General features: G+C 39.0%; 4 protein-coding genes across 4 annotated transcripts; all 4 read right to left on the bottom strand.

The window, feature by feature from the left end:
• Nucleotides 1-8,601: 8,601 nt before the first annotated feature.
• Nucleotides 8,602-9,495, bottom strand: LOC135232150 (olfactory receptor 5P76-like). The gene has a single exon (XM_064289473.1). The coding sequence runs from the start codon at nt 9,493-9,495 to the stop codon at nt 8,602-8,604; it is 894 nt and encodes a 297-aa protein (XP_064145543.1).
• Nucleotides 9,496-20,337: 10,842 nt separating this feature from the next.
• Nucleotides 20,338-21,825, bottom strand: LOC100660292 (olfactory receptor 5P76-like). Its single transcript, XM_064289198.1, has one exon. It carries the CDS (start codon nt 21,823-21,825, stop codon nt 20,881-20,883), a length of 945 nt encoding a protein of 314 aa, XP_064145268.1. The 3' UTR covers nt 20,338-20,880.
• An 18,035-nt stretch (nt 21,826-39,860) lies between these two features.
• LOC135232149 (olfactory receptor 5P6-like) lies at nt 39,861-40,805 on the bottom strand. Its single transcript, XM_064289472.1, has one exon. The coding sequence runs from the start codon at nt 40,803-40,805 to the stop codon at nt 39,861-39,863; it is 945 nt and encodes a 314-aa protein (XP_064145542.1).
• A 12,006-nt stretch (nt 40,806-52,811) lies between these two features.
• Nucleotides 52,812-53,731, bottom strand: LOC100671946 (olfactory receptor 5P6-like). Its single transcript, XM_064289471.1, has 2 exons — nt 53,292-53,731; nt 52,812-53,160 (listed from the first exon to the last, which is right to left on the bottom strand). The coding sequence occupies exons 1-2, from the start codon at nt 53,729-53,731 to the stop codon at nt 52,812-52,814; spliced, it is 789 nt and encodes a 262-aa protein (XP_064145541.1).
• Nucleotides 53,732-72,089: the final 18,358 nt, after the last annotated feature.

The raw sequence follows: 72,089 nt of genomic DNA, 5'->3' as shown, positions 1-72,089 counted from the left end.
ACTTACGCAAATAACGAAAGGATTGGTAAGTATAAAAAAAATGTATAAGTACAGGATTACATACTGAAAACTAGCATAATCGCTAATACTTATTTAATGCTTACTAAACAACAGACACAGAGCTAAGCATTTTATATACATACTTCTGTTTTAATTTCCATGAAATAATATTAAGTATTTTGTTATTCTCATTTCACAGCTAAGGAAACTGATAGCAGAAAAATTAAGTAACTTACCTGAAGTTGTATACAAAGTGGTGGAATCAGGATATGAACCCCAACGTTTGAATCCAGTCCATTTCGTTAGTAACTATAACATAAATGACATTGAATAATTATATCGATGAAGTTGAGTATACTTGGAAATTAGTTAATGAGAGATTAACCTTTTTGCTTTCTGATAGCTAACACATAAAAGAGATGTCTAGTTAGTTACATAGTTCACAAAGGCTATCAGTAAGACAAGAACATTTTTTTAAAGGAGAAATACAATTATTCTTGATATTAATACAACACAGGAATTTCAAATTAGGGAATAGTCACCTTTTGAAAATTTATTAAATATTTGTAGGTAAAATATTATTGTTTTATGAGGGAATGTGAAATATCAATCTAATCGCCATACGAAACACTACATGACTGATACTCAGGATGTAATTAAAATGCAATTATTCAAACAAATCAAATCATTTTCTACTGTAACAACGTTTTCTAATTGGAGTATTCTAGAATGAAATAATATGGTATAGCCTCACAAGTTAAGAAGTTTAGCCAGGCTCACCCAGCTAGTGGCCAGGTTGACCCTCATCTGTAAATTTTCTGGCTTTTTATCCTGGGCTTTGTCCATTGTATCTTGTTGACTGTGATCCTAGAGCACTCAGACCCATAAATAAAGTAAAACTTTCTGCAAAGATGCTTAAAATAATAAATCTCCGAAGAATCTAGAAGGTCATGAATTCATTAGCATTGTGGCTGAGTGTGAAATGTAGGTAGAGTTTCTGGACTTATGGGTGGATAAATAAGGAGTCCTAGTAATTTGAATTAAGCTCATATTTTTACACTAACCTGACTGGAAACTTAAGTGAATTCAGAGTTACTTGCTAGCTGACTGCTTGATTACCTCTGCCTGGTTACCCAACTATGGCTTGTGAGTACAGACACGATCTTAGAGAGCAAAGCGTTCTCAGTGGTGAATTATAACGAATACGTCAGGTACTCACAGATGCTGAAATCCTACCTCTTGAAATAATCCGTTCATCTTTCAGTGATAAATCCAATGTCTTTGTATTTATACAGCAACCATGCTATCTTTCTGTTATGGTTTGCCTTTGGGGACAAACCTCTGAAGATTCAAATGTGAATTCAAAGCACCAAAGATCATCATCACATTCTCCAGGGGAAACTGAACAGTTCAAATCCCACATAGACAACTAGTCTGAAGGGTTCTGTCAAGTCTCAAGTGGCCTATTTATTCATTTATTTTTGTTTCTATGTAGGTGTTAGTGCACTTTCAGTTGACGATTATCGGGGCATAATAAACTAAATTTCTTATAACTAAATATTAGTTTTTAATTTACTTTGATATTAAATCTTAAGGGATACTGAAGTTCATGTATAAAAGGTAATTTTATCTTCATACATTCAGCTTGTTCATTTTATAAGTATTTGGTAGTTAGTGTAAGAAATTCCATTTGACACTTTGGGGAATATGAGGTGGGATACCATACAAAGTTGAATTTTTAATAACAAAATTATTTAAGACATGTACATATTTTTCTAGCAGAAGTTATAAAATATCTTAAAAGTGGTATAGATTGAGAACTATGAAGTAAACAAATGATTTCCAAATAAGATAGCCTTTCATACTACATGCCTCAAAGGGATGACTACTGGTTTGTGGCTTATGTGACTCGGGGGATAGCAGTAGAAGCAAGTATCTTCAACCCAAAGTCTCAGTGAAATTCTCCTGCTAATCCTCAGTTTATAAAGTCCTCCTGATGCTCCCTGTGGTGGAAGTGGGGAAGTGGCTCATACAAAAAATGATGGCCCATCATCCCATCCTATACAAATACTAATAAGCCACTAGACAGCAACTAACAACAACGACTAATGATGTTGAACATCTTTTCATGTGTTTTTAAGCCATTTGAATGTCCTCTTCAGTGATCCTTTTGTTGTCATAGCTGATAATCCATGTTTAAAAATTACATCCCACAGCTGTGCCCCTACATTTTCTTGTGAGAATTTTATAGTTTCATATTTTGGTTCTACATCTATTTAAAATTTTTTGTTTGTTAAGATGAATAATGGATTCTGATTCATGTTTCCGCACATGGAAATCAAACTTTTCTAGCACAATTTTTTAAAGAGACTTCCTTTCCCCCAAATAAACTTAGCACCCTTGTCAAAAATCGGCTGATCATAGATGTATGATTTTATTTCTGGAATCTCGTTGCTATTCCATTGGTCTATATCTCTATTATTACACTGTCCCAGGTTGTTTTAATTCCTGTGGCTTTATAGTATGTTTTGAAATCAGGAAGCCTGAGCCTTCCAACTTCCTTCTTCTTCAAGATTGCTTTAGCTATTTGGGGTTCCTTCTCCTTCCATATAAATTTGAGAATTGGTTTTCCATTTCTGCAAAAAAAGGCTGTTGGAATTTTGATGCGGATTGCACTGAATTTGTAGATTGCTTTGGGTAGTATTGACATCTTAGCTATATGAAGCCTTCCAATCCATTAACACAGACTGTCCTTTCATTTATTCAGGTCTTCTTTAATTTATTTCAGTACTGTCTTAAAGTATTCTATGTACAAGTCTTTCAGCTTCTACAATGAGGTAGCAACAGTGTCGGACCTTGTCTAACTTCAGGGAGAATGAGAATCAGCATCAGCACAAAGCTGATTCATATGAGGTTGAGGTCAGACACACTTCCACTCTTGAAAGGTTTTACTAATTCTAACACCAGCTGTCTTCCCCACTGCACTCTATTTCTCTGCTGGGTTTGATAATTTGTTGCAAGAGTCACACAACTCACAGGCCATACTCACAGCAACATGGTTTCTTAAGGAAGTGACATGGGATCAGGATTAACTTGGAAGTGTCATGGTAAAACACCAGATTTACACTCTGCTAGTTGGAATTGACTCAATGGCAATGGGTTTGATTTTCTGTTTTTTTGTTTTGAGAAACAAAAACCAAGAGCTTTACTGAAGGATAAAACATTTCATGAAATGGGCAAACACACAAGCATCTGGGCAAGATGCTGCAGTGTGTTCCAAATTGCCTGGAGAACAGTGAGGTTTTATCAGGTGGAACAAACAAAGGAGTGCAGATGGGGGGAAGGGGGAGTTATAGGGCAAAAAATTACGAGGAGTTTCTTTTTTTTTTCTTTTTTTTAATTTTTATTGTGTTTTAAGTGAAAGTTTACAAATCAAGTCAGTCTCTCATACAAAAATTTATATAAAAAACCCAATGCAGTCAAGTCGATTGCGACTCATGACGGCCCTATAGGCCAGGGTAGAACTATCCCATGGTTCTACTCTGGAGTAGAACTGCCCCATGGTGGATTTGAACTGCCAACCCTTTGGTTAGCAGCTATACCACTTAACCACTATGCCACCAGGGTTTTATATATATTATTTATATACACCCTGCTATATACTCCTAGTTGCTCTCCCTCTAATGTGACAGCACACTCTTTTCCTTCACTCTCTATTTCTGTGTCCATTCAGCCAACTTCTTTGCCCCTTGACTTGTCATCTCCCCTCCAGGCAGGAGCTGCCCACATAGTCTCATGTGTCTACTTGATCCAGAAAGCTCACTCCTCACCCGTATCATCTTCTATGTTATAATCCAGTGAAATCCCCATCTGAAGAGTTGCCTTTGGGAATGGTTCCAGTCTTGGGCTAACAGAAGCTCTGGGGACCATGACCTTCATGGTCCTTCTAGGCTCAGTCAGACCATTAAGTCTGGTCCTTTCATGAGGATTTGAGGCCTGCATCCCACTGGTCTCCTGCCCCATCAGGGTGAATGAACATTCTTTATTTATTTATTATTGAACTTTAGACGAAGGTTTACAAAACAAACTAGTTTCTCATCAAACGGTTAGTACACACATTGTTGTATGACATTGGCTAACAACCCCACAACATGTCAACACTCTCCCTTCTCAACCCTGGGTCCCCTATTACCAGCGTTCTGTTCCCTCCTACCTTCCAGTCCCTGTCCTAGGGCTGGTGTGCCACTTTAGTCTTGTTTTGTTCTATGGGACTGTTCAATCTTTGGCTGAAGGGTGAACCTCAGGAGTGGCCTTATTACTGCACTGAAACGGTGTCTGGGGGCCGTGCTCTCGTGGTTTCTCCAACCTCTGTCAGGTCAGCAAGTTTGGTTTTTCTTTTTGAGTTAAAATTTGTTGTACAGTTTTCTCCGGCTCTGTCCAGGACTCTCTGTTGTGATCCCTGTCAAAGTAGTCAGTGGTGGTAGCCAGGCACCATCTAGTTGTATCGGACTCAGTCTGGTAGAGGCCGTGGTAGATGTGGTCCCTTAGTCCTTTGGACTAATCTTTCTCTTATGTCGTTAATTTTCTTCATTCTTCCTTGCTCCTGAAGGCATGAGACCAGTGGAGTATCGTATATGGTCTCTCACAGGCTTTTAAGACCCCAGACACTACTCACCAAAGTAGAATGTAGAACATATTCTTTATAAACTCTGTTATGCTAAGTGAGCTAGATGTTCCCTGAGGCCATGGTTCCCACAGCCCTCAGCCCAGCAATTCAGACCCTCAGGGAGATTGGATGTGTCTATGGAGCTACTATGGCTTTGCCTTGTACAGGTTGTGCTGGCTTCCCCAGTATTGGGTACTGTCTTACCCTTTACCAGAGATACTGCTCATCTATTGTCTATTAGGTGTTTTTCCATCCCCACCCCTCCCCTCCCTTGTAACCATCAAATATTGTTTCTTTTGTATGTAAACATTTTCATGAGTTTTTAGAGTAGTGGTCTCATACAATATTTGTCCTTATGTGACTGACTTTTTTCAGTCAGCATAATGTCCTCCAGATGCATCCAAGTTATGAGATACTTCACAGATTCATCGTTGTTCTTTAGCATTGCATAATACTCCATTGTACCACAGTCTGTTCATCCATTCTTCTGTTGATGGGCATCTAGGTTCCTCCCATCTTTTTGATATTGTGAAGAATGTTGCAATGAACATGGGTTAACATATATCTATTCGTGTGACTGGCTTCTTCCCTGGGTAACTATAAGAAGGGAAACTTTAACAACTCCTTAGGGCCCCGGAAAAAAATCTCCCAAGCTGCTTTCTTCCTCTCTCTCTTTCTTTTATGCAGAAGCAAGGCATAAGGCTACACAAAGAAACTCATTTCCCTTATAATTCTATCTTGTTTGGAGTTTTTATTATGAAACAGTGTTGAATTTTGTCAAATGCCTTTTCTGTATTGATTGAGATGGACAAGTGGTCCTTTCCTTTGTTCTATTAGTTTGCTGTATTACATTGGTTGATTTTCTAGTATTGAACCATCCTTGCATTCCTGGGATAAATCTCACTTGATTATGGTGTATAATCCTTCTATATGTTTTTTGATCTAGTTTGCTAGTATTTTGTTGAAATGATTTTGTTTATCTTTAAGGTTATTTCTCTTAGCAGTATTATAAAAAAAATATTAATAGTGTCTGTTAATTTCCTATCTTAATCTCATCGATACTGTTTCTGTAGTCTCCTCTTCCTACTGGTTCCCATGTTTAGTCTCTTGTTTCCTTTTCTGTTGGACATTATTTTTCACTCTTTGATGGTCATAATTATTGCCAGGAAAAAAAAATGCTTGGAATGAAGACCTTTGTCCAGATAGGATGTTCATGTATTTATTCAAGTCACCTTGTCTTAGACCACCTTAACCCAAGTTGCAGGCTTGACTTTCCCTAGATTTCCAGGGATGCAAATCTGTACAAAGGCTTGTTTACTTCATGTTTCTCCTGATCATCATGGTCTATATGAGGTGTATGAATTAGACTTCTTACCTGGACATGCCCTAGGCTTTGACTTCTGCCCCTCTCATTCTAAAAGAACACTAAATCCACAGCCCCAGTTCTTGGCTTTTTCTTCTATTTGTCAAATCCCATTATAAAAGCATTTGTGAGTTCTGAGCTCACTTCTCTGGGTAATCAGTGTATTTGGGTTCTCACTTGTTATCTTGTAAGCTCTAGTGTGATTTTATGAAGTATTTAATATTTCATCAAACGTATTGAGTTTTGTTCATCATGAGAGTTGATTAAAATTACCAAGCCTCCCACTGCTGGAACAGAAGCCTCAAAGGTCAATTGTATGTGTGTAATTTTTTTTTTTCACAGGCAGCAGCTAGCATGAAGTATCTTCGCCTACTTCGATCCTTTGTTCAGATGTTACCTTCTCAGCAAGGTCTACACTGATATGTCAGTCTCCTTCACTCTGCTTTGCTTTTTCTTTCTCTTTTGAACTCACTAACTTCTAATAGTCTATATCACATACATGTTAGTTTTGTTGTCTGTCTCCTCTGCTATAATATTAATATCAGGAAGGCAGACACCTTTGTTTATCACTTATATTTCCAATAGCCTACACTGTACCAGAGATATTAGGAGCACTGAGTATAATTTTTGACTGAATGAAATGAATAATGCTCTGTGATGATTAATTTTATGTCAACATGAATAGGCTATGGTGCCCAGTTGTTTGGACAAACACTAGTCTAGATGTTGCTATAAAGATATTTACATGTGATTAACATTTAATCGATTGACCTTAAACTAAGCAGATTACTCTCCATAATGTGGATGTGCTTCATCCAATCTGTTGAAGGCCTTATGAGCAGACTGTGGTTTCCTGAAGAAAGATTCAGTTTCAACACTATAAGTAGACGTTGCTGGAATTACCAGCCTTTTAACTGACGTATGGATTGTGGACTTCCTAGCCTGCCTAATCCTACAAGCCAGTTTCTCAAAATCTCTCTCTCTCTCTCTGGTGGCACAATGGTTAAGCACTCAGGTACTTACCAAATGGTTGGCAGTTTGAACTCACCGGCAACTCAGCAGGAAAAAGATGTGGCAGTCCATTACATAAAAATGACAGCATTGGAAACTCTATGGGGCAGTCTAGTCAAAATTAACTCGACCACAACGAGGTTATTTACATATATTCCAGAATATATATATGGTCTGGGTGGTGCAAACAGTTTGCTTTTGGCTACTAACCTAAACGTTGACAATTCTAAACCACCCAACAGTGCTCTGGAAGAACGACCTAGCAACTGGCTTCCACAATGTTTACAACCAAGAAAACCATAAGGAACAGTTCTAGTGTATAACACATGGCGTCACCATGAGTGTCAATGGATTGACAGCAAAAGGGTTAGCTCCCATAATCATGTGAGCCAATTCCTCTAGATAAATCCCTCTCTCCTTTTAGCTGCGCTCACCATGAGAGTTGCTTAAAATGACCAAACCTGCAGTTGCTGGAACAGAAGGCTCAAAAGTCTGTTCTCTCTTTTTCTCTTTCTGCCAGTTCAGTTTCACCAGAGAAACCTGAATAAGATATGCCATGTGTTTCTGTTTGTAGGAAGATGCAATTTCTGTCTGAATCCTTACGTGGGGACAGGAAACAGAAATAAATGTAGCAGTCATCAGCATATAGAGGTGAATTTAGCCTGTTAGAGGGGCAGTCACTATTTCTGCTGAGGAACAGTCTAGTCGCCTGGAGCTTTATGAGCAGGACGTGGACCTGATCATAAATCCCTCTAAGAGGTTCTTCCTCACAGACTCAATGTCATCCAGCTTGCTGGATTCTCCTGGAAATCCATTTTTGCTTTTACTCTGCTCTGTCCCTGATGTGTCTGGGAAATTTATTAATTCCCTCAGAGGAAGTCACCTCTTCTGATCTGATTGAGCAATTCACAGGTTAGTCAGGGTGGTCTCATTCTCTTAGACTAAGGGGACCTCTTATATCTAAGGCCAGAGTCCGAATCGAGAAACACAGCCTGGAATTTTAAAGAGTCCACAAAGACCAACCCCAGCAGATAAAACTTCTCCAAACACCATGTCTTTAGCAATTGTACTGACTAATTCCACTTTGTTATTTCCCCTCAGAAGGTATTCAGTCAAGGCAAAACTAGGATTATCAGACTCATATCAGCGTAATCTGCTGTTGAAAATGAAGATAGCCTTAAAGGTTTGGAATTACAATAACCCTAACTTACAACATAGAATTTCTTTGAAAAATAATATATGAATAAAACATAGAAAGGATTTTCAGCAAATTAAGATTTTTTTCATGTGATCCAATTTGTGTTTCTTAATTCTAAATTTAATTTAATTTATTGAAGTTAACTCACTAGTGTCTCTGATTTACTATCTGAAGAGCCACGCCCACATATACTGTAAGCCCCACACTGGCTAATTATATGCAGATATATCTTGCCCACAGGAACCAAATTTCTTTTAACATTACATTCATGACATACTATTGCATCAAACCCTACAAAACCAGAGGTTTTGTTAAGAAAATATTTTTCTACCAAGCTGCCTCTTGAGAGCAGCCTTAATCTCATTATTCCTGAGACTCTAGATGAGGGGGTTCAACATGGGGATCACCAACCATATAGAACACAGACACCACCTTGTTCTGGTCAGTAGAGTAGCTGGACTTGGGCATCACATAAATGAATGTAATGGTCCCATAGAACAGAGTGACTGCAGTGAGGTGGGAGGTGCAGGTGGAGAAGGCCTTGTGGCAGCCCTCAGTGGAGCGCATCTTCAGGATGGTGAAGAGGATGTAGACATAGGAGATGGCTATGACAGTCACTGTGACCACAATGAGGGAGCCAGCAGAAAATGAGGGGACCACTGCAGGGATACTGACATCAGAACAGGAAAGTTCAACTAAAGGAGCAAAGTCACAGAAAAAATGATTGACCTGATTTGGTCCACAGAAGAATAAAGAAAAGAAAGAAATCATAAAGGAGGAAGCATTGACAAAACTACCTACATAAGCCACAGAGAATAACTGATCACACACTCGCATGGACATTTTAGTTGAATAAAGCAGTGGGCTGCAGATTGCTACAAAGCGATCATAGGCCATGGCAGCCAGAAGAAAACACTCAAGTGGTCCAAAGAAAGCAGCTGATCCAAGTTGGATTGCACACCCAAGATAGGAGATTGTATTTTTCTCCACCAGAAAGTTTACAAGCGTATTGGGTGTGACAGAGGATGAAAAGCCTATGTCAGTCAAAGCCAAGTGGCTCAGGAAAAAATACATAGGATGATGGAGCTGAGGAGAGATTCTGGTAAGAATGATTGTGCTGAGATTGCCAGATATGGTCACCAAATAGATGCACAGAATGACCATGAAGAGGGTGACCCGAAGCGTAGGATCTTCTGTTAAGCCCAATAAAATGAACTCTGTCACTGCAGTGTGGTTCCCATCCACCAGGGAATCCATGAGACAATGTAGCTGGTGTCAAAAAAAATGTGTGATGAAAAAATTGCATTAAATAAGTTATAAATTCCATGACTCCATTTACATTAGTACACATATGTAAAGTCATAAACAAAAATATCATTCACGTGTCATTGCACATTAATTAATATGTAATGATAAATATATATTTGTCTTTACATGTTATTCAATTATATATATATACATTTATTGTTATTGGCAAAAACACCAGAAAATTTAAAATATGATGATTTTCCTTTTTATATTATATTTTTCCAAAAATGCTTTTAAGGTGGTTTTCAAGCTAAAGAATAAAAAACAGAAACTGATTAGAATTCTAAAAAGGAATGATGAGTACAATACCAAGAAAAATACAGGTTTTGTAATGAAAACGTGAGGAAAAGCTGTCATTTATTACAAGCTTCGTAAATGATAAGAATAGGGCTTAGAATTATATATACATATCCAATACCAAAACAACCCCGTTGCTGTTGAGTCGATTCTGACTCATAGTGACCCTACAGGACAGAGTAGAACTGCCCCATAGCATAGGGTTTCCAAGGAGCGGGTGGTGGATTTGATCTGCTAACCTTTTGGTTAGCAGCTGTACCCATTAACCACTGCACCACAATACATAGTTTCATTTTATTTTCTATTAAATTGTAGTAAGTGCTGTCATTATTATTTTGTAGATGAAGAAACCGAGTGAAAGTATTGTATAATTTGCACACGGTTACGTAGAAGTGGGGAGTCAAAATGTGATTGCCAGGAAGTCTGACATTTCTTTAGTAACTATGCTATAAATGAAGTTAAATGACACTTACCTCAGTGTCCAATGCACTTGCAATAGGTGGATATTAGATTATCCTTTAAGCTTTTTGACAGCTAATTGTATGAGAGAGACTAGTTAGTTATATATTTTACAATATCTGTGGGTCACTATGGAGCCCTGGTGGTGCAGTGGTTAAGAGCTAGGCTGCTAACCAAAAGGTTGGCAGTTCTAATCCACCAGCTGCTTCCCAGTAACCGTATGGAGAGTCCTACCCTGTCCTATAGGGTGGCTATGAGTCAGAATTGACTTGACAGCAATGGCTTTGATTTTTGGTTTATTGGTTAAATAAAATCATCTAAAAAGAATAGAAAGGCAACTGCTTTTGAAAATAGTGCCAAATCAGGGGTGAATGGAGTCAAGTTTTGTAAATGTATTCAATTTTTAAATATTTGTAATTAATATGTTATTGTTTTATCAAGTACAGGTAGCCCCCCGACTTTGACTCACTTCCATTCTGAGAAATTCGGTATTAATCGGTTCAAATGCAAGTCAAATACTTCATTTTTTTTTTTTTTTAGTTCTCCATACAGTAGTGTTTTCAACAGTAAATAATATCATTGAATATCTTTGAGCGAACATTTGAGCACGATAACATCAGCTAATTATGCACTGCATCATTGTATGTCCTACATATCACTAACAGTAAGGCACAAAAAAACCAAAAACTGTTGGTCCTAAGTATGGTTCTTCCAGTAACTCGTAACTTGCGGACTACCTCTAGTTTGAAATATCAATCTAATTACTATGGAAAACACTGTGTGATTGATAACCAGGACATTAATAAAGTGCTTTTATTCAAGCAAATAAAATCATTTCCTACTCTAATAATGTTTTCTAATTGGAGCATTGTAGAATACAATTATATTGTTTTCCACAATACAGAAATGCATTGGTCCGTGATACATTCTGTGAAATAGGACGTTCGGTTATTTGGACGCTTTGCTAACACCATGTTAAAAACCTTTTGGGAGCCAGCTTCCAGTCCTCCTTGTTGTGCTATTGCTACTGCTGCTGCTGTAGTGGAGTCAGGGGGAGAGGGCCGAGCACCCCCAGCCCAACCCCATGGTCTGCCAGCCTGAAATGCAGAGCAGCCAGAGCTCCCGCAGCCCCAGCCTCAGCCACAGCTTGACAAAACCCAAGAGCCCACGCCCGGAGCCAAGTCCTCTGACTCACCTGCCTGAATCCCACTTGTTGTCCAGTGCTGCAAGAGTCTGGGTTTGGGGTCTTTAAAATGATTTAAAAAAAAAAAAAAAAAACTTGTTGCAGGCAAGTCAATTCCAACTCATGGTGACCTATAGGGCAGAGTAGAACTGCCCTAGACGGTTTCCAAGGAGCAACTAGTGAATTTGAACTACTGATGCTTTGGTTAGCAGCCAGCTCTTAACCACTAAGCCACCAGAGCTCCATTAAAACCATTAGGGAGAAGTAAACAAAAGGAGAGCTGCTTTCCATTAAAAAAAAAAAAAAAAAAAAAACTTCACGGGACCGTGGACTATATGCTGTGCAATGTTTTAAGCCACACATGCCTGTGTACAGCTGAATAAAGTTTAACCTAAAAATTTGAAGGGTTTGGAAAGCATCACTGCCTTAGTGGCTATGTTGGCGCACATCTCCAAATTTTCCAGCTTAGTGTTCTGACCTTTGTCAGCTGTTAAAAGCATTCACACCCATAAACAAAGTAAGTTTTTCTGCCAAGCTATTTACTAACAATAAATACCCAATGCATCTCGGAATCCACTCCATGGCAGCGGTTCTTCTGTTTTTATTTTTTTAACTGGCTAAATATCTTGTTTAGATGGTGTTGAATGATCGTATAAATTTCTGGCCATATGGAATCCTGGTAACTTGGAGTGTCCCTTTTTACTCACATGAAACTGATTGTGGAAACAGAGTCATTCAGCCAAAGATTCTTACTAGCTGGTTGATTGCTTGATTACGTGTGCCCTCTTTCCCACCCTTGGCTTGTGAGTACAGACAGCCTTATAAAGTGCTGTGTTCTCAGATCGTAAATGAAAATACTTCAGATTCATTCACACACACATACAAAAAATAATTCTTACGTTTTGGAATAAGAACTCACTCATCTTTAGTACCAGTTTTTAAGTCACTGTAGTTATATAGAGTATCGTTTATTATTGTTTGCCTTTGGGGCTCTCTGAAGTTTCCAGAGATTCAAATGTGGGTTCAGAAGCCCCGGGGAGCGTTACCCCGTCCTGGAGCGCACACTGAGCAGCTGCGGTCCGCACGGGATTCAGCAAATTCTCAAGTGTTCCATTTATTCTTTTGTTTCTCCATAGATGTTCGTGCATAGTTCCATCTCTTTCATTTAATAATTATTGAGGAGTATAACATAAATTGTCCCAGGGTTGGTTTGAGGCAGGACTGACTCCACGGCAACTGGTTTGGTTTTGGTTTTCTACCTAAATATTGGTTCCAAGTTTATTCTGATATTTCTGATTCAGGGATCCTCAGTGTTAAACTTCATATAAAAAGGTAATTTTTCTTTACCATTCCGTATAGTTCACTGATAAACATTATTTACTGATCTTTATAAGAGAAGTCGTTAAGTACTTTGGGGAACTTGAGGTAGAACTTTATGTAAAGTTGAATTTTAAATAGCAGGAATTTTTAAGGCATGTGTATTTTATAAAATTTTTTTGGTTTTGGTTTATATTCATTATTGTAGCACAGTTGGAAAATACACACCCTGAAAATTGTATAGATAGCTAAAGTATAAAAAGAGGCTTCGAGGAATTCCAGGTAAGAAATAGTCTTTCACTCACTGCCAATGCCTCAAAGGGTTGCCTCCTGAGGAGGAACTGACAGCATAGGGAGGATACTAGTGGTTAACAGGTGTTGGCAATCTGAGGACAGAAATCTTATCCTAATTCCCTTGCTAATCCTAATTTTAGAAACTCTTATCTCCCTCCCTGAAGAATGACTGAAGTAGGGTTTTCCTCTAACAAAATAAGAACCCACATTCAATCAGAGCTTATTTTGTGACAAGAACTATGCTTAGCATTTTACATAAATTCAAATCATCACAATTACAGCAATTTCAAGAGGTTACCTACTTTTATTATCCTTATTTTTCACATGAGAAAACTGAGAATAAGGAGTTCAAGCAACTTGTGCTAGTGGATGAAATACAATTGTTCTTGGTAGTAATACAACAGGGTAATTTCGTACGGTGATGGGCGGGCTTAGGCACGTTTTGTAAATCTATTAAATATCTGTAGTTAAAATATTATTGTTTTATGAAGGAGTGTGAAATATCAACGTAATCACCATACAAAGCTGTATATGACTGATACTCGGGATGTAATTAAAGTACAATTATCCAAACAAATCAAATCATTTTCTACTGTAAAAATGTTTTCTAATTGGAGTAATGTAGAATGAAATAATATTATTTCTAGCATAATGTACAGCCTGAATAAAGGATAGCCTCACGAGTTAAGAAGTTTAGCCAGGATCACCCAGCTAGTGGCCAGGTTGGCCCTCAACCGCAAAATTTCTGGCTTTTTATCCTGGGCTTTGTCTATTGTGTCTTGTTGACTGGACTGTGATCCTAGAGCACTCAGAACCATAAAGTAAATCTTTCTGCAAAGATGTTTAAAATAATAAACTGTCAAAGAATCTGGAAACTTATGAACTCATTAGCGTTGTGGCTGAATGTTGTGTGTAGACAGTGTTAAAGATTATATGAGCTTCTGGACTTAAGGACTGGACTTAAGGAGTCCTGGTAATTGGAATTAAGCTCATTTTCTCACACTAAATGGACTGGAAACTTAAGTGAATTCAAGGTTACTTGCTAGCTGACTGCTTGATTACATCTGCCTGGTTACCCAACTACGGCTTGTGATTACGCACACAATCTTAGACAGCAAAGTGTTCTCAGTGGTAAATTATGAATCAGTATGTTAGTTTCACTCACAGATGCTAAAATCTTACCTCTTGAAATAACTCGTTCATCTTTCAGTAATAAATCAAACCAGCCCAACCAGGGTCATTGTATTTATATAGCAACCCTGCTCTCTTTCTATTACTGTTTGCCTTTGAGGATAAACCTCTGAAGATTCAAATGTGAATTCAAAGCACCAAAGATCATGATCACGTTCTCCCGCAGAAACTGAACAGTTCAAGTCACACGTGCAGAACTAGGCTTAAGGGTTCTGTCAGTTCCCAAGCGGCCTATTTATTTTTGTTTCTAGGTAGGTGTTGGAGCACTTTCATTTGACAATTATTGGGGTATAATAAAGTAAATTTCTTGTAACTAAATATTTGTTTTTCATTTACTTTGATATTTCATCTTAAGGGATACTGAAGTTCATATATAAAAGGTAATTTTATCTTCATTCATTCAGCCTGTTCATTTTATAAGTATTTGCTTGTTAGTGGAAGAAACTCCATTCAATACTTTGGGGAATATGAGGTGGGACACCATACAAAGTTGAATTTTTAATAACAAAATTATTGAAGACAGGTACGTATTTTTCTAGCAAAATTTACAAAAAATATCTTAAAAGTTATATTGGTTGAGAACTATGAAGTAAACAAATGATTTACAAATAAGACAGTGTTTCATACTACATGCCTCCAAGGGATGACTACTGGTTTGTGACTCATGTGACTAGGGGGATGATGGTAGAAGCAAGTATCTTCAACCCAAAGACTCAATATACTTCTCCTGCTAATCCTCAATTTATAAAGTCCACCTGATGCTCCCTTTGGGGGAAGTGGGAAGTGGCTCATTAGAGAAATAATGGCCCATCACCCCATCCTATACAAATTCTGATGTATGTTGAGCATCTTTTCATGTGTTTTTAAGCCATTTGAATGTCCTCTTCAGTGATCCTTTTGCTGTCATATCTGATAATCCATCATTAAGAAGTACATCGTGTAGCTCTGCCCCTATATTTTCATGTAAGAATTTTCTGGCTTCATATTTTGGTTTTTCATCTATTTTATTTTATTTTGGTATAGTATGAGGCCTGGATTGTGATTCATTTTTCTGCACATGAAAATCCAAATTTTCTAGCACAATTTGTTGAAAAGACTTCTTTACCCACTAAATAGACTTAGTTAGCACCCTTGTCAAAAATCATTTGGTCATAGATGTATGATTTTGTTTCTGGACTCACAGTGCTGTTCCATTGGCCTATATGTCTATTATTATAGCAGTCCCAGGCTGTTGTAATTACTGTGGATTTATAGCAAGTTTTGAAATCAGGAAGCCTGAGTCCTCCAACTTCGTTCTTTTTCAGGATTGCTTTAGCTATTTGGGATTCCTTCTCCTTCCATATAAATTTGAGAATTGGTTTTTCATTTCTGCAAGAAAAGGGCTGTTGGAATTTTGATGGGGATTGCATTGAATTTGTAGATTGCTTTGGGCAGTATTGACATGTTAGCTATATTAAGATGAACATATAATCCATGAACACGGACTGTCTAATCCATGAACACGGACTGTCCTTTCATTTATTTAGGTCTTTTTCGAAATGTCTTTTAGTAATGTCTTCCAGTGTTTTATGTACAAGTCTTTCACGTTCTGCAATGCAGTAGCAATGGTGTTCGACCTTGTCTAACTTCAGGGAGGATGAGAATCAGCGTCAGCACAAAGCTGACTCATATGAGGTTGAGGTCAGACACACTTCCACTCTTCAAACTTTTTACTAATTCTGACACCAGCTGTCCTCCCCACTGCACTCTCTACTTCCCTGCTGGGGTTTGATCATTTGTTGCAAGGTCCACACACAACTCACAGGCCATACTCACAGTTACACGGTTTATTAAGGAAGGAACATGGGATCAGGATTAACTTGGAAGTGCCTCGGTAAAACACCAGATTTACACTCTGCTCGTTGAAATCGACTCGATGGCAATGGGTTTCATTTTCTGTCTTTTTCTATCTTGAGAAATAAAAACCAAGAGCTTTACTGAAGGACAAAACATTTCATAAAACGGGCAAACACACAAGCACCCAGGCAAGATGCTATAGTGTGTTCCAAACTACAGGGAGAACAGTGAGGTTTTATCAGATGGAGCAAGCAAAGAACTGCACATGGAGGGTGGGGAGGGTTATATGGCAAAAAATTACAAGGATTTTCTTAAACTACAAGGTTTCCTAACATTAATTTCTAACCTCTCTAACATGTTTGACCAAGACATTCTTCTTAACATCAGTAAGTCTATTTGCTACGTTCTGAGACTGTTACGTCCTGAGATTTGTTGAACAAGGCAATCTGTTGGCAGTCATTTTAACTACAGTGCTACATCTGCCTCTTCCCTCTTCTTAAGCTAACAGGCTTATGACTTAGTTTTGGGTTTACAAAGAGTTAGCAGAAATGGAGTGGAAGATTCCAGAGAGTGAAAATGTAGTTTGATTAATACTTGGTTAATTGACATTTACCTCATCTTGGTTACAGAGTCATGAGACAGTTACAGGCTTCATCTAAACATTATTATTATTATTATTATTTTTTTATATCCTAACCTCCATGGACATGCTTGAGATAGGCACTCTGAATAAACATTCTTAATAAACTCCAATAAACATTTCCTCATCGGAGCCAAAAATCCTGACTCTTGCTCCCTTTATGTTACACATAGTTAAATTTTGACAAAAAAGGCTGAATTTTCTCTTTAGAACAGTAGAAGTGAAGATTTCACTTTAACTCAGAATGGAGTTTTAATTTAGGCCCGAAGTCACCCATTTCAGTTGTGCCAGTAGCTTAGTTTTAAGGTTGAAAGTCCACATACAGAGAAGTGACAGGAATAACTCAGGATATAGTTATTCAGTCAGGACAGCTTCTGTTTGGCCGCTGATAGCAGGCCCTCACTCTCAGGGCTTGAGCCTGTCCTCTACCTCTGCCCCTGCTGGCCTGGCCTCTGTCCCAACCTGGGCCTGGCCTTTGCCCCTGCCCAGGCCTGGGCTGGACCTTATTAGCTCCACCAGCAGTGCCAAGAGGCACCCCACTACAGCAGGAAGCCTCATACGTAAAGGCCCTCAGTTCTCTTTTTCCATGGGTCAGCAAGTACACTGTAGCCACTTCAGTCCATGGCCAGGAAGCCCGCCATGCCATCTCCTGCTGGTCTTCAGTGTTACAGCTCTGTCTCCTGGGTCTGGGAGGTTCTCAGCACAGGAACGCAGGCTCTTCTTGATGGTAGTGAGATACCCCCTCAACCTCTGTGTGGTAGGTGCTTATATAGGCAAGTGGCTCAATCTTTGAGCAGATTTTACACACCCTCTTTGCATAATAACTGACCAATCCTCTCACTGGACTAAACTGACCAATCCCCCCTCATGTGGCTCCATCTATTTGCATAACTGATATTTTCTATTGGCAGGGCCTGGCTTTTCCCTGGGTAACTGTAATAAGGGAAACTGTAACAACTCCTTAGGGCCCGGGAAAAAAAAACTCCCTAGCTGATTTCTTCCTCTCTCTCTCTTACGCAGAAGCAAGGCTAAAGGCTCCACAAAGAAACTCATTTCCCTTGTATTCCTATCTTGTTTGGTGTTTTTATCATGAAAGGGTGTTGAATTTTGTCAAATGGCTCTTCTATATTGATTGAGGTGAACAAGTGGTCCTTTCTGTTGTTCCATTAGTTTGCTGTATTACATTGATTGAATTTCTAATGTTGAACCACCTTGCGTCCCTGGGATAAATCTCACTTGATCATGTTTTTTGATTTGGTTTGCTAATATATTGTTTGGTTGATTGTATTTGTTTCTAAGTTTCTTTTCTTTCTTTAAGCTTAGCAGTATTATAGTCTTAGTCTGTTAATTCCTTTATCTAGTCTCAGTGATTGTGTTTCTGTGATCTGTTGTTCCTTCTGGTTCCCATGTTTAGTCTCTTGTTTCCTTTTGTGCTGGGCATTAGTTTTCACTCTTTGATGGCCATAATTATTGGCAGGAAAAAAAGGCTTAGAATTAAGACCTTTCTCCAGACAGGATGTTCATGTATTTATTAGAGTCACCTTGCCTTAGATAACCTTAACCCAAGTTCCAGGCTTGACTTTCCCTAGATTTCCAGGGATGCAAATCTGTGCAAAGGCTTGTTTACTTCATGTTTCTCCCTGTGTATATGAGGTGTATGAATTAGACTTCTCACCTGGACATGCCCTTGTTTTGACTTCTGCCTCTCTCCCTACAAAAAACACTAAATCCACAGCCCCAGTTCTTAGCTTTTTCTTCTGCTTCTCAAATCTCCTCACTGAAAAAGCATTTTTGAGTGCAAAGCTCACCTCTCTGGGCAATCACGGTTTATCTGGGTTCTCACTTATTATCCTGTACACTCTAATGTGATTTTATGTTGTATTTAATATTTCATCAAGCTTTATTAGTTGTGTTCATCATGAGAGTTGATTAAAATTACCAAGCCTGCCATTGCTGGAACAGAAACCTCAAAGGTCAACTGTATGTGTGTACAGAGGCAGCACCATAGCTGGCGTGAGGTGTCCTTACCTTCTTCTATCCTTTGTTTACATGTTACCTTCTCAGCGAGGTCTACACTGACATGACAGTCTCCCTTGCTCTGCTTTGCTTTTTCTTTCTCCACAGCACTCACACCTTCTAACAGTCCATATCATGGATTTGTTAGTTTTGTGGTGTATCTCCATTGCAAAAAGATTAATTCTAGGAAGGCAGACACCTTTGTCTGTCACTTATATTTCAATAGCTTACACAGTACCAGAGATATTAGAAACACTCAGTGTAAATTTTTAAAGAATGAAATGATTAATGCCCTGTGATGATTAATTTCACGTCAACATGAATAGGCTATGGTGCCCAGTTGTTTGGACAAACACTAGTCTAGATGTTGCTATAAAGGTATTCACATTAACATTGAATCAGTTAACCTTAAACTAAGATTACCCTCCATAATGTGGATGAGCTTCATCCAAACTGTTGAAGGCCTTCCGAGTAAACTACGGTTTCCTGGAGAAGAAGGATTCAGCTTCAACACTTCAAGTAGACATACGGATTTTGGATTTCCTAGCCTGCCCAATCTTGTGAGCCAATTTCTCAAAATCAATCTCTCTCTGGTTGTGCAGTGGTTAAACACTCAGCTACTAACCAAAAGGTTGGCAGTTCAAACTCACCAGCCACTAAGCAGGGGAAAGATGTGGCAGTCTATCTCCATGAAAATTACAGCCCTTGGAAACTCTATGGGGCTGTTGAGTTGAAATCAACTGGACCGCAAAAATGTTATTTACATATATTCCCTGCCCTAGGTGGTGCAAACAGTTTGCTTTCGGCTACTAACCTAGAGGATGACAGTTCTAACCCACCCAACAGTGCTGTGGATGAAAGACCTGGCAATCTGCTTCCATAAAGATTATAGCCAAGAAAACCATATGGAGCACTTCTAGTCTATAACATGTATTACCATGAGTCTCAATCAATTGACAGCAACACGTTTAGTTCCCATAATCATGTGAGAAATTCCTCTAGAAAAATCCCTCTCTCCCTTCAGCTGTGTTCACCATGAGAGTTGCTTAAAATGACCAAACCTGTAATTGCTGGAACAGAAGGCTCAAAGGTATGTTTTCTCTTTCTACAGGTTGTGTTTCTCTACAGAACCCTCAGTAAGACATGCCCTTTATTTCTGTTTACAAAAAGGTACAATTTGTGTCTGAATCATTAAATGGGGACAGGAAACAGAAATAAATGTAGCAAGCATCAGCATATAGAGGTTAATTTAGCCTGTCCAGAGGGGCAGGCACTATTTTAGCTGAGAAACAGTCCAGGGCCCTGGAGTTTTACGAGCAGGATATGGGCCTGATCATAAATTCCCCCAAAAGTTTCTTCCTTACAGACTCAATGTCATCCAGCTTGCCAGATTCTCCTGGAAATCCTTTTTGCTTTTGCTCTGCTCAGTCACTGATGAGTTTGGAACCCTGTTTATTCCGTCAGAGGAAGTCATCTCTTCTGATCTGACTGAGCAGTTCACAAGTTAGTCAGCATGGACTCATGCTCTTAGACTCTGGGGACCCCTTATATCCAAGACCATAGTCAGAACCCAAAAACATAGGCTAGAATTTTATAAGTGCACGGATACCAACCCCTACAGATAAGCTTTCTATAAGCACCATGTCTTTAGCAATTTTACTATCTTGTTCCAATTTGTTATTTCCCTTCAGAATGTACTCAGTCAGGGCATAACTATGGTTATCAGGCTCACCTCAGCATAATCAGCTGTTGAAAATGAACACAGCATTAAAGACCTGGAGGCCTGATAAACTTGATTTATGACTTAGAACTGGTTTTGAAAAATAATCTATGAATAAAACTTAAAAAAGATTTTCAGCAGATTAAGATTTTTTTCCTGTGAATCAATTTGTGTTTCTTATTTCTAAATTTAATTTAATTTATTAAAGTTAACTCACTATTTTCTTTGATTTACCATCTGAAGATCCAACCCCTTGTATACTATGAAGCCTCATACTGGCTAATTATATGCAGATATATTTGGCCCACAGGAATCAAATTTCTTTTAATATTACATTAATAGTATATTATTACATCAAACGCTACAAAATAAGAGGTTTTGCTAAGAAAATATTTTTCTACCAAGCTGCTGCTTCAGAGCAGCCTTAATCTCATTACTCCTGAGACTGTAGATGAGGGGGTTCAACATGGGGATCACCACCATGTACACCACAGACACCACCTTGTTCTGGTCAGTAGAGTAGCTGGACTTGGGCATCACATGAGTGAATGTAACGGTCCCATAGAACAGAGTGACTGCAGTGAGGTGGGAGGTGCAGGTGGAGAAGGCCTTGTGGCGGCCCTCAGTGGAGTGCATCTTCAGGATGGTGATGAGGATGTAGATGTAGGAGACAGCTATGACAATCACTGTGACCACAATGATGGAGCCAGCAGAAAATGAGGGGAGCACTGCAGGGATACTGACATCAGAACAGGAAAGTTCAACTAGAGGAGCAAAATCACAGAAAAAATGATTGACACAATTAGGTCCACAGAAGAACAAAGAAAAGAAGGAAATGGTAAAGGAGGAAGCATCAAGAAAACCACCTACATAAGCCATAAGTAATAACTGATCACAGACTCGTTTGGACATTTTAGTTGAATAAAGCAGTGGGCTGCAGATTGCTACAAAGCGATCATAGGCCATGGCAGCCAGAAGACAGCAATCAACTGACCCAAAGAAAACAGCTGATCCAAGTTGGATCCCACATCCAAGATAGGAGATTGTATTTGTCTCCACCAGGAAGTTTGCAAGCATATTTGGTGTGACAGAGGATGAATAGCCTATGTCAGCCAAAGCCAAGTGGCTCAGGAAAAAATACATAGGATGATGGAGCTGAGAAGAGATTCTGATCAGGATGATTGTGCTGAGATTGCCAGATATGGTCACCAGATAGAGGCACAGGATGACCATGAAGAGGACGACCCGAAGCGTAGGATCTTCTGTTAAGCCCAATAAAATGAACTCTGTCACTGCAGTGTGGTTCCCATCCACCAGGAAATCCATGAGACAATGTAGCTGGAATGAGAAAAGATCTGTGATGAAAAAATTACATTAAAAAAAAAAATTAAACAAGGTATAGATTTCATGGCTCCATTTTCTTTAATACACACATGGAAAGTCATTATACATAACGATATTGTTCAAGTGTCATTGCATATTAATATGTAATGATAAGTATATATTTGTATTTACTCAATATGCAATTATATTTATTTACATTTACTGTTATTGGCAAAAACGTCAGAAAATTCAATGTATGATGATTTTCCTTTTTATATTATATTTTTCCAAAAATGCATTTAAAGTGGTTTTTAAATCTAAAAAGTAGAAACTGATTAAAATAACAAAAAGAAATGGTGAGTATAATACAAAGAAAAATATAGGTTTTATATTGAAAGCTTGAGAAAATATTTATTACAAACTTAGAGAATGATGAGAATAGGGCTAGGATTATATATATATGTATATATATATATATGAAATACCTAGATATACACATATCCATATATACAAATATCCAATACAAAAATAAACCTGTTACTGCCTAATTGATTCTCACTCATAGTGACCCTACAGGACAGAGTAGAACTGCTCTATAGGGTTTCCAAGGATCAGCTGGTGAAATTGAACTGCCAGGTTTTTGGTTAGCAGCTGTAGTTCTTAACCACTGCACCACCATACATAGTTCCATTTTATTTTCTATAAAATAATATTAAGTGCTTTCATTATTATTTTGTAGATGAGGCAAATGAGTGAAAGAGATTATGTAACTTGCACAAGGTTACATAGCAAGTGTGGAGTCAAAATGTGATTGCCAGCAAGTCTGACATTTCTTTAGTAACTTTACTATAAATGAAGTTAAATAATACTTACCTCAGTATCCAATACACTTGCCAATAGGTGGATATTGGATTATCCTTTAAGCTTTTTGACAGCTAATATATGAGAAAGTAGGCTAGTGAGTTATATATTTTACAATGTCTGTGGGTCACTATGAAGCCTTGGTGGTGCAGTGGTTAAGAGCCAGGGTGCTAACCAAAAGGTTGGCAGTTCAAATCCACCAGCTGCTTCTCCGTAACGCTATGAGGCAGTTCTACTCTGTCTTATAGGGTCGCTATGAGTCAGAATCTACTGGACAGCAATGGGTTTGGTTTTTGGTTTATTGGTTAAATGAGATCATCTAAAAAGAATAGAGGTGCAATTGCTTTTGATAATGGTACCAGAAGGGAATTTCAAAGTAGAGATGAATGCAGTCACCTTTTGTTAATTTACTAAGTTTTTAAATATTTGTAATTAAAATATTATCGTTTTATCAAGCACAGGGAGTCCCCGACTTAGACCTGTTTCTGGTCTGAGAAATCCGTTCTGACGCAAGTCAAATGCATTTTTTTTAGTTTTCATAGCTGTCAATACAGCTGTGTTTTGAACGGTAAGTCATAACATTGAACAACCTTGAGAGAACTTCTGAGAATGACAAAGCAGCAAATTAAGTGCTGCAACATTGTATGTAGGACATATTATAGACGGTAAGATATGAAACAAAAACGGACGGTCCTACGTGTGCTTCATCCGTAACTCATAAATTGGGAACTACCTATAGTTTGAAATATCAATCTAATTACTACGCAAAACACTTTATGGTTAATAATCAGGACATAACTAAAGTGCATTTATTCGAACAAAATCATTCCCTACTCTAATAATGTTTTCTAATTGAAGCATTGTAGAATAAAATTATATAATTTTTAACATAATAAAGACATGCATTGGTCAATCATATGTTCTGTGAAATAGGATGTTATGTGATGTGGACATTATCATAACAAGCCCTTTACCGTCGAGTGGATTCCGACTCATAGCGACCCCATAGGACAGAGTAGAACTGCCCCATAGAGCTTCCAAGGAGCGCCTGGCCGATTTCAACTGCTGACCTTTAGATTAGCAGCCGTAGCACTTCACCACCACACCACCAGGGTTTCTGTTATATTAGCACCATATTAAAAACCCTATGGGAGTCAGCTTCCAGTCTCCCTTGTCACTGCTATTGCCACTGCTGCTGCTGGTGGAGCTGAGGGTGAAGGCCAGAGGAATGGGTGGCCATGGAGAGGAAGTGAGGAAGTGAGGGGGGAGAGGGCAGAGCGAGGCCAACCACACCCGCTGTTCTGCCAGTCTGAACTGCAGGAGCTGCCAGGTCCCCTGCAGCCCCAGCTGCAGCCACCACCTGACAAAGCCCAAGACCCCATGCCCAGAACCATGTCCTCTGACTCGCCTGCCTGTATCCCACCCGTGGTCCAGTGGTGCAAGAGTCTGGGTTTGGGCGTCTTTAAAACCACTGAAAAAAAATTCTTGTGGGCAATCAATTCTGACTCAAAACGAGCCTACAGGACAGAGTAGAACTGCTCTATAGGGTTTCCAAGGAGCAGCTGGTGGATTTGAACTGCTGACACTTTGGTTAGTAGCGGAGCTCCTAACCACTAGGCTACTGGAACTCCATTTAAACCATTAAAAACAAATCTGTTGCGGCCAAGTTGATTCGGAGTCATATGGACTCTATAGGACAGAGTAGAATTGCCCTATAGAGTTTCCAAGCAGCGCCTGGTGGATTCAAACTGCCAACCTTTTGGTTAGCAGCTGTAACTCTTAACCACCACACCACCAGGGTTTCCTTAAAACCATTACGGGGAAATAATAAAAGGAGAGCTGCTTACACTTTAAAGAAAAAAAAATTTTTTTTTTCACAGGACCGTGGACTATATGCTGTCAAATGTTTTAAGCCGCACCTGCCTGTGAATAGCTGAATAAAGTAAAATCTAAATATTTAAAAAGTTTACCCAGGATCACTCAGCTAGGGGCTATGTTGGCTCCCATGTCCAAATTTTTGGGCTTTACATTCTGAGCTTTGTGCACTGTTAAAAGCATTCAGATCCCTAAACAAAGTAAGTTTTTCTGCCAAGCTATTTACTAACAATAAATACCAAATGCATTTCAGAATTCACTCCATGGCAGTGATTTTTTTTTTTTTTTCTTTTTTAAGGGTAAATATCTTGTTTAGATACTGTTGAACGATCCTGAGCTTCTGGTCATATGGAATCCCGGTAGCTTGGATTGTCCCTTTTTATTCACATGAAACTGATTGTGGAAACAGAGTCATTTAGCCAAAGATTCTTACTAGCTGGTTGATTGCTTGATTACCTGTGCCCTCTTTCCCCCCCTTGGCTTTTGAGTACAGACAGCCTTAGAGAGTAATGTGTTCTCAGATGGTAAATGAAAATCAATACTTCAGATTCATTCACAAAAAAAAAAAAAAAATTTCTTGCCTCTCAGAATAAGAACTCACTCATCTTTCAGTAACAATTCTAAAGTCATTGTGATTATATAGTTTATCATTTATTATTCTTTGCCTTTGGGGATAAATCTCTGAAGAGTCTAGAGATTCAACTGTGAATTCAGAAGCACCATGGAGCATCACCACGTCCTGGAGCGCACACTGAGCAGTTGCGGTCCTCACAGGATTCTGCAAATTCTCAAGTGGTCAATGTATTCTTTTGTTTCTCCGTAGACGTTCATGCATAGGTCTATAAATTTCATTTAACAATTATTGAGGACTGTAATATAAATTGTCTCGTACCTAAATATTGGTTCCAAGTTTACTTTGATATTTCTGATTAAGGGATACTCAGTAATAAACCTCAGATATAAAAAGGTAATCTTTGCTTTATCCATTCTGTATTGTTCAGTGACAAACATTTTTTACGGATATTTATAAGACAAGTCATTAAATACCTTGGGGAATATGAGGTGGGACTTTATATCAAGTTGAATTTTAAAAAACAAGAATTTTTAGGACATGTACATTAATTATTATAACAAAAGTTAGAAAATACACATCTTGAAAATTCTATAGATAGAGAGCTAAAGTATAAAAAGAGGCTTGGAGGAATTCCAGACAAGAGATACTCTTTTCACTCACAGTGCCTCAAAGTGCTGCCTCCTGAGGAGTATTTTACAGTATGGGGAGGATAGTCATGGTAAACAGGCATCGTCAATCTGAAGACAAAAATCTTATCTTAATTCTTTGGTTAATTCTAATTTTAGAAACTCTATCTCACTCACTGAAAAATGAGTGAAGTGGGGTTTTCCTCCAACAAAATAAGAACTACCATTCGTTCAGAGCTTATTTTGTGCCAAGAACGATGCATAACGTTTTACATAAATATAATCCTCACGATTACAACAACTTCATGAGGTTACCTACTTTCATTATCCTTATTTTTCACATGAGAAAACTGAGAATGAGCAGTTTAAGCAACTGGTGCTAGCGAGTGGGGGGTTCCAACTCCCATTGTCAGTTTCCTGCTTCAAGTATCAACCACTAACCTGTCCAAATTAGTGCCCCAGACCTCCTCTGAAGCTTAAGACTTTCTGGAGAGCCACTAGCAAGATGTTCAGCTCACATGCAAGGACTGCCCAGATATGGGGACAGTTAAAGCCCGTAGGGGCAATCCACAACCAGTGGTGGCTGGAATTTACTGGAGAAACATCCTTCTCACCCTTTAGATGGACAGTTCTGGAAGGCAATCTCTGTGTTTCCCACACGTTCCAGGGGAATCAAGCTGTTGTAGCAGTGACTTTGACTACACACCCTTGTATTGGCTTTTCCTCCTTGGCTGTTTCACCCTCAGTTCTTCCTTACTGCTGCTTCTTTGGATCACCTCCCAAGTGAACTAACCACGGCCAAATCTTTGTCCCAAGCTCTGCCTTCCAGGAAACTCAAACTAAGACGGAGATGTACACCCCTGCCTCCATTAACAAGACAATTAAGGAGGTCTCTGATAATCACCCAGAGTTTGGTGTATCATCCATGGAATATGAAAGTCATAGGGATTGGTGTCTGACTCACGCCTACATTGAGAAGATGGCTGGATCTGTAGTCAAGTACAGCCTTTGCCGTCATTTACCTCTTGTCCATTCTCCAACTATAGCACCGTAGGAGCCAGTGGTAGCCTAGTGAGGAAAGGAAGGGAAGTACTTATGTGAGAAATTCCTGGAGATGCTGACCCTGCATTTCTGCCCTCCCTTCCTATCGCAAGCTACTGAGTCTGAGTCAGACACAGCTGGGCACAGAGCAAAGGGAGCAAAGAGCAAAAATTCTAAATTAGAAGAAATTGAAGTTTTGATTTTAGATTTATCTGGGATTTTTAATTTCAGAAAACGTATGCAAATAATTGAGACTAGCCCAAAATCTGTGGAAGATGCCCGTGATTTTATCTGGAGACAGGGAAGAGGAAATTGATAGGGAGACATTGAAGTGACAACAGTGAAAAAATTAAATCATCTTTTGTTGGCATCCTACTGAATCTTTTTTGTAGAAATTTTTACATTTTTATTAGAGTGATAACAGGACTTATTTTTACCTATGGTATTTGTAACTTCATATAGTGAATATTATCACTTTGAAATATGAGCTTATTTTGGAAGGTTCTCAATCAAATATTTTCTAATGAATAATTTACATATAAATAAGTGAAGAAAATACTTAAGCCCGAACCTAGTTGTGTAAGGAAAGGGTAATATTACCATAGCAACATGAATGGTCATAAGAGAAGATAGGCTCAGCAGGCTTTACTGCCTTCTGTATAAGTCAGTGAGAAAGCTATGAATGAGTCCAGGGAAATAAGGGACTCACCATATTCTGTAACTGTGACAGGACAGTAGCTTAGGCACAGTTCTGAGTATTTGGCAGTAATATGGTCGGAGGGATTTGTATGGTGTTTATTTTGCATTAAAGGTTTTCGTGGCCAACTTCTTGTTCTGAAGAGAAAGTCAAAACAGAAAATTTCTATATGGTGAAATGGGATTTGCTCAGCTGACTACGTCATCGGGGCATCAAGGGATGAATGGGAATCTCTGATTTTCAGAAATAAATGAAGAGAATCTAAAGTGATAAATATTTGCATTATTATAAATATTATTGTATGACTCTTAATTCCTTTAAGATGTATAAAACACATATAAAACTATAGCACAATGTTCATAGAATGAAAATAAACATATACGTTTTGGTATTTTATCTACATTGCTAAAAATTGCTAAAATATTAACTATAGGTAAACTTAAAATTAAGCGACACGTATTTTCATTCTGAGAACCCAAAACCAAACCCACTGCCATCGAGTCGATTCCGACTCATATGGACCCTATAGGGCAGAGTAGAACTGCCCCATAGAGTTACCAAGGAGCGCCTAGTGGGTTCAAATTGCCCACGTCTTGGTTAGCAGCTGTAGCACTTAACCACTACACAACCAGGGTTTCATCCTGAGGGCAACCACTAAAAAAGTAATGCAAAGAGATATACTAATGCTAATGGATAAATTAAATGGAATTTAATTTTTTTTTCGAATAATCCAAAAGAAAGGAGAAAAGGGAAAGTGAGGAGCGAAAAAAAAAAAAAAAAAAAAAAAAACCTGATACAGCATCTATGCAAAACCTTCCAGCTAACATCATTATAATTGTAAAATATTAAGCGACTTCCTTCAATGCTTGGGAAAAACTAAGGAGGTCCATTCTCATCATTTCTATTCAGCAATTTTCTGGATGTTCAATGTTCGAAGCATTGAAATAAGGTAATGAAAAGCATGAAGCTGAACTAAGAAGAAGCAAAATTGTCTCCATTTGCAGATAACTGTTCATGCAAAAAATTCTAAGAAATATACAAAACATACATTAGTGCTAATTTAGTAAGGTTCAGACATACAAAGTTAATACATAACAATTGATTTTATTTTTACAAACTAGAAGCAAACAATGTAAAAAGTATTTCCAATAAATAAGTCATTTGTTTTGCACAGCTTCATCATGCAATCTCCAACATTGTTCCTACCACCAATGTCATATTTTTCAACTTCTGTTCCTTCTTTTTCTTTCCAACATTTGCATTCCAACACCAGTAATTGTCGACACATCTTGATGGCACATTTGATCAATTTCAGACTCAGTAATTCATAAGAATCTTCAATTTCTTTATATTTGGCATTCATGGTTGGTGCATCAATTTGAATAAGAGTCATATTAACTAGTCTTCCTCGTAGGCAGATGGATATTAGCCTATCACTGACAGCATTGTATTTCAGGATAGATTTTGAATGTTCTTTTTGAAGTGAATGCAATGCCAATTCTTTTCAGTTTGTAGTTCCTAGCATAGTAGACCATTTGATTGTCAGATTCAAAATTGCCAATACCAGTCCATTTCAACTCACTAGGATATTGATCTCCAAGCCTTCATTTCATTTTTGACGACTTCCAATTTTCCTTGATTCATACTTTGTACCTTCCACATTCCAGTTATTAATGGATGTTTGCAGCTGTTGTTTCTCATTTTGAGTCATGCCACATAAGCAAATGAAGGCCCAGAAGGCTTACTCCATTCACATTATTAAGGTCACTCTACTTGGAGGAGGCAGTTCTTGCCCTGTTATATTTTGAGTGCTTTCCAACCTGAAGTGCTCATTTTCCAGCACTGTATCTAACAGTATTTTGTTTTTAACCACAAGGTTTTCATTGGCTAATATTCAGAAGTATATCACCAGGCCCTTCCTCCTAGTCTGTCTTATTCTGGAAGCTCCACTGAAACCTGTCCACCATGGGTGACTGTCATGGATTGAATTATGTCACCAAAACATATGAGTATCAATTTGGCTAGGTCACGATTCCCAGTATTGTGTGATTGTCCACCATTTTGTCATCTGATATGATTTTCCTGTGTGTTGTAAACCCTATCTCTATGATGTGGATGAGACGCGATTAGGGGCGGTTATGTTAATGAGGCAGGACTCAATCTACAAGATTGGATTGCGTCTTGCACCGATCTTTTTGAGATGTAAAAGAGCGAATCGAGCAGAGAGACATGGGGAACTCATACCACCAAGAAACAAGAGCTGGGAAAATAGCACATCCTTTGGACGCCCGAAGCCCCTGCGCTGAGAAGCTCCTCGGCCAGGGGAATATCGATGACAAGGACCTTCCTCCAGAGCCAACAGAGAAAGTCTTCCCTTGGAGCTGATACCCTAAATTTGGATTTGTAGCCTACTAGACTGTGAGAAAATAAATTTCTCTTTTTTAAAGCCATCCACTTGGGGCATTTCTGTTATAGCAGCACTCGATGACAAAGTCAGCGACCTTCCTGGTATTTGAAATATTGATGGCACAGCTTCCAGAGTCATAGCAACACTCAAGCCACCACAGCACAACGAATTGACGGAAGGGTGCTGGTACTACCTTTGAGGATGCACAATAAAGCCTCTGTCAGTGTGTTGTACTGTGGTGGCCTGTGTGTTGCTGGGATGCTGGGAACTCTGCCACCAGCATTTTAAATACCAGCAGGGTCACCTATAATGGACAGGTTTCAATGGAGCTTCCAGACTAATACAGACTAGGAAGAAAAATCTGGTGATCTACTTCTGAAAAAATTGGCCAGTGAAAACGTTATAAATAGCAATGCAACATTATCTGATATAGTGCCAGAAGATGAGCACCTCGTGTTAGAAGTCACTCAAGATACAACTGGGGAAGAGCTGCCCCCAGAAATGGAGTCAACTTTAATGACCTGGTTGGAATAAAGCTTTTAGGAACTTCATTTGCTGAGTGGCACGACTCAAATGAGAAGAAACAGCTGCAAACATCTATTAATAATGGGAACATGGAATGTATGAAGTATGAATCTAGGAATATTGAAAGTCATCAAAAATGAACTGGCAAGCATAAAAATTATTATCCTAGGGATTAGTGAGATGAATATACTGGTACTGGCCGTTTGGAACCAGACAATCATATGGTCTACTATGCCAGGAATGACAAATGGAAGAGGAATGCCATCACATTCATTGTCCAAAAGAATATTTCAAGATCTAGCCTGAGGTACAAAGCTGTCAGTGACAGGTTAATGTCCATACACTTACAAGGAAGACCAGTTAATACAACTATTATTCAAATTTACACACTAATCAGTAATGCCAAAAATGAGGAAATGGAAGATTTTACCAACTTCTGCAGTCGGAAGTAGATCAAACATGCAATCAAGACACACTGACAATTACTGGTGATTAGAACGCAAAAGGTGGAAACAAAGAAAAAGGATCCGTATTTGGAAGATAAGGCCTTGGTGATAGAAACAACACCAGAGATCACATGATAGAATATTGTAAGACGAATGATTTATTCATTGCAAATGCCTTTTTTCAACAACATAGATGGCAACTATGCACGTGGGCCTCAATGGATGGGAAACGCAGGAATCATATCAACTACATCTGTGGAAACAGATGATGGAGAAGCTCAGTATTATCAGTCAGAAAAGACCAGGGGCCAACTGTGGGACAGACCATCAATTGCTCATATGCAAGTTCAAATTGAAGCTGAAGAAAATTACAAGTCTGTGAGAGCCAAAGTATGACCTTCAGTATATCCCACCTGATTTTGGAGACTACGTCAATAAAAGATTTGAAGCACTGAATACTAATGAACAAAGACCAGACGAGTTGTGGGATGACATCAAGGACATCATAAATGAAGAAAGCAAATGGTCATTAAAGAGACAGGAAAGAAAGAAAAGACCAATAGCAATGTCAGAAGAGACTCTGAAACTTGCTCTCGAACATAGAGTAGCTAAAGTGAATGGAAGAAACAATGAAGTAAAAAAGCTGAACAGAAGATTCCAAAGGGCAGCTTGAGAAGACAAACTAAAATTTTATAATGATATGTGCAAAGACCTGGAGTTAGAAAACCAAAAGGAAGAGCACGCTCAGGATTTCTCAAGATAAAAGAACTGAAGAAAAATTCAAGCCTCGAGCTCCAGAATTGAAGTATTCTATGGGCAAAATGTTGAACAATGGATGAAGCATTAAAGATGGAAGGAATACACAGTCACTATGCCAAAAAGAATTGGTCAGTGTTCAACCATTTCAGGAAGTAGCATATGATCAGGAACTGATGGTATTGAAGGGAGAAGTCTGAGCTACACTGAAGGCACTGGCAAAAAACAAGGCCCCAGGAATTGATGGAATATCTATTGAGATGTTTCAGCAAATGGATTCAGTGCTGGAGGTGCTTGACTGTCTATGCCAAGAGTTTGGAGAAATGTTAGCTGGCCAACCGACTGGAAGAGGTCCGTATTTGTGCCCATCCCAAAGAAAATTGGTCCAGCAGAATGCAGAAATTGTCAAAAGATATCATTAACATCTCATGCAATTAAAATTTTACCAAAGATAATTCAAAAATTGTTGCAGCAGTACATTGACAGGGAACTGCCAGAAATTCGAGCCGGATTCAGAAGAGCATGAGGAATGAGGGATATCATTGCTGATGTCAGACAGATCTTGGCTGAAAGCAGAGAATACCAGAAAAGTATTCACCTGTGTTTTATTGACTGTGCAAATGCATTCCACTGTGTGGATCATAAGAAATTATGGATAACATTGCAAAGGATGGGAATTCCAGAACACTTAATTGTGCTCCTGAGGAATCTGAACATAGACCAAGAGGCAGTCATTCAAGGAGAACAATGCAATACCGCATGGTTTAAAATCAGGAAATGTATGTGTCAGGGTTGCATTCTTTCACCGGACTTAATCAGTCTGCATCCTGAGCAAAGGGTCTGAGAAGCTGGACTATATGAAGAAGGATGGGGCATCAGGGTTGGAAGAAGACTCATTAACAACCTGCAATATCCAGACGACACAACCTTGCTTGCTGAAAGTAAGGAGGCCTTGAAGCACTTATTGATGAAGATCAAAAACTACAGCCTTCAGTATGGATTACACCTCAACATAAGTAAAACAAAAATCCCAACAGCTGGACCAATAAGCCACATCATGATAGATGGAGAAAAGATTGAAATTGCTAATGATTTTATTTAATTTGGATCCACAATCAATGCCCATGGAAGTAGCAGTCAAGAAATCTAACAATGTATTTTGTTGGGCAAATCCGCTGCAGATGTCCTCTTTAAAGTGTTAAAACAAAGCTGTCACTTTGAGGACTAAGGTGCACCTAGACCAACCCATAGTATTTTCAATCACCTCATATACATGTGAAAGCTGGATGATGAATGAGGAAGATCAAAGAAGAGTTGATGACTTTGAATTGTGGTGTTGGTGAAGAATATTGAATATACAATGGGCTGAATGAAGAATGAATAGGTCTGTCCTGGAAGAATTGCTGCCAGAATTCTCCTTGGAAGCTAGGATGGCAAGACCTCATCTCAAGTACTTTGGAAAAGTTATTAGGAGAGGTCAGCCTTGGAGAAGTACATCATGCTTGGTAATGTACACGGTCAGGAAAAAGACAAAGACCCTCAACGAGATAGATTGACACAGTGGCTGTGCTCAAACATAGCAATGATTGTGAGGATGGCTCAGGACTGCGCAGTGTTTTCTTCTGCTGTAGATAGGGTTGATATGAGTTGGAACCAACTCAACAGCACCTGAAAACAACAACAATAAAATATATGAAGCCCTCATTCCCATGTATGCATTGACCATCTTACGACAGGTTCTCCAAAAGTGGAACCTTAGGAAAAATTCTTATACAAGTGGTTCAGTGAAGAACTGCTCTTGGGTGAAAGCTGTTAGTGAATGAAATAGGGGAGGAGCCAGACAAAGATGTGAGGTCATCTGAAGTGTAACTTCATCCTGGGTTTGCATGGAGCCTTGAATCTTAAATGGCACCTCAGAGTTGTTACATCTTGAGGGAAGGAGGTGGGTTTGTTTGTTTATTTGCTTGTTTTGTTTTGTGTCACTCAGTTATTGGGCATGGGCCACCCTAGTGTGAGGGCATGCACTTCCAAATAGTTCCAGTCAATTATATTGCTTTCAGCTGAAAGCATTTCTAAAAAGGGTACAGCTATAAGCTGCTATAAGCTGCTAGCAGCAAGCTCTCAAAGAAACTGAGGAATGTGTCCACCAGCCTGGTAAAGAAGATCTAGAAAGGGTACAAAAATAATCTACCTACCTTCAAAAGCCCCAAATTATTGCTATATATAAGTTTTTAGCAGCACAAGTACAGTTAATCCTGTGACAGCCAGAACTCCATGGGTCTGCCTTGTTTTTTTGAATCTCACAAGTTTTCCTCCTTTGACAGGGTGCAGTCTTGCCACTTTTCTGTCACTCTCCATTAGTGAAAAACATTTGAGTTTTCCTTCTCTCATGGGTTTCCACCTTACACAGGTTCTGACTTTTGCAGGTTTTACTCTACCTAGACTGCGCCAGTATATCTATTAGCATTGAGGTTTTGGTAGCCATTGGAGACCATGCCAAGTAATTGCCTCTCTGTATAGAATTCCTTCTTCAAGGCTATAATTTCTGTCTGGGTTTGTTATATGTTATGCAAGCCAAGAGCATCTTGGATGAGGTGGTATTTGTGAATAGACAACATTTTGGAGGGTGAGATCAGGGAAAGTTCATTTCAGATAGAAGAAACAGGTTACAGACCAAGGAAAGTACAAAACTTAATCAACAGACAGTGAGTTAACTGGTTTGCCTGAAGAACTGATGTTATAAGAGCAGATTTTGGAGATCAGACTTGATAATACATTAAGTTTAGGTTTAGTTGGTAGAAGAATTTGGCTGCCAAGCTGAGGAGAGAGGCAGTTAGGAGCCATTTGTGGATGTCACCAATGGCAGTGCGGTAACTGGGGATTTCAGTGAAAGCGGCTTTTCTTTCTCAGCGAGGTCTTCTACAGGAGAGTTGCCTGCTTGGGGAGCAATGATAGTGATCAAACTATGGGTTCATTTTCTTCCCACCCACTTGCTTCTGACTGATTCCCCAGGTGATGTCTTCTCATGACATGCCGTCTTCTTGCCCTGTGAATAGGGCAGAACAGACCTGAGGGACGTGGCAAATTTTCAGAATTATAAAATTAGAAACAATGTACAGGAAGTAAAATATGCCAGGGAGAATCATCTACATTCCAAGATATGTTTCTAACAAGTTGAATTTCAATTATTTTCATTGTTATTGAGAAAAATAAGAACAAATATCACCGAAGAGTCTCTATACTATGTCAGGATTTAGAAAGGAATTTTTTTTTTTTTTTTGGCATCACATTGTGTGGTAGATCCACAGAGCACAAGACTCATGGCATTTAAAAGAATGATCTCAAGATAATGGTCTCCAGTGGTCTCAGGACTCTCATTAAAGTCTTCCTGGAACTGAGCTCCATCCCTAAGGAATGGAGAGAACACCGCCTTTTCTATAATAGAAGACTGTAATTTCAGATACAGAAAGTGAACTTAGCACAGAATTTTAAGAGGCAAATTGGTCTCAAACTTATTGTTGAATTATAGACATATGAAATCACAGGAAGAACTCCAGAAAGCCATACATGAGTTGTAGGACTGCTAAGTTATCTCTATAGCCTAATTACCTACCTCATGATTTTAAGAGAATGGAAAATGATTCTCCTTCTGAAGAAGGTGGGAATTTTAGCTTCCTATTGCTCTTTACACCAAACAACAACAACAACATTCCTCTTTATAAAAAACATTATTGTATGTCTTTAATAACCACCCTGGTGACATAATGGTTAACAGCTGCGACTGCTAAAAGGTTAGCAGTTTGAATCCACCAGGTGCTCCTTGGAAACTCTATGGGAGTTCTGCTCTGTCCTTTAGGGTCTTTATGAGTTGGAATCTACTTGATGGCAACAGGTTTGATTTTGGTATAGATGTTAAGAGCTTGTTAGAGTGTGCTGAAGAAATGATGAGTTAAATTAAGAATGTTGTCTATTCTCTATTCCTGGAAGAGCCAGAACACAGAAAACTACTTGAGGGTAGGTTTGAAGAGCTGAAAGGAGAACAGTGTGGCAAACTCAAGGAAAAATTCAGGTGTGGAAAGAGGTTAGATTGTCCAAAACAGAAAGACTTACACAGGGTTATAGGCATCTTGCTCTCTAGTGACTGCAAGGGTCATTGGGAAGAATATAAATCAAATCGTATTGGCATACCCTCTATCGTTCCTGCACTGAGTAGTATAAGGAAAGCACTAAGAATGATTTTGCAAAGTACAAAAAAAAAAAAAAAAAAAGACTAACCCACTGCTGTTGACTTAATTCTGACTCTAGGACAGAGTAAAACTGCCTCATAGGGTCTCCAAAGCTATAAATTTTTATGGAAGCAGACTGCCACATCTTTCTCCCTCAGAGTGGCTGCTAGGTTCAAAAATACGGACCTTCTGGTTAGCAGCCAGGAGCTTAACAACTGCACCACCAGGGTTCCTTTGCAAACTACACATACCCTGATATCCTAGAGATTCTGAAGCTTGCCAAAACTTACGGTTGGTGTGGGTGAGTACATACTATTTTGATAAATTTCCTCTAGCAATTCTGATATGCCCCTCGGAAATTGGCCACTTAAATAAGTCAAGTGTGATTTGTCAAGGGTTCTGTCTTGGGTGAGAAATTTATAATCTCTTACTCCTATAAGCAAACCACTGGTGGAGTTTTGAGAAGTATTGTTTTCGTGGTTCACCATTTTTAAATTTACTTAAGCAAACATGTAGTATCTATATGTGTGTTCACATTGCTAGGTGACATGGTCTTGCCCTCATGATTCTTATAACCTATTTAGAAAGCAGCCAACTATCTTCAGTACATTTCCAAATGAAATAAATGTTAAATAGAGGAAATAATGAACTGAGAAGGAATTAGTAAATATACCTAAGAAATTATCATGGAAGGCTTCCTGAAGAAGATGGGGTTCCATTCATTCCTATAGTCAGTAAACTAACCTTACTCAAAGACCTATGTTTATGAGCTTAGGCTGCAAGTTGGGGGATAAAAATTTTAAACTAAGTCTCTTGCCTGTCTAGTGTAGGTGTCAAGCTTTTAAAAGGCTTCATCACGATAAAATAGGGTACATATCTAGAAGAAATGACTGAAAAAGATGGGGAGGTTAAGGGAGCCTTCCTTGAAGAGGTGAAATTTAAATTATCTTTTCAAGAAAGGTAGGTTTTAGGAGGTAGAGAAGGGCAGGAAAGACATTACAAGTTAGAGAAAACAACGTGTATAAACTAGAGGAGCCATGAAAGGACATGCCATGTTTGGGAAACAGTGGTGTTCAACCTTTTAATATGTTTTTTTAATTTGGTTTGCTAATATTTTGTTTGGTTGATTGTATTTATTTCTAAGTTTCTTTTCTTTTTCAGTATTATAGTCTCAGTCTGTTAATTCCCTTATCTTAGTCTTAGTGATTGTGTTTTTGTGATCTGTTGTTCCCTCTGGTTCCCATGTTTAGTATCTTGATTTCTTTTGTGCTGGGCATTATTTTTCACTCTTTGATGGTCATAATTATTTACAGGAAAAAAAAGGCTTGGAATTAAGACCTCTCTCCAGCTAGGATGTTCATGTATTTATTCAAGTCACCTTGTCTTAGACCACCTTAACCCAAGTTCCAGGCTTGACTTTTCCTAGATTTCCAGGGATACAAATCTGTAGAAAGGCTTGTTTACTTCATGTTCCCCCCCTACCATCATGGTGTATATGAGGTGTATGAATTAGACTTCTCACCTGGTCATGCCCTAGGCTTTGACTTCTGCATCTTTCATCGCCAAAAGAACACTAAATCCACAGCCCCAGTTCTTAGCATTTTCTCCTACCTGTCAAATCTCTTCATTGTAAAAGCATTTTTGAGTGGTGAGCTTACCTCTCTGGGTAACCACGCTTTATCTGGGTTCTCACTTATTATCCTGTAAGCTCTAATGTGATTTTATGATGTATTTAATATTTCATCAAGTTTTATTTCGTGTTCATCATGAGAATTGATTTAATTATCAAGCTTCCCATTGCTTGAACAGAAGCCTAAAAGCTCAATTGTATGTGTGTACAGAGGCAGCACCACAGCTGGCAAGAAGTATCCTCACCTACTTTGGTCCTTTGTTCAGATGTTACCTACTCAGCAAGGTCTACACTGACATGTCAGTCTCCCTTACTCTGCTTTGCTTTTTCTTTCTCCATAGCACTCACCAACTTCTAATAGTCTATATCACGTACTTGTTAGTTTTCTTGTCTGTCTCCTCTGCTAGAAGATTAATTCCAGGAAGGCAGACACCTTTGTCTGTCACTTACATTTTCAATAGCCTACACAGTAACAGAGATATTAGAAGCACTCAGTATAAATTTTTAATGAATGAAATGATTAATGCCCTTTGATGATTACTTTTATGTCAATATGAACAGGCTGTGGTGCCCAGGTGTTTGGACAAACACTAGTCTAGATGTTGCTATAAAGGTATTCACATGTGATTAACGTTAAATCAGTTAACCTTGAACTAAACAGATTTCCTTCCATAATGTGGATGTGCTTCATCCAAACTGTTGAAGGCCTTACAAGAAAATGATGGTTTCCCGAAGCAGAAGGATTCAGCTTCAACACTGTAAATAGACGTTGCTAGAATTTCTAGCCTTTTACCTGACAAATGGATTTTGGACTTCCTAGCCTGCCTGTTCTTGTGAGCCAATTTCTCAAAATCAATCTCTCTCTCTCTCTGGTTGTGCACTTGGCTACTAACCAAAATGTTGGCAGCAGGAGCTCAGCAGCCATGAAGCAGGACAAAGGTGTGGCAGTCCACTTCCATAAAGATTACAGCCCTTGGAATCTCTATGGGTCTCTTCAGCTGAAATCAGCTAGACCGCAAAAATGTTGTTTACATATATTCCTGGCCCTAGCTGGTGCAAACAGTTTGCTTTCAGCTACTAACCTAAGGGTTGACAATTCCAACCCAGCCACAGTGCTGTGGATGAAAGACCTGGCAATCTGCTTCCATAAATATTACAGCCAAGAAACCCATATGGAGCACTTCTAGTCTATAACACATACATTACCATGAGTCTCAATCAACTGACAGCACCAGGTTTAGCTCCCATAATCACATCAGCCAATTCCTCTAGAAAAATCCTTCTCTCTCTTTAGCTGTGTCCGTCATGAGAGTTGCTTAAAATGAATGACCAAACCTGCAATTGCTAGAACAGAAGGCTCAAAGGTCTGTTCTCTCCTTTTCTCTCTACAGGTTCTGTTTCTCTAGAGAACACTGAATAAGACATGCTGTGTGTTTCTTTTACAAAAACATGCAATTTGTGTCTGAATCCTTAAGCGGGGACAGGAAACAGAAATAAATGTAGCAGTCATAAGCATATAGGGGTTAATTTAGCCTGTCCAGAGGGGCAGGCACTATTTTAGCTGAGAAACAGTCCAGGCCCCTGGACTTTTATGAGCAGGATGTGGGCCTGATCATAAACTCCTCCAAGAGTTTCTACCTCAGATTCAATGTCACCAGTTTGCCGGATTCTCCTGGAAATCCTTTATTGCTTTTGCTCTGCTTGGTCCCTGGTGAGTTTGGGAACCGTATTTATTCCCCCAGAGGAAGTCATCTCTTCTGATCTGATTGAGCAATTCACAGGTTACTCGGGGTGGTCTCATCCTCTTAGACTCTGGGGACCCCTTATATCCAAGGCAGGAGTCAGAACCCAGAAACACAGGCTGGGATTTTAAGAGTCCATAAAGACCACCCCCAGCAGATAAGCTTTCTCCAAGCACCATGTCTATAGCAATTTTACTGTCTGGCTCCACTCTGTTATTTCCCCTCAGAAAGTACTCAGTCAAGGCAAAGGTAGTATTATCAGGCTCACCTCAGCATAATCTGCAGTTGAAAATGAAGATAGCCTTAAAGGTTTGGAGGTACAATAATCGGGACTTAGGACATGGAATTGCTTTTGAAAAGTAATATATGAATAAAATGTAAAAAGGATTTTAGGTACATTAAGATTTTCCTCATGTGGACCTATTTGTGATTCTTAATTTTTAATTTAGCTTATTAAAGTTAACTCACTATTTTCTCTGATTTACTGTCTGCAGATCCATACCTATGTATACTATGAAGCCTCATACTGGCTAATTATGTACAGATATATTTTGCTCACAAGAACCAAATTTCTTTTAATATTACATTAATAGAATATTATTGATTCAAACCCTACAAAATAATAGGTTTTGTCAAGAAAATATTTTTCTGCCGAGCTGCCTCTTGAGAGCAGCTTTAATCTCATTATTCCTGAGACTGTAAATGAGGGGGTTCAACATGGGGATCACAACTGTGTAGAACACAGACACCACCTTGTTCTGGTCAGCAGAGTAGCTGGACTTGGGCATCACATAAATGAATGTAGTGGTCCCGTAGAACAGAGTGACTGCAGTGAGGTGGCAGGTACAGGTGGAGAAGGCCTTGTGGCGACCCTCAGTGGAGCGCATCTTCAGGATGGTGATGAGGATTTGGATGTCGGAGACACCTATGACAATCACTGTGACCACAATGATGGAGCCAGCAAAAAATGAGGGGGCCACTGCAGGGATACTGAAATTAGAACAGCAAAGTTCAACTAAAGGAGCAAAATCACAGAAAAAATGATTGACTCCATTAGGTCCACAAAAGAATAAAGAAAAGAAGGAAATGGTAAAGGAGGAAGCATTGAGAAAACTACCTACATAAGCCACAGAGAATAACTGATCACAGACTTGCATGGACATTTTAGTTGAATAAAGCAGTGGATTGCAGATTGCTACAAAGCGATCATAGGCCATGGCAGCCAGAAGACAGCAATCAACTGTCCCAAAGAAAGCAACTGATCCAAGTTGGATCGCACATCCAATGTAGGAGATTGTATTTCTCTCCACCAGGAAGTTTACAAGCATATTGGGTGTGACAGAGGATGAAAAGCCTATGTCAGCCAAAGCCAAGTGGCTCAGAAAAACATACATAGGATGATGGAGCTGAGAAGAGATTCTGATCAGAATGATTGTGCTGAGATTGCCAGATATGGTCACCAAATAGATGCCTAGGATGACTGTGAAGAGGGTGACCCGAAGGGTAGGATCTTTTGTTAAGCCCAATAAAATGAACTCTGTCACTGCAGTGTGGTTCCCATGCACCAGGGAATCCATGAGACAATGTAGCTGGAATGAGAAAAGATGTGTGATGAAAAAATTGCATTAAAGAAGTTATAAATTTCATGGGTTCATTTTCATTAATACACATATGGAAAGTCATCATAAAGATATCATTCAAGTGTCATTGCATATTAATTAATATGTAATCACATATATTTTTCTTTACATGTCAATATGCACTTATGTATGTGTGTATATATAGATACGTATTGACAAAAACACCAGAAAATTTAACATATGGTTTTCCTTTTTATATTATATTTTTCCAAAAATACATTTGAAGTGGGTTTAAAGCTAAAGAATAAAAAAAAAGAAACTGATTAAAATAACAAAAAGGAATGGTAAGTGTAATACCAAGAAAAATATAGGTTTTTTAATGAAAACTTGATAAAAAAAAAAAAGCTATCGTTTATTACAAGCTTAGTAAATGATAAGAATATGGCTGAGAATTATATACATATAATATATATAATATCTGAAACCAAAGCAAACCTGTTGCTACTGAGTTGATTCTGACTTATAGTGACCGTATACGACAGAGTAGAACTGCTCCATAGGGTTTTCAAGGAGCAAGTGGTGGATTTGAACTGTCAGCCTCTTGGGTAGCAGCTGTAGCTCTTAACCACTACACCACTCTACATAGTTCCATTTTATTTTTTATACAATAATAGTAAGTGCTCTCATTATTTTGTTGACGAGGAAACCAGGTAAAAGAGATTATGTAGCTTGCACAAGGTTGCATAGCAAGTGTGGAGTCAAAATGTGAATGCCAGAAGTCTGACAACTATCCTATAAATGCAGTTAAATAATAATAATACCTCAATGTTCAAAACACTTGCCAATCAGTGGATATTAGATTATCCTTTAAGTTTTTGACAGCTAACATATGAGAGAGGAGACTAGTTAGTTATATATTTTACAATGTCTGTGGTCACTATGGAGCCCTGGTGGTACAGTGGTTGAGAGTTAGGCTGCTAACCAAAACGTTGGCAGTTCAAATCCACCAGCTGCTTCTTGATAAGCATATGGGGCAGTTCTACTCTGCCCTGTAGGGTCACTATGAGTCAGGATTGACTCGATGACAATGGGTTTGGTTTTTAGTTTATTGGTTAAATAAGATCATCTAAAAAGAACAGAAGTGCAATTGCTTTTGATAATAATACCAGAAGAAAATTTCAAATTAGGGATGAATGGAGTCAACTTTGTAAATTTATTCAATTTGCAAACATTTGTAATTAAAATATTATTGTTTAGTCAAGTACAGGTAGCCCTTTGACTGGTTTCCACTCTGAGAACCCTGTGTAAATCGGCTCTGACGCAAGTCATCTACCTCTTTTTTTTTTTTTAGTTTTCCTAGCCTGTTATAGAGCAGTGTTTTGAACAGTAAATCATAACATTGACCCATCTTTGAGTGAACATTTGAGAATGATGACATCAGCCTATTATGCACTGCAATATTGCACGTAGGACATATTACTAACAGTAAGATAAAGAAAAAAAAAAAAGAGGGTCCTCAGTGTGGATCATCTGTAACTCATGAGCCAGGGGACTACCTCAAATTTGAAAAGTCAGTCTGATTACTATGCAGAACACTATATGGGTGATAATCAGGATTCAAGCAAAGAAAACCATTTCCTGCTGTAACAATGATTTCTAATTGGAGCATTGTAGAATAAAATTATATTGTTTTTAACATAATACAGATATGCATTGGTCCATGATATGTTCTGTGAAACAGGATGTTATGTGATTTGGACGTTATTCTAACACCATATTTTAAAAAATTATGGGAGCCAGCTTCCAGTTGTCCTTGTCACTGCTATTGCCACTAATGCTCCTGCTGGGGCAGCAGGCAGAGGACAGTGGAACAGGTGGTGGTAGGAGCTGAGTCAGAGGAACTGAGGAAGTCAGGCGGCAGGGGGCAGAGCGCCCCCAGCCAGACCTGATGGGGCAGAGAGCCCCCAGCCAGACCTGATGGGGCAGAGAGCCCCCAGCCAGACCTGATGGGGCAGAGCGCCCCCAGCCAGACCTGATGGGGCAGAGAGCCCCCAGCCAGACCTGATGGGGCAGAGAGCCCCCAGCCAGACCTGATGGGGCAGAGCGCCCCCAGCCAGACCTGATGGGGCAGAGCGCCCCCAGCCAGACCTGATGGGGCAGAGCGCCCCCAGCCAGACCTGATGGGGCAGAGAGCCCCCAGCCAGACCTGATGGGGCAGAGAGCCCCCAGCCAGACCTGATGGGGCAGAGAGCCCCCAGCCAGACCTGATGGAGCAGAGAGCCCCCAGCCAGACCTGATGGGGCAGAGAGCCCCCAGCCAGACCTGATGGGGCAGAGAGCCCCCAGCCAGACCTGATGGGGCAGAGAGCCCCCAGCCAGACCTGATGGGGCAGAGCGCCCCCAGCCAGACCTGATGGGGCAGAGCGCCCCCAGCCAGACCTGATGGGGCAGAGCGCCCCCAGCCAGACCTGATGGGGCAGAGAGCCCCCAGCCAGACCTGATGGGGCAGAGAGCCCCCAGCCAGACCTGATGGTCTGCAAGCCTGAACTGCAGGAGCAACCAGGGACCCCACAGCCCCAACCGCAGCCACCACCTGACAAAACCCAAGAGCCCATGTCCAGAGTCATGTCCTCTGACTCACCTGCCTGTATCCAACTTGTTGTCCAGTGCTGCAAGAGTCTGAGTTTGGGGTCTTTAAAACCATTAAAAAAAAAAAAAAACACTTCATGGGACCGTGGACTATATGGTGCCCAGTGTTTTAAGCGACACATGCCTGTGTACAGCTGAAGAAAGTGTAACCTAAAAATTTGAAAAGTTTACCCAGGATCACCCAGCTGGTGGATACGTTTGCTCACATCTCCAAATTTTCTGGCTTTATATTCTAAGCTTTGTCCACTATTAAAAACACTCAGACCCATAAGTAAAGTTTTTCTGCCAAGCTATTTACTAACAATAAATATCCAGTGCATCTCAGAATCCACTCCATGGCAGTGGGTTTTTTTTTTTTTTTAAATGGCTAAATATCTTGTTTAGATAGTGTTGAACGATCCTATGACTTTCTGGTCATATGGAATCCTGGTAACTTGGATTATGCCTTTTTAGTCACATGAAACTGATTGTGGGAACAGAGTCATTCAGCCAAAGATTCTTACTAGCTAGTTGATTGCTGGATTACGTGTGCCCTCTTTCCCACCCTTGGTTTGTGAGTACAGACTGCCTTAGAGAGTAATGTGTTCTCAGATGGTAAATAAAAATCAATACTTCAGATTCATTCACACACACACACACAAACTTTTGGGAAAAAACTCACTTATCTTTAGTAATAATTCTAAAGTAACTGTGGTTACATAGATTATCATTTATTATTGTTTGCCTTTGGGAATAAATCTCTGAAGATTCTAGAGAATCAAATGTGAATTTAAAAGCACCATTGAGCATTACCACGTCCTGGAGTGCATATTCAGTAGCTGCAGTCCACACAGGATTCTGTAAATTCTCACACGGTCAGTTTATTCTTTTGTTTCTCCGTAGATGTTCATGCATAGGTCATTGATAATTTTTTTCTTTTTACTAATATTTATAATCCAAGTCATTAAATACCTTGAGGTGGAACTTTATGCAAAGTTAAATTTTAAATAAGAATTATAAAGGCATGTACATTGATTAGTATAGCAAAAGTTAGAAGACACACATATGGCGAATTATATAGATAGCTAACTTATAAAATGAGTCTTAGAGAAATTCCGGATAAGAAATAGTCTTTCACTCACTGTCAGTGCCTCAAAGGGTTGCCTCCTGAGGAGTAGTTTACAGTATAGGGAGGACGGATAGTGGAGGTAAACAGGTATTGTCAGTCTAAAGACAGAAATCTTATCCTAATTTTCTTACTAATTCTAATTTTAGAAACTCTATCTCCCTCCCTGAAGAATGAGTGAAGTAGGGTTTTCCTCCAACAAAATAAGAACCAACATTCATTCAGACCTTATTTTGTGGTAGGAACTATGCTTAACATTTTACATAAGTTCAAATTCTTACAAGTACAAGAATTTCATGAGGTTACCTACTTCTATTATCCTTATTTTTCACATAAGAAGACTGAGAATGAGGTGTTTAAGCAACTTGTGCTAGTGGGTGAAATACAATTATTCCTGATATTAATACAACACAGGAATTTCAAATTAGGAAATAGTCACCTTTTATAAATATATTAAATATTCCTAGTTAAAATATTGTTTTATGAAGGAATGTGAAATATCAATCTAATCACCTTACAAAACAGTATATGACTGATACCCAGGATGTAATTAAAGTACAATTATCCAAAAAAATCAAATCATTTTCTACTATAAGAATGTTTCTAACTGGAGTATTGTAGAATGAAATATTATTTTTGAGATAGTATACAGCCGAATAAAGTATAGCCTCGCAAGTTAAGAAGTTTAGCCAGGATCACCCAGCTAGTGGCCAGGTTGACCCGCATCTGGAAATTTTCTAGCTTTTCATCCTAGACTTCATCCGTTGTGTCTTGTTGACTGTGATCCTAGAGCACTCAGAACCATAAATAAAGTAAGACTTTCTGGAAAGATGTATAAAATAATAAATCCCCAAAGAATCTAGAAGCTAATGAATTAGCATTGTGGTGGATGTCATGTGTAGATAGTGTTAAAGATTATATGAGTTCCTGGACGTAGGGGTAGATGAATAAGGAGTCTTGGTAATTTGAATTGAGCTCATTTTTTCAAACTAACCTGACTGGAAACAAGTGAATTCAAAGTTACTTGTTCGTTGACTGCTCGATTACGTCTGCCAGGTTACCCGACTATGGCTTGTGAGTACAAACACAGTCTTGGAGAGCAAAGTGTTCTCAATGCTGAATTATAATCAATATGTCAATTTCACTCACAGAAGCTGAAATCTTACCTCTTGAAATAATTCATTCATCTTTTGGTAATAAATTCAAAGTCATTGTTTTTATATAGCAGCCACACTATCTTTCTAGCTTTGTATTATTGTTTACCTTTGGGGATAAATCTCTAAAGATTCAAATGTGAATTCAAAAGCGCCAAAGATCATTATCACGTTCTCCAGTGGAAACCGAACAGTTCAAATCACACATACACGACTAGTCCTAAGGGTTCTGTCAATTCTCAAGTGGCCTATTTATTTTTTTATTTTTGTTTCTATGTAGGTGTTGGTGCATTTTCATTTGACAGTTATTGGGGTATAATAAAATAAATTTCTCATAATTAATAGTTTTGAATTTACTTTGATACTTCATCTTAAGGCATACCAAAGTTCATATATAAAAGGTAATGTTACCATCGTTTATTCCGCTTGTTCATTTTGTAAGTATTTGGTAGTGAGAGTAAGAAAGTCTGTTCGATTCCTTGGGGAATATGAAGTATAAAACCATGTAAAGCTGAATTTTTACTAACAAAATTATTTAAGACATTTGTATATTTTTTCTAGCAAAAGTTTTAAAATAACTACCTTAAAAGTTGTATAGATTGAGAACTATGAAGTAAAAAAATGATTTTGAAATAAGACAGTCTTTCATACTACATGCCTCAAAGGAATGACTACTGGTTTGTGGCTTATGTGACTAGGGGGATGATGGTAGAAGCAAGTATCTTCAACCCAAAGACTCAATGTAATTCTCTTGCTAATCCTCAATTTATAAAGTGCACCGGATGCTCCCCATGGCAGAAGCGGGGAAGTGGCTCATAAGAAAAAAATGGCCCAGCACCCCGCCCTACACAAATACTAATAAACAAGTAGATAGAAACTAAGAACAAGGACTAATGATTTTGAGCACCTTTTCTCGTATTTTTAAGCCATTTGAATGACCTCTTCAGTGATCCTTTTGCTGTCACGTCTGATAATCCATCATTAAGAAGTACATCTTATAGCTGTGCCCCTATAGTTTCTTGTAAGAACTTTATGGTTTCATATTTTTGTTCTTCATCTATTTTATTTTATTTTTTGTGTAGTATGAGGCATGAACTCTGACTCGTTTTTCTGCACATGGAAATCCAATTTTTCCAGCACAATTTATTGAAGAGACTTCTTTCCCTACTAAATAGATTAGCACTGTTGTCAAAAGCACTTGATCCCAGATGTATGATTTTATTTCTGTACTCTCAATGCTATTCCATTGCTCTATATGTCTATTATTATACCAGTATCAAGTTGTTTTAATTACTGTGGCTTTATACTACGTTTTGAAATCAGGAAGCCTGAATCCTCCAACTTTGTTCTTCTTCAAGATTGCTTTAGCTATTTGGGGTTCCTTCTCCTTCCACATAAATTTGAGAATTGATTTTCCACTTCTGCAAAAAAAGGCTGTTGGAATTTTTATGGGGATTGTGTTGAATTTGCAGATCGCTTTGGGTAGGATTGACATCTTAGCTATGTTTAGCCTCCAATCCATGAACACAGAATGCCCTTTCACTTATTCAGATCTTCTTTAATTTCTTTTAGTAATGTCTTACAGTATTTTACGTACATGTCTTTCACCTTCTGAAATGCAGTAGCAACAGTATCGGACCTTGCCTAACTTCAGGGAGAATGAGATCAGCATCAGCACAAAGCTGACTCATATGAGGTTGAGGTAAGACACACTTCCACTCTTCAAACTTTTTACTAATTCTGACACCAGCTGTCCTCCCCACTGCACTCTCTACTTCTCTGCTGGGTTTGATAATTTGTTGCAAGGTCCACACACAACTCACAGGCCATACTCATGGTTACGTGGTTTATAAGGAAGTGACATGGGATCAGGATTAACTTGGAAATGTCGTGGTAAAAAACCAGACTTATACTCTACTAGTTGGAATTGACTCGACAGAAATGGGTTTGAGTTTGTTTTTTTTCTTTTTAAGAAATAGAAACAGAGTTTTATTGAAGGGTGAATCATTTCACGAAATGGGCAAACACACAAGCACCCAGGAAAGATTTTGTGGTGTGTTCCAAACTGCACAGAGAACGATGAGGCTTTATCAGGCCAATTGAACAAATGACTGCAAACGGTGGAGATAGGGTATTACATGGCAAGAAATTACAAGGATTTTCTTAAACTACAAGCATTCATAACATTAATTTCTAATCTTCCTAACATGTTTGACCAAGACATTCTTCTTAACATCAGTAAGTCTATTTGTTACATTCTGTGATTGTTACATCCTGAGGTTTGTCTAACAAGGCATTCTGTGGGAATAATTTTAATTCTGGCTGTATGTCTGCCTTTTCCCTCATTTTAAGGTAACGGGCTTATGATTTTACCTAGTTATGGGTTTACAAAGTGTTAGCAGAAATGGAGCAGAAGATTCCAGTGAGTGAAAGTGTAGTTTGATTAAGACTTGGTTAATTGACGTTTACCTGATCTTGGTTACAGTTATAAGACAGTTACTGGCTTCATCTTAACATTATCAATTCTGATCCTATTTTGTAACCTCTGTGGACATGCTTGAGATAGGCATTCTTTTAAGACCAAGCTGAATAACATTCTTAATAAACACCTTCAACAAATAGTTCCTCATCCATGCCAGAAATCCTTCTATGTCCCCTTTGTGTTCCAAGCAGTTAAATTTTGACAAAAAGGCTGAATATTCTCTTTAGAACAATAGGAGTCAAGATATGAGTTTAATTCAAAATGGAGTTTAACTTTAGGCTCAAAGTCATCCATTTCAGTTATGCCAGTACCTCAGTTTTAAGATTTAAAGTCCACATACAGAGAAGTAACAGGAAAAACTCAGGATACAGTCCTTGAATCAGGACAGCTTCTGCTTGGCCACTGCTTCCAGGCCCTCACTCTCAGGGCTTGGGCCTAGCCTCTACCTCTGCCCCTTCTGCCCTGGTCTCTGTCCCGCCTCTGGGCCTGGCCTCTGCCCCTGCTCATGCCTGTGCTGGAGCTTATTAACTCCACAAACAAGTGCCTGTAGGCACACCACTGCAGCAGCAAGCCTGCTACCTGAAGGCCCTCATTTCTCTGGTTCCATGGGTCTGTGCTTGCACTGTAACCACCTCAATCCGTGGGCCAGGAAGCCCACCATACCATCTCATGCTGGTCTTCAGTGTTACAGCTCTGTCTCCTGGGTCTAGAAAGTTCTCAGCACAAGGACCCCTGGTCCAAAAGACACATTCCACTTCTGGCTCTTCTTAATGGTAGTGAGGTATCCCCTCAAACTCTGTGGAATAGTTGCTTATGTAGGCAAGTGGCTCATTCTTATTAGGCAGATTTTACACACCATCTTTGCATAATAACTGACCAATCCCCTCTCAAGCAGCTCTATCTATTAGTTAGCAAATAGCATAACTGATATTTTCTACTGGCAGGGACTAGCTTCTTCCCTGGGTAACTGTAGCAAGGGAAACAATGACAACTCCTTAGTGCCCAGGAAAAAAATCTCCCAGGCTGATTTCTTCCTCTGTTTCTCTTGCAAAGAATCAAGGATATAAGGCTACACAAAGAAACTCATTTTGCTATCTTGTTTGTATTTATCATGAAAGGGTGGTAAATTTTGTCAAATGCCTTTCCTATACTGATTGAGATGAACAAGTGGTCCTTTCCTTTTTTCTATTAGTTTGTGGTATGACACTGGTTGATTTTCTAGTGTTGAAACATCCTTGCATTCCTGGGATAAATCTCATTTGATTATGGTGTATAATCCTTTAATATGTTTTTGATTTGGTTTGCTAGTATTTTGTTGAGTTGATTGTCTTTATTTTTAAGTTTCTTTTAATTCTTTAAGCTTAGCACTGTAGTCTCTGTCTATTAATTCCCTTATTTTAGTTTTGTTATTCTGTTTCTGTGGTCTGTTGTTCCCACTGGCTCCTGTGTTTAGTCTCTTGGGTCCTTTTGTGTTGGACATTAGTTTTTACTCTTTGGTGGTTGTAATTATTGGCAGGAAAAAAAAAGGCTTGGAATGAAGACCTTTCTCCAGATAGGATGTTCATGTATTTATTCAAGTCACCTCGTCTTAGACCACCTTAACCCAAGTTCCAGGCTTGACTTCCCCTAGATTTCCAGGCCTGCAAGTCTGTAGAAAGACTTGTTTACTTCATGTTTCTCCCGACCATCGTGATGTATATGAGGTGTATGAATTAGACTTCTCACCTGTACATGCCCTAGGCTTTGACTTCTGACTCTCTCACTCCAAAAGAACACTAAATGCACAGACCCAGTTCTTAGCGTTTTCTCCTACCTGTCAAGTCTCCTCATTGAAAAAGTATTTTTGAGTGGTGAGCTTACCTCTCTGGGTAATCACAGTTTATCTGGGTTCTCACTTATTATCCTGTAAGCTATAATGTGATTTTATGATGTATTTAACATTTCATCAAGCTTATTTAGTTGTGTTCATTATGAGAGTTGATTAAAATTACCAAGCCTACCATTGCTGGAACAGAAGCCTCAAAGGTCAGTTGTATGTGTGTACACAGGCAACATCATAGCTGGCATGAACTCTCTTCACCTATTTCAGTCCTTTGCTCAGATGTTACCTTCTCAGTGAGGTCTACACTGACATGTCAGTCTCCCTTACTCTACTTTGCTTTTTCTTTTTCCATAGCACTCACCCAGTAAAACCCCAGTGCCATCGAGCACTCACCAGCTTCTAATAATCTATATCATGTACTTGTTTCTCTTTTCATCTGCCTGCTCTGATAGAATATTAATTCCAGGTAGACAGACACTTTTGTTGTCAGTTGCATTTCCAATAGCCCACACAGTACTAGAAATATTAGAAGTACTCAGTATAATTTTTGAATGAATGAAATGATTAATGTCCTGTGATGACTCATTTTATGTCAACATGAATAGCCTATGGTGCCCAGTTGTTTGGACAAACAGTAGTCTAGAGGTTGCTATAAAGATATTTACATGGGATTAACATTTAATCAATTGACCTTAAACTAAGCAGATTACCCTCTACAATGTGAATGTGCTTCATCCAATCATTTGAAGGCCTTGAGACCAAACTATAGTTTCCTGAAGAAGACGGATTCAGCTGCTTCACTGTAAACAGACAACAGTGCTTGAATTTCTTTTTTTTTTTTCTATCTGACATACAGATTTTGGACTTCCTGGCCCGCCTAATTCTGTGAGCCAGTTTTTCAGAATCAATCTCTCTCTGTCTCTCTGGTGGCACAGTGGTTAAGCGCTCAGCAACTAACCAAAATGTTGGTGATTCAAACCTACCAGCTGCTCTGTGGGAGGAAGATGTGGCAGTGTGCTTCCATAGAAATTACAGCATTCGAAACTCTATGGGGCAGTTCCGTCAGAGTCAACTCGTTGGCAATGAAGTTATTTATATATACTACAGAATATTTATACAGCCCTGGGTGGTGCAAATGTTTTGCTTTCAGTTAGTAACCTAAAGGTTGATGGTTGCAACCCACCCAATGGTGCTGTGGAGGAAAGACCTGGTAGTCTCCTTCCATAAAAATTACAGCTAAGAAAACCATATAGAGCAGTTCTAGTCTATAACACATGGCACCACCATGATTCTAAGTTGATCAAAGCAAACGAGTTTAGCTCCTATAATCATGTGAGCCAATTCAGCTAGATAAATCCCTCTCTTTTTAGCTCTGTTCACCATGAGAGTTGCTTAAAATTACCAAACCTGCAGTTACTGGAACAGAAGGTTCAAAGTCCTGTTCTGTTTTTCTTTCTCTTCTGGTTCTGTTTCTCTAGAGAACCCTGAATAAGACAGTCCCTTGTTTCTGTTTGCAAAAAGATGTAATTTGCATCTAAATCCTTAAGTAGGGACCCACCCAGTGCGAGTCCCTTCCAACTCCTAGTAGGGACAGGAAAAAAAATAAATGTAGCAGTTATAGGGGTTTAGAGAGGCAGTCATTATTTTAGCTGGGAAGGAGTTCATTCCCCTGGAATTTTAAGAACAGGATGTGAGCCTGATCATAAATTCCTCCATTAGTTTCTTCCTCAGAGATTCAGTTTTATCCAGCTTGCCGGATTCTCCTAGAAATCCTTTTCTGCTTTTGCTCTGCTCAGTCCCTGATGAGTTTGGGAACCTGTTCATTCCCTCAGAGTAAATCAAATCTTCTGATCTGACTGAACAACTCACAGGTTAGTCAGGGTGCTCTCTTACGCTTAGACTCTACCACCACCCATTGCTGTCAAGTCAATTCCAACTTATAGTGACCCAATAGGACAGAGTAGAACTGCCCCACAGGTATTCCAAGCAGTGGCTTGTGGATTCGAACTGCCCAAACTTTGGATTACCAGCCGAGCTCTTAACCACTGTGCAACCAGGGCTTCAAACCCATACCTTGGAGTCAATTCTGACTCATAATGACCCAATTAATAACGACCCTATAGAACAAAGTAGAACTGCCCCATAGGATTTCCAAGGAGCAACTGGTGGATTCAGTCTGCTGACCTTTTGGTTAGCAGCTGAGCTCTTAACCACTGCACCACTAGGGCTCCTCTTAGACTCTGGGGACCCCTTAAATCCAAGACTAGAACTCAGAAAAACAGCTGGAATTATATGAGTCCGCAAAGACCATCCCCAGCAGATAACCTTTCGATAAGTACAATGTCTTTAGCAGTTTTACTGTATGGTTCCACTTTGTTGTTTCCCCTCAGATGGTGCTCAGTCAAGGCAAAACTATGGTTATCAGGCTCATCTCAGCATAACCTGATTTTGAAAATGAACACAGCCTTAAAGGTTTGGAAGTACAATAACCTTCACTTACGACACAAGTGCTTTTGAAAAATCATGTATGAATAAATATTAAAAAAGATTTTCAGCAGATTAAGATTTTTTCATGTGATCCAATTTGTTTCTTAATTATAAATTTAATTTAATTTCATTAAAGTTAACTCACTATTGTCTCCGATTACTGTCTGAAAATCCACCCCCATGTATACTATGAAGCCTCATACTGTCCTACTATATGTAGATATATTTTGGCCCCAGGAACCAAGTTTCTTTTAATATTACTTTAATGGTATTTTATTGCATCAAACCTTACAAAAGAGGTTTCGTTAAGAAAATATTTTTCTACCAAGCTGTCTCTTGAAAGCAGCCTTAATCTCATTATTCCTGAGACTGTAGATGAGGGGGTTCAACATGGAGATCACCACCTTGTAGAACACAAACACCACCTTGTTCTGGTCAGTAGAGTAGCTGGACTTGGGCATCACATAAATGAATGTAATGGTCCCATAGAACAGAGTGACTGCAGTGAGGTGGGAGGTGCAGGTGGAGGAGGCCTTGTGGTGGCCCTCAGTGGAGCACATCTTCAGGATGGTGATGAGGATGTAGACATAGGAAGTGGCTATGACAAACAATGTGACCACAATAATGAAAAATGAGGCGACTGCTACAGGGATACTGACATCAGAACAGGAAAGTTCAACTAAAGGAACAAAATCGCAGAAAAAATGATTGACCCAATTTGGTCCACAGAAGTATAAAGAATCAAAGCAAATAGTACAACAACAAGTATTGAGAAAACCACATACATAAGCCACAGAGAATAGGTAGACATTTTAGTTAAATAAAGCGGTGGGTTGCAGATTGCTACAAAGCGATCATAGGCCATGGCAGCCAGAAGACAGCACTCAGCTGACCCAAAGAAAACAACTGAACCAAGCTGGATGGCACCTCCAAGATAGGAGATTTTGTATGTCTCCACCAGGAAGTTTACAAGCATATTGGGCGTGACAGAAGATGAACAGCCTATGTCAGAAAAAGCCAAGTGGCTCAGGAGACCATACACAGGACGATGGAGCTGCGAAGAGATTCTGATCAGGATGATTGTGCTGAGATTGCCAGATATGGTCACCAGATAGATGCACAGGATGACCATGAAGAGGATGACCCGAAGGGTAGGACCTTCTTTTAAACCCAATAAAATGAACTCTGTCACTGCAGTGTGGTTCCCGTCCACCAGGGAATCCATGAAACTATGTAGCTGCTTTATATACAAAGTTTTCATTCAAGCAAGCAAGTTTTGTTTTAAAAATTTAGTGTTTACTTAAAGCCAGAAAAATGTATATATTTCTATGCAGTAATGAGTCCCTCTCTATGTTTAGATCACTTTTATTAAAAGCATCATTAAACTTGGTTGAAATAATGTATTGTTTTCTCTCTAATATTATTTTTTACAATAGTGCATTCAAAGTGCCTTTAAATGTAAAGATTAAAAATCATAAGACTTATGCAAATAACAAAAGGATTGGTAAGTATAAAAAAGAATTTATAAATATAGTGTTAAAAAAATAGTGTTACATACTGAAAATTAGCATAATCACTAATATTTATTTAATGCTTAAAACAAAAAAAAATTTTTTTAAACAACATACATGGGACCATATATACATATTTCTATTTTAATTTCCATGAAATAATATTAAGTATTTTATTATTCCCATTTTACAGATAACTAAACTGATAGCAGAAAAGTTGAGTAACTTACCTGAAGTTGCATAGGAAGTGGTAGAATCAGGATATGAACCCCAGAGTGTGAATCCAGTCCAGTTCTTTAGTAACTATAACATAAATGACATTGAATAATTATATTGATGAAGTTGAGTATACTTGGGAAGTAGTTTATAAGACATTAGCCTTTCTGCTTTCTGACGGCTAATTTTAATATATAGATATCTAGTTAGTTACATAGTTCACAAAGGCTATCAAACAAGAACATTTTTTAAAGGAGAAATACAATATTTCTTGATATTAATACAACATAGGAATTTCAAATTAGGGAATAGTCACCTTTTGTAAATGCATTAAATATTTGTAGTTAAATATTATTGCTTTATGAAGGAGTGTGAAATATCAATCTAATCAACATAAAAAACACTGTATTACTGATACTCATGGTGTAATTAAAGTGCAATTATCCAAACAAATCAAATCATTTTCTACTGTAACAGTGTTTTCTAAGTGGAGTATTGTAGAAAGAAATAATATTATTATTGACATAATATACAGCTGAATAAAGTATAGCCTCGGAAGTTAAGAAGTTTAGCCAGGATCACCCAGCTAGTGGCCATGCTGACCCTCATCTGCAAATTTTCTGGCTTTTTATCCTGGGCTTTGTCCATTGTGTCTTGTTGACTGTGATCCTGGAGCACTCGGACCCATAAATAAAGTAACTCTTTCTTCAAAGATGTTTAAAATAATAAATCTCCAAAGAATCTAGAAGGTAATGGATTTATTAGCATTGTGGCTGAATGTCACGTATAGATAGAGTTTCCGGACTTATGGGTGGATAAGTAAGGAGTCCTAGTAATTTGAATTAAGCTCATGTTTTTACACTAACCTGACTGGAACCTTAAGTGAATTCAAAGCTCCCTGTTAGCTGACTGCTTGATTACATCTGCCTGGTTCCCCAACTATGACTTGTGAGTACAGACACGATCTGAGAGAGCAAAGTGTTCTCAGTGGTAAATTATGAATCAGTAGGTCAGGTTCACTCACAGATGCTGAAATCTTACCTCTTGAAATAATTCGTTCATCTTTCAGTGACAAATCCAAAGTCTTTGTATTTATATAGCAGCCGTGCTATCTTTCTGCTACGGTTTGCCTTTGGGGACAAACCTCTGAAGATTCAAATGTGAATTCAAAAACACCAAAGATCATCATCACATTCTCAAGTGGAAACTGAACAGTTCAAATCCCACATACACAACTAGTCTTAGGGGTTCTGTCAGTTCTCAAGCAGCCTATTTATTTATTAATTTTTATTTCTATGTAGGTGTTGGTGCACTTTCATTTGACTATTATTAGAGTATAATAAAATAAATTTCTCATAACTAAATATTAGTTTTTAATTTACTTTGATATTTCATCTTAAGGAATACTAAAGTTCATATATAAAAGGTAATTTTATGTTCATTCATTCAGCGTATTCATTTTATAAGTATTTGGTAGTTACTGGAAACCCTGGTGCCATAGTGGTTAAGTGGTATGACTGCTAATCAAGAGGTCAGCAGTTCAAATCCGCCAGGCTCTCCTTGGAAACTCTGTCGGGCAGTTCTACTCTATCCTATACGGTCGCTACGAGTCGGAAACGACTCGACAGCAGTGGGTTTGGTTTGGTCTGGGTTTTGGTAGTTACTGAAAGAAACTCCATTCAATACCTTGGGTGATGTGAGCTGGATACCATACGATGTTGAGTTTTTAATAACAAAATTATTTAAGACATGTACATATTTTTCTAGCAAAAGGTATAAAATATCTTAAAAGTGGTATATTTTGAGAACTATGAAGTAAAAAAATGATTTCCAAATAAGATAGTCTTTCATACTACATGCCTCAAAGGGATGACTACTGGTTTGTGGCTTATGTGGCTAGGGGGATGATGGTAGAAGCAAGTATCTTCAACCCAAAGAATATAATTCTCTTGCTAATCCTCAGTTTATAATGTCCTCCCAATGCTCCCTTTGGTGGAAGTGGAGGAAGGGCTTCTAAGACAAATGATGGCCCATCACCCCATCCTATACAGATGCCAATAAGCAACTAGACAACAACTAATAGCAACGACTCATGATGTTGAACATCTTATCATGTGGTTTTAAGCCATTTGAATGACCTCTTCAGTGATCCTTTTGTTCCCATAGCTGATAATCCATCATTAAGAAGTACATCGTACAGCTCTGCCCCTATATTTTCTTGTGAGAATTTTATAGTTTCATATTTTGGTTCTACATCTATTTAAATTTTTTTTGAATACTATGAGGCATGGATTCTGATTCATTTTTCTACACATGGAAATCCAGTTTTTCTAGCACAATTTATTGAAGAGACTTCCTTCCCCCCTAAATAGACTTAGCACCCTTGTCAAAAGTCAGTTGAACATAGATGTATGATTTTATTTCTGGATTCTCAATGCTGTTCCATTGGTCTATATGTCTACTATTATACCAATCCCAGTCTGTTTTAATTACTGTGGCTTTATAGTATGTTTTGAAACCAGGAAGCCTGAGCCCTCCAACTTCGTTCTTCTTCAAGAGTGCTTTAGCTATTTGGGGTTCCTTCTCCTTCCATATAAATTTGAGAACTGGTTTTCCATTTCTGCAAAAAAAGTCTGTTGGAATTTTTATGGGGATTGCATTGAATTTGAGATTGCTTTGGGTAGTATTGACATGTTAGCTATGTTAAGCCTTCTAATCCATAAACACGGACTGTCCTTTCATTTATTTAGGTCTTTTTTTCAGGTTCTTTTAATAATGTCTTCCAGTATTTTATGTACAAGCCTTTCACCTTCTGCAAAGAGGTCGCAATATGTCCGCCCTTGTCTAACTTCAGGGAGAATAAGAATCAGCATCAGCACGAAGCTGATTCATATGAGGCTGAGGTCAGACATACTTCCACTCTTCAAACCTTTTACTAATTCTAAAACCAGCTGTTCTCCCCACTGCACTCTCTACTTTTCTGCCGGGTTCTATGGTTTGATGCAATAGCCACACAAAACTCATAGACCTTACTCACTGTTACATGGTTCATTAAGGAAATAACATGGGATCAGGATTAACTTAGAAGTGTCTTGGTAAAACACCACATTTATACTCTGCTAGTTGGAATCGACTCGATGGCAAGGGTTTCTTTTTTTTTTTTTGAGAAATAAAAACAAAGAGCTTTACTGAAGGATAAAACATTTCACGAAATGTGCAATCACACAAGCACCCAGGCAAGATGCTACAGTGTGTTCCAAATTGCAGGGACAACAGTGAGGTCTTATCAGGTGGAACAAACAAAGGACTGCAGAAGGTAGGGGAGGGGGAGTTACAGGGCAAAAAATTGCAAGGAGTTTCTTTTTGTTTTCTTTATTTTAATTTTTATTGTGTTTTTAGTGCAAGTTTACCAATCAACTCAGTCTCTCATACAAAAATTTATATACACCTTGCTATATACTCCCCCCCACGTGTTGGTCAGTTTGTCGTACTGTGGGGGCTTGTGTGTTGCTGTGATGCTGGAAGCTATGCCACTGGTATTCAGATACCAACAGGGTCGCCCAAGGAGGACAGGTTTCAACTGAGCTTCCAGACTAAGACAGACTAGGAAGAAGGACCCAGCAGTCTACTTCCGAAAAGCATTAGCCAGTGAAAACCTTATGAATAGCAGTGGAACATTGTCTGATATAGTGCTGAAAGATGAGCCCCCCAGGTTGGAAGGCACTCAAAAGATGACTGGGGAAGAGCTGCCTCTTCAAAATAGAGTCGACCTTAATGACATGGATGGAGTAAAGCTTTCAAGACCTTTATTTGCTGATGCGGCATGACTCAAAATGAGAAGAAACAGCTACAAAGATCCATTAATAATCGGAACCTGGAATGTGCGAAGTATGAATCTAGGAAAATTGGAAACCGTCAAAAATGAAATGGAATGCATAAACATCAATATCCTAGGCATTAGTGAGCTGAAATGGACTGGTATTGGCTATTTTAAATCGGACAATCGTATAGTCTACTATGCTGGGAATGACAACTCGAAGAGGAATGGTGTTGCATTCATCATCAAAAAGAACATTTCAAGATCTATCCTGAAGTACAATGCTGTCAGTGATAGGATAATATCCATATGCCTACAAGGAAGACCAGTTAATATGACTATTATTCAAATTTACGCACCAACCACTAGGGCCAAAGGTGAAGAAATAGATTTTTATCAGGTGCTACAGTCTGAAATTAATCAAACATGCAGTCAAGATGCATTGATAATTACTGGTGATTGGAATGTGAAAGTTGGAAACAAAGAAGAGGGATCAGTAGTTGGAAAATATGGCCTTGGTGATAGAAACAATGCCAGAGATCGAATGATAGAATTTTGCAAGACCAATGACTTCTTCATTGCAAATACCTTCTTTCACCAACATAAATGGTGGCTATACACATGGACTTCGCCAAATGGAACACACAGAAATCAAATTGACTACATCTGTGGAAAGAGATAATAGAAAAGCTCAATCTCATCAGTCAGAACAAGGCCAGGGGCTGACTGTGGAACAGACCATCAATTGCTCATATGCAAGTTCAAGCTGAAACTGAAGAAAATCAGAGCTAGCCCACGAGGGCCAAAATACGACCTTGAGTATATCCCACCTGAATTTAGAGACAATCTCAAGAATAGATATGATTCATTGAACACTAGTGACCGAAGACCAGACGAGTTGTGGAATGACATCAAGGATATCATTCATGAAGAAAGCAAGAGGTCACTGAAAAGACAGGAAAGAAAAAAAAGACCAAGATGGATGTCAGAGGAGACTCTGAAACCTGCTCTTGAATATCGAGCAGCTAAAGCAAAAGGAAGAATTGATGAAGTAAAAGAACTGAACAGAAAATTTCAAAAGGCCTCTCGAGAAGATAAAGTATTATAATAACATGTGCAAAGAGCTGGAGATGGAAAATCAAAAGGGAAGAATACGCTCCGCATTTCTCAAGCTGAAAGAACTGAAGAAAAAATTCAAGCCTCGAGTTGCAATAGTGAAGGATTCCATGGGGAAAATGTTAAACGACGCAGGAAGCATCAAAAGAAGATGTAAGGATTACACAGAGTCGTTATACCAAAAAGAATTAGTCGATATTCAACCATTTGAAGAGGTGGCACATGATTAGGAACTGATGGTACTGAAGGAAGAAATCCAAGCTGCTCTGAAGGCATTGGTGAAAAACAAGGCTCCAGGAATAGATGGAATATCAACTGAGATGTTTCAAAAAAGAGATGCAGTGCTGGAGGTGCTCACTCGTCTATGCCAAGAAATATGGAAGACAGCTTCCTGGCCAACTGACAGGAAGAGACCCATATTTATGCCTATTCCCAAGAAAGGTGATCCAACCGAATGTGAAAATTATAGAACAATATCATTAATATCACACACTAGCAAAATTTTGCTGAAGATCATTCAAAAACGGCTGCAGCAGTATATCGACAGGGAACTGCCAGAAATTCAGCTCAGTTTCAGAAGAGGACGTGGAACCAGGGATATCATTGCTGATGTCAGATGGATCCTGGCTGAAAGCAGAGAATGCCAGAAGGATGTTTACTTGTGTTTTATTGACTATGCAAAGGCATTCGACTGTGTGGATCATAACAAACTATGGATAACACTGCCAAGAATGGGAATTCCAGAACACTTAATTGTGCTCAAGAGGAAACTTTATATAGATCAAGAGGCAGTTGTTCAGACAGAACAAGGGGATACTGATTGGTTTAAAGTCAGGAAAGGTGTGCGTAAGGGTTGTATTCTTTCACCATACATATTTAATCTGTATGCTGAGCAAATAATCTGAGAATCTGGACTATATGAAGAAGAACGAGGCATCAGGATTGAAGGAAGACTCATTAACAACCTGCGTTGTGCAGATGACACAATCTTGCTTGGTGAAAGTGAAGAGGACTTGAAGCACTTACTAATGAAGATCAAAGACCACAGCCTTCGGTATGGTTTAGAACTCAACATAAAGAAAACAAAAATCCTCACAACTGGACCAATGAGTAACATCATGATAAATGGAGAAAAGACTGAAGTTGTCAAGGATTTCATTTTACTTGGATCCACAATCAACAGCCATGGAAGCAGCAGTCAAAAAATCAAAAGATGCATTGCCTTGGGCAAATCTGCTACAAAGGACCTCTTCAAAGTGTTGAAGAGCAAAGATGTCACCCTGAAGACTAAGGTGCACCTGACCCAGGCCATGGTATTTTCAATCATATCATATGCATGTGAAAGCTGGATGATGAATAAGGAAGACCGAAGAAGAGTTGATGACTTTGAATTGTGGTGTTGGAGAAGAATATTGAATATACCACGGACTGCCAAAAGAACGAACAAATCTGTCTTGGAAGAAGTGCGGCCAGAATGCCCCTTAGAGGCAAGGATGGCAAGACTGCGTCTTAAATAATTTGGACATGTTGTCAGGAGTGATCAGCCCCTGGAGAAGGACATAATGCTTGGCAGAGTACAGGGTCAGTGGAAAAGAGGAAGACCCTCAATGAGGTGGATTGACACAGTGGCTGCAACAATGAGCTCACCCATAACAACGATTGTAAGGATGGCACAGGACCGGGCAGTGTTTCGTTCTGTTGTGCATAGGGTGGCTATGAGTCGGAACCGACTCGACAGCACCTAAAAACAACAACAACAACATATACTCCTATTTGTTCTCCCCCTAATGAGACAGCACATTCCTTCCCTCCACTCTCTATTTCTTTGTCCATTCAGCTAGCTGTTGTCCCCCTTGCCTTGTCATCTACCCTCCAGACAGGAGCTGCCCATGTAGTCTCCTGTGTCTCCTTGGTCCAAGAAGCTCACTCCTCACCAGTATCATTTTCTGTCTTATATAGTCAAGTCCAACCCCTGTCTGAAGAATTGGCTTTGGGGATGGTTCCCTTCTTGGGCTAACAGAAGCTCTGGGGACCATGACCTCTGGGGTCCTTCTAGTCTCAATCAGACCATTAAGTCTGGTCCTTTTACGAGAATTGAGGCCTGCATCCCACTGGTATCCTCCCCCATCAGGGTAAATAAAAATTCTTTCTTTTTTTTTTTTGAACTTTAGATAAAGGCTTACAGAACAAACTAGCTTCTCATCAAACAGTTAGTGCATACGTTGTTGTATGACATTGGTTAACGACCCCATGACATGTCAACACTCTCCCTCCTCAGCCCTGGGTTCCCTATTACCAGTGCTCATGTTTTCTCCTACCTTCTAGTCCCTGTCCCAGGGCTGGTGCACCACTTTAGTCTTGTTTTGTGCCATGGGACCGTTCAATCTTTAAGTGTGTACCTCAGGAGTGGCCTCGTTACTGAGCAAAAATGGTGTCCTAGGGCCATGCTCTCTTGGTTTCTTCAATCTCTGTCAGGCCAGCAAGTCTGGTCTTTCTTTTTGTGTTAGAACTTTGTTCTACATTTTTCTCCAGCTCTGTCCAGGACTCTCTATTGTGATCCCTGTCAGAGCAGTCAGTGGTGGTAGCCAGGCACCATCTAGTTGTATTGGACTCAGTCTAGTGGAGGCCGTTGGACTAATCTTTCCCTTATATTTTTCGTTTTCTTCATTGCTCCCAAAGGGGTGAGACCAGTGGAGTATTGCAGATGGCCGCTCACAGGCTTTTAAGACCGCAGACGCTACTCACCAAAGTAGAATGTAGAACATATTCTTTATAAACTCTGTTATGCTAAGTGAGCTAGATGTTCCCTGAGGCCATGGTTACCACACCCCTCAGCCCAGCAATTCAGTCCCTCAAGGAGGTTGGATGTGTCTGTTTGTATGGAGCTACCATGGCCTTGCCTTGGACAGGTTGTGCTGGCTTCCCCAGTATTGTGTACTGTCTTACCCTTTACCAGACTTACCGACTATCTATTGCCCGTTAAGTGTTTTTCCATCCTCACCCCTCCCCTCTCTTGTAACCATCAGATATTGTTTCTTTTTATATATAAACCTTTTCATGAGTTTTTACAGTAGTGGTCCCATACACTATTTTTCCTTTTGTGACTGACTTATTTCACTCAGCATAATGTCCTCCAGATGCACCCAAGTTATGAGATGCTTCACAGATTCATCGTTGTTCTTTAGCATTGCATAATACTCAATTGTGTGTATGTACCACAGTTTGTTCATCCATTCATCTGTTGACGGGCATCTAGGTAGTTTCCATGTTTTTGTTATTGTGAACAATGCTGCAATGAACATGGGTGTACATATATCTATTCGTGTGATGACTCTTATTTCTCTAGGATCTGTTCCTAGGAGTGGGGTTGCTGGATCCTATGGCCTTTCTATTTCTAGCTTTCTAAGGAAGCGCCGTATCATTTTCTAAAAAGGATGTATCCTTTTGCATTCCCACCAGCAGTGCATAAGAGTCCTGATCTCCCTGTTGCCTCTCCAACATTTGTTATTTTCTGTTTTAATGATTCTTGCCAGTAATACCAGGGTGCGATTGTATCTCATTGTGATTTTCATTTGCATTTCCCTCATGGCTAGAGATCTTGAGCATTCCTCATGTGCCTGTTGGCCACTAGAATGTCTTCTTTGGTGAAGTGTCTGTTCATTTCCTTTGCCTGCTTTTTAATTGGATTCTTTGTCTTTTTGTTGTGGAGGTGTTGGATTTTCTTGTAGGTTTTAGAGATTAGACCTTTGTCTGATTTGTAATATCCAAAATTTTTTTCCCAGTGTGTAGGTTCTCTTTTTACTCTTTTGGTGAAGTCTTTTGATGAGTTTAAGTTTTAGAAGATCCCAGTTATCTAGGTTATCCTCTGGAGCTTGTGTGTTGTCGGTTGTTTTTTATATCCTATTAATGCCAGTATTAGGGCCTCTAGCATTGATCCTATTTTTTCTTCTATGAACGTCATATTTTTTGGCTTTATATTTAGGTCTTTGATCCATTTTGACTTAGTTTTTGTATATGGTGTGAGGAATGGGCCCTGTTTCATTTTTTTGCAGATGGACACCCAGTTTTGCCAGCACCGTTAGTTAAAAAGACTGTCTTTTCCCCATTTGATGGACTTTGGGCGTTTGTTGAAGACCAGGTGACCATAGGTGATGGATTTACATCTGGGTTCTCAGTTATGTTCTGTTGGTCAATGTATCTGTTGTTGTACCAGTACCAGGCTGTTTTGACTACCGTAGCTGTATAGTAGGTTCTGAGGTCAGGTAATGCGAGTCCTCTTACTTTATTCTTCTTCTTCAATAGTGCTTTACTTACCTGGGGCTTCTTCCCTTTCCATATAAAGTTACTCATCAGTTTTTCCATCTCTTTAAGGAATGTTCGTATTTGTATCAGTATGGCTTTGTATTTGTAAATCGCTGTGGGTAGAATTGTCATTTTCATAATGTTGAGTCTACCTATCTGTGAGCATGGTATGTTTTTCTATTTATGTAGATCTCTTTTGGTTTCTTGCAGTAGTGTTTTGTAGTTTTCTTTGTACAGGTCTTTTTCATCCCTGGTTAGATTTATTCCCAAGTATTGTATTTTTTTAGGGGCTATTATTAATGGTATTGTTTTCCTGATTTCCTTTTCACCATTCTCTTTATTGGTATATAGGAATCCAACTGATTTTTCCATGTTTATCTTGTATCCTGCAACTCTGCTGAATCTATTAGTTCCAGTAGTTTTCTTTTGGAGTCTTCTGGATTTTCTAAGTACAGTATCATATCATCCACAAACAGGCAGTTTAACTTCTTCATTACCAATTTGGATGCCCTTTATTTCTGTTTCTTGCCTTATTGCTCTAGCCAAGACTTCCAACACACTGTTAAATAGGAGTGGTGATAAAGGCCATCCTTGTCTTTTTCCTGTTCTCAGGGGGAATGTTTTCGGCCTCTCTCCATTGAGAACAATGTTGGCCATTGATTTTGCATAGATGCCCTTTATCATATTGAGAAATTTCCCTTGCATACGTATTTTATTGAGAGTTTCTATCAGGAACGGGTGTTGGACTTTGTAAAATGCCTTTTCTGCATCGATTGGGATGATCATGTGATTCTTTCCTTTTATTTATGTGGTGGATTACGTTGATTCATTTTCTAATGTTGAACCATCCTTGCATGTGTGGTATGAATCCTACTTGGTTGTGGTGTATTATTTTTTTTGATATGGTGCTGAATTGTATTGGCTAGAATTTTGTTGAGAATTTTTGCATCTATATTTATGAGAAATATTCGTCTGTAATTTTCTTGTGGTGTCTTAGCCTGTTTTGGTGTCAGGGTTATGCTGGCTTCATGGAATGAATTTGGAAGTTCTGCTTCCTTTTCTAGGTTCTGAAATAGTTTGAGTTGTACTGGTATAAGGTCTTCTCTGAATGCTTGGTAGAATTCTCCAGTAAAGCCATCTGGGCCAGGGCTTTTTTTGTTGTTGTTTTTTTTTTTTTAATTACCTTTTCAATCTCTTCTCTTTTTATAGGACTGTTCAGAGTTTCAACATCATTTTGTGTTAGTTTGTGTTTTGAGAAATTTGTCTATTTCCTCTAGGTTTTCAAATTGTTGGAGAATAGTTTTTCATAATACTCTGTTATTATCCTTTTTTATTTCAGTTGTCTCTGTTGTAATGTCCCCCATTTCATTCCTTATTTGGGTTATTTGCATTCTCTCCTGTTTTTCTTTTGTCAATTTCTCCAGTGGTTTGTTGATCGTTTTAAGGAACCAACTTTTGGTTGTGTTGTTTCTTTTTATTGTTTTTCTATTCTCTGTTTATTTCTGCTCTGATCTTTATTATTTCCTTTCTTCTGGTGGCTATGGACTTCTTATGTTTTTCTCTTTCTATTTGTTCAGGTTGTATAACTAATGTTTGATTTTGTCTCTTCTTTTTGAATGTGTGCATCTAGTGCTATAAATTGACCTCTGATGACTGCCTTCTCTGTGTCCCTAAGGTTTTGGTATGATGTGTTTGTATTCTTGTTTGATTCTACGAACTTTTTGATTCCACCTTTGATTTCTTCTATTACCCAGTGGTTTTTACGCATGGTGTTCTTCAGTTTCCATGTAATTGATTTTTTTCCTTAGTCTTCCTGTTGTTAATTTGTACTTTGATGACATTGTGGTCAGAGAAGGTACTTTATATTATCTGTGTTTTGGATTTTGTTGAGGGTTGCTCTGTGGCCTAAGATGTGGTCTATTCTGGGGAACGTTCCATGTGCGTTGGAAAAGAATGTGTACTTTGCAACTGTGGGGTGGAGTGTTCTATAAATGACTAGGAGATCGAGTTGGCTGATTGTGCTCTCTAGCTCTTCTGTATCTTTGTTGAGTTTCTTTCTAGATGTTCTCCTTTAGCAAGAGTGGTGTGTTGAAGTCTCCTACTAGTATTATGGAACTATCTATTTCTGTTTTCATTGCTGTTAGAGCTTGTTTTATGTATTTTGGAGCCCTGACATTGGGTGTGTAGATGTTTGTTTTGGTTAAGTCTTCACGGTGTAATATACATTTAATCATTATATAGTGCCCTTCTTTGTCTTTTGTGGTGTATTTTGTTTGAAAGTCTATTTTATCTGAGATTAGTACTGCCACTCCTGCTGTTTTTTCATAGGTATTTGCTTTGGTAGGTATTTTTCCATCCTTTGATTTTTTTAATAAATTTACATCCTTTGTTTCTAAAGTGTGTCATGTAGATAGCGTATTGATAGATCCTGTTTTTTTATCCATTCTGTCAGTCTTTGTCTCTTTATGGGTGTATTTAGGCTATTTTCATTCAGCGTAATTATTGGTAGGTGTGAGTTTATTGCTGTCATTTTGCAGTGCTTTTTTTGTGGTGTGAACATTTTCTTTGTTCCTCTTAGTCTCCTGTGCTGATGTCCTTTCGTTTTAGGATTACTTTTCAATTTCTTTTGTTTTTGTTGATTTTTTTATTGAGACTTTATGTTTTTCTTCTTCATTTTGATGAGTAGTTTCTTAATTTTCTTTGTGGTTTCCTTGAAATTTACCCTATCTTCCTAAATTTGGACCAGTCTATTATAAGTTGGTATTGCCTTTGCATTGATTAGAAAGTTCTATACCTATACCATTTATTCCCTCTTTTATTGTTCTGACATTGTCGTCATTTACAGATTAACCTCTCTGGTTCCCTATTGCAATTGTTTTGGTTTGGATAGTCCTTGAGAGTTCATTTCCTAGGTTGGTATCTGGCTGGTACAATCTTGCATCCTAGATTCATGCTGTGGCCTGATGTCATTTGTTTTCAGACCAAAGGACTCCCTTTAATAATTCTTTTAAGCTTGGATTGGTTTTTACATAATCCTTTAGTTTCTTTTTATCTGGAAATGTCTGAATTTCACCATCATATTTGAATGAATGTTTTGCGGGATATATATTCTTAGTTGGTAATTTTTTTCTTTCAAGGTTTTAGATATGACATTTCATTGCCTTCTTGGCAATGACTGCATGGTTTATGCCAGATAATCAGAGCCGAGTCTTATTGTTTCTCCTCTGTATGTGACTTTTTGATTTTCTCGAGCTGCTCTCAGGATTTTTCTTTGTCTTTGGTTTTAGTGTGATTATGATATGCATTGGTGTTTTTCTTTTGAAGGTCTATCCTATATGGGGTTGTTGAGCTTCAGGAATGGTCAGCATTTCATCATTCATGATATGAGGGATGTTTTCTGTCAGCAATTCTTTAATGATCCTCTCTGTGTTTTCCATTGTCTCTCCATGTTCTGGAACTCCGATTACTCGCAAATTTTTGTCTTTGACTGTATCCCATGTAATTTTTAGGGTTTCTTCATTTTTCTTCACTCTTTTTTCAGCTTTTTTCTGAAATAGAGCTGTATCCAAGTGTTTGTCTTCAATTTATCTGATTCTGTCTTCCATCTTTTCAAACCTACTCCTCAGCCCTTCTATGATACTTCCATTTCTAAAATCTTGTTTATCTTTTGGATTTCTAATTGTTGGTTTTAAATGATTTCTAGTTGTAAATATATTTTTGCATCTTGTTCCTGTATTACTTTCCTCAATTGTTCCGTTTTTTGGTCTGTATTTTCCATGAATTTCTCTGCATTTGCCATAAATTTGTCTATTTTTTCCTCATTTTTTTCTGCTTTTTCCTTCAACTCTTGGCTTGCTCTGAATATGAGAGATTTGATTTCCCTGTCAGGTAGTTCTAGTGTCCTTTCTTCTACTGGAAAGTCATCTGGTGTTTTAGTTTGGACACCTACTGGAACCATCCTGTCCTTTTTTGTTTTGTTATTGTCTGCTGTCTTTGGGACATTCAGTTGTGGATTTGTTTGTTTTTTCCTGCTTTTTTGTTTTATTTGGTTATGTCTAAACACGTGGGCTGTACATTATTCTTTGTTGTTTGGTCGCCTGTAATCATGATAATTTTCACATCTTTTTCCAATAGGCAGGGCCAGTCATTCAGCTGTGATGTAGCAGGACAGGTCCAGCTGACGTTGAGGGGCTGGGATGGGTTTTTTGGGGCATGTACGAGGGCCAACAGGATGGGCCAGGAATCAGGTCTGGGCAGGTTCCAGTAGATTGTGCCTGTGCTGCTCGGGGGTGTGATGCTCAGTGCACAGTGCAGGTAGGCAGGAAAGAAGGGGAAGGTTGTGCTGTGTGGAGCTAATAGGGGCACAGGAAAGAGGAGAAACAGGAGCCAAAAACAAAGAAAAAATTGTGCTAAGTGAGTTTACCATTGGCGTGGTTAGATGAGAAACCGAGAAATGGAGAAAAACAAAAAGAAAAATAAAAGAAAAAGGGAAAAAGAAAGAAAAAATAGCTAGGTAAAATTTTGGAAAAGAAAAAAAAAAAGGAAAAGTCCCCAGGATTCCCTGAGTCCCACCAGTGGGAATGCTAAGACTGTGGAAGCAGCTCCCAGGCTATGCAGTATAGCCTGGGTAGAAGGGGTATACATGTCATACAGCACCAGGTATTCAGGAGACAGGAAAAGAAGGTAAGTGTATAGAGATGAGACCTGACAAATGAAGAAAGATAGAAAGGAAAAAAGAAAGAGAAAAGGAGAAAAAAACAAAGAAACACCCCCATGCATCCCTCTTATGCAGCTTCACATACTGGGGGAGTGACTCCTATGCTGTACAGTGCAGCTGGCTAGAAGGGACTCCCAAGCTGTGTAAAGAAAAAGAAAACAAACAGAGCAAAGCAAAATGAGGGGAAAAAAAAAAAAGCCCCAGGAATCCCACCAGCATGGTGTCGTGGGCCAGGGGTGTGGTTTGCCAGTTGAGCATGGCTTCACAGCCTTTCAAGAAGAAGCAAAGGTGGCACATGGATCCAGGTGCTCCAGACAAAGGAGGGGGAGGTGATAGGAGGCACAGTAGAAATCAAAAGAGATGGAAAGAACCAACACCAGCTCAGGGGACCAGCCAGTGTGGGCAGGGCGAATCCAAGCAGCTTGGGGCCAAAGCAGTTGCCTCCCGGCCAAGAGACTGGCTGGTGGGAAGCAGAGGAGGCTGAAGGGAGGATGAGGAGGGGGAGGGCTAGGAAAGTGTATATTACTCATTACTGGGTGTTCTGTCTGCTGCTGGGAACTTCATGAGGCTGCTTTCTCCTACTCTCTGTCAACCATGTCCAGCGTGGGTGGGGCGAATCCAAGTGACTCAGATGCTGCACTTCCAGGCCAGTTTAGCCACCGCAGCCAGCCAGGAAGTTCAGGGGTAGAGCAGTGGGCAGAGAATGAGGGTGGGAAAGTGTGTATCGCTGCTTACCAGGTGTTCTGTGTCCTGCTGGGAGTTCCCTGAAGCTGCTTTCCTGTGCTCCCTGTCTGCCGATCCCCAACGGGAGTCTAAGATGCCAGATCCGGGCTGTGTTAGCTGATGGGGACATCCGCAACTATCTTCCCTTGCTGTCTGTCCTCTGTCAGTTTCTTATTCCATTAAGTGCTTGGCTGAGTTCTACACATCTTCGTTTGACACTTCAGGTTCCAGGAATGACATTTGTCTCTGTTTTACTTAGTTTTTTGGGTATTTGCTGTGAAGGGACAGCACGGTGCTTTTGTCTATGGCACCATGTTGGCCAGAAGTCTGAATAAACATTCTTAATAAACACCTTCAACAAACAATTCCTCATCCATGCCAGAAATTCTGACTCTTGCTCCCTTTGTGTCCCAAGCGGTTAAATTTTGACAAAAAGGATGAATTTTCTATTTAGAACAGTAGAAGTGAAAATTACAGTCTAATTCAGAATGGAGTTTTAATTTCGGCCTGATGTCATCCATTTCAGTTACGCCAGTACCTCACTTTTAAGGTTTAAAGTCCACATAGAGAGAAGAAACAGGAATAACTCAGGATATAGTTCTTCAATCAGGACACCTTCTGCTTGGCCGTTGATACCAGGCCCTCACTCTCAGAGCCGGGGCCTAGCCTCTACCTCTGCCTCTGCTGCCCTGGCCTCTGCTTCTCCTAGGCCTGGCCTCTGCTCCTGCCTCTCCTGGAGCTTATTAGCTCCACCAACAAGTGCCTGGAGGCACCCCACTACAGCAGCAAGCTTCCTACCTGAAGGCCCTCAGTTCTTTTTTGCCATGGGCTGGTAAGTGCACTGTAGCTACCTCACTCCATGGGCCAGGAAGCCGACCATGCATTCTCACACTGCTCTTCAGTGTTGAAGCTCTCTCTGTCTCCTAGGTCTATGAGGTCCTCAGCACCGGAACCCTGGGCCCAAAACACACACTCCATTTCAGGCTCTTCTTGATGGTAGTGAGGTAACCCCTCAACCTCTGTGGGGTAGGCGCTTATATAGGTAAGTGGCTCCATCTTATTGGGCAGGTTTACACACCCTGTTTGCATAACTGACCAATCCCCTCACTGGAATAAACTGACTAATCCCCTCTCAAGTGGCTTCATCTATTTGCATAACTGATATTTCTACTGGAAGGACTAGCTTCTTCCCTGGATAACTGTGATAAGGGAAACTGTAATAACTCCTTAGGGCTCAGGAAAAAAATCTCTCAAGCTGATTTCTTCCTCTCTCTCTTTCTTTTATGCAGAAGCAAGGCACAAGGCTACACAAAGAAACTCATTTCCCTTAAAATTCTATCTTGTTTGCTGTTTTTATCATGAAACGGTGTTGAATTTTGTCAAATGCCTTTTCTGTATTGATTGAGATGGACACGTTGTCCTTTCCTTTGTTCTATTAGTTTGTTGTATTACATTGATTGATTTTCTAATGTTGAACCACCCTTGCATTCCCTGGATAAATCTCACTTGATCATAGAGTATAATCTTTTAATGTTTTTTATTTGATTTGCTAGTATTTTGTTGGCTTGAATGTGTTTATTTTTGTCTCTTTTAATTCTTTATGCTTAGCGGTATTATAGTCTCTGTTAGTTCCCATATCTTAGTCTTAGAGATTCTGTTTCTGTGGTCTGTTGTTCCTACTGGTTCCCATGTTTAGTCTCTTATTTCCTTTTGCATTGGATACTATTTTTCACTCTTTGATGGTCATAATTCTTGGCAGGAAAAATAAAGGCTTAGAATGAAGACCTTTCTCCAGATAGCAAGTTCATGTATGTCACCTTGTCTTAGACCACCTTAAGCCAAGTTCCAGGCTCAACTTTCCCTAGATTTCCAGGGCTTCAAATCTGTACAAAGGCTTATTTCCTTCATTTTTCTCCCAACCACCATGGTGTATAAGAGGTGTATGAATTAGACTTCTCACGGTCATGCCCTAGGCTTTGACTTCTGCCGCTTTCACTGAAAAAGAACACTAAATCCACAGCCCCAGTTTTTAGCTTTTTCTTCTACTTGTCAAATCTCCTCATTGTAAAAGCATTTCTGAGTGCTGAGCTCACTTCTCTGGGTAATCAAAGTTTATTTGGGTTCTCACTTATCTTGTAATCTCTAGTGTGATTTTATGGAGTATTTAATATTTCATCAAGCTTATTTAGTTGTGTTCATCGTGAGAGTTGATTAAAATTCCAAGCCTACCATTGCTGGAACAGAATCCTCAAAGGTCAATTGTATGTGTATACACAGGCAACAGCGAGCATAAAGTATCTTCACCTACTTCGATCCTTTGCTCAGATGTTACCTTCTCAGCAAGGTCTACACTGATATGTCAGTCTTCTTTACTCTGCTTTGCTTTTTCTTTCTCTTTTGTACTCACTAACTTCTAGTAGTCTATATCACATACATGTTAATTTTGTGGTCTGTCTCCTCTGCTAGAATATTAATTCCGGTAGGCTGACACCTTTGTTTATTACTTACACTTCCAAGAGCCTACACTACCAGAGATATTAAAAGCACTGAGTATAATTTTTGAATGAATGAAATGAATAATGCTCTGTGATGATTAATTTTATGTCAACATGAATAGGCTATTCTGCCCAGTTGTTTGGAGAAACTCTAGTCTAGATGTTGCTGTAAAGATATGGACATGTGATTAACATTTAATCAATTGACCTTAAATTAAACAAATTACCCTCCATAATATGGATGTACTTCATCCCATCCGTTGAAGGCCTTATATGCAAACTATGGTTTCCTGAAGAAGGATTCGGCTTCAACACTGTAAATCGACGTTGCTGGATTTTCCAGCCTTTTAACTGACCTATGGATTGTGGACTTCCACCCTGCCTAATCCTACCAGCCAGTTTCTCAAAATCAATCCCTCTCTCCCCCTAGAGGCACAGTGGTTAAGCACTCAGCTACTAACCAAATGGTTGGCAGTTTGAACTCACTAGCAACTCAGCAGGAAAAAAATGTGGTAGTCCATTCCGTAAAGATTACAGTGTTGGAAACTGTATGCAGCAGTCTAGTTGAAATCAACTCGACCACAATGAGGTTATTTACATATATTCGAGAATATATACATATATGGCCCTGGGTGGTACAAACAGTTTCCTTTCTGCTACTAACCTAAAGGTTGATAACTCTAACC

This window comes from Loxodonta africana, chromosome 7 (assembly GCF_030014295.1).
Source record: "Loxodonta africana isolate mLoxAfr1 chromosome 7, mLoxAfr1.hap2, whole genome shotgun sequence".
Classification (NCBI taxonomy): Eukaryota; Metazoa; Chordata; class Mammalia; order Proboscidea; family Elephantidae; genus Loxodonta; species Loxodonta africana.
This window is presented reverse-complemented; position numbering and strand designations above follow the sequence as displayed.

Bases quoted from the DNA above. Each gene is read 5' to 3' on its own strand.
- LOC100660292 (XM_064289198.1), bottom strand. From the start codon at position 21,825: ATGGATTTCCTGGTGGATGGGAACCACACTGCAGTGACAGAGTTCATT.
- LOC135232150 (XM_064289473.1), bottom strand. From the start codon at position 9,495: ATGGATTCCCTGGTGGATGGGAACCACACTGCAGTGACAGAGTTCATT.
- LOC100671946 (XM_064289471.1), bottom strand. From the start codon at position 53,731: ATGGATTCCCTGGTGGACGGGAACCACACTGCAGTGACAGAGTTCATT. The intron at 53,161-53,291 runs GTATGTGGTTTT...TTCTGATGTCAG, and splicing joins ACCTATTCTCTGTGGCTTAT to TATCCCTGTAGCAGTCGCCT.
- LOC135232149 (XM_064289472.1), bottom strand. From the start codon at position 40,805: ATGGATTCCCTGGTGCATGGGAACCACACTGCAGTGACAGAGTTCATT.